At 32.4% G+C, this 72089-nt stretch overlaps 1 protein-coding gene across 1 annotated transcript; it reads left to right on the forward strand.

Moving 5' to 3' along the window:
* The first annotated feature begins 30975 nt into the window (after window positions 1-30975).
* LOC139902461 (uncharacterized) lies at window positions 30976-54208 on the forward strand. The gene is made up of 5 exons (XM_071885084.1): window positions 30976-31045; window positions 31338-31408; window positions 37479-37520; window positions 37938-38071; window positions 53242-54208. Exons 1-5 carry the CDS (start codon window positions 30976-30978, stop codon window positions 54206-54208), a joined length of 1284 nt encoding a protein of 427 aa, XP_071741185.1.
* Window positions 54209-72089: the final 17881 nt, after the last annotated feature.

Consider the following 72089-nt stretch of genomic DNA (forward strand, 5'->3'; position numbering starts at 1 on the left):
ACTTATCATAGTATCATGTTAACTATATATATATATCCATATATATGTCATCATATAGTTTTTACATGTTTTAACGTTCGTGAATCACCGGTCAACTTGGGTGGTCAATTGTCTATATGAAACATATTTCAATTAATCAAGTCTTAATAAGTTTGATTGCTTAACATGTTGGAAACATTTAATCATGTAAATATCAATCTCAATTAATATATATAAACATGGAAAAGTTCGGGTCACTACAGTACCTACCCGTTAAATAAATTTCGTCCCGAAATTTTAAGCTGTTGAAGGTGTTGACGAATCTTCTGGAAATAGATGTGGGTATTTCTTCTTCATCTAATCTTCATGCTCCCAGGTGAACTCGGGTCCTCTACGAGCATTCCATCGAACCTTAACAATTGGTATCTTGTTTTGCTTAAGTCTTTTAACCTCACGATCCATTATTTCGACGGGTTCTTCGATGAATTGAAGTTTTTCGTTGATTTGGATTTCATCTAACGGAATAGTGAGATCTTCTTTGGCAAAACATTTCTTCAAATTCGAGACGTGGAAAGTGTTATGTACAGCCACGAGTTGTTGAGGTAACTCAAGTCGGTAAGCTACTGGTCCGACACGATCAATAATCTTGAATGGTCCAATAAACCTTGGATTTAATTTCCCTCGTTTACCAAATCGAACAACGCCTTTCCAAGGTGCAACTTTAAGCATGACCATCTCTCCAATTTCAAATTCTATATCTTTTCTTTTAATGTCAGCGTAGCTCTTTTGTCGACTTTGGGCGGTTTTCAACCGTTGTTGAATTTGGATGATCTTCTCGGTAGTTTCTTGTATAATCTCCGGACCCGTAATCTGTCTATCCCCCACTTCACTCCAACAAATCGGAGACCTGCACTTGAATGGTAGCTGTTGTTGTAGGAAAATTTTGCTAACGGTAGATGTCGATCCCAACTATTTCCGAAATCAATAACACATGCTCGTAGCATGTCTTCAAGCGTTTGTATCGTCCTTTCGCTCTACCCATCAGTTTGTGGATGATAGGCAGTACTCATGTCTAGACGAGTTCCTAATGCTTGCTGTAATGTCTGCCAGAATCTTGAAATAAATCTGCCATCCCTATCAGAGATAATAGAGATTGGTATTCCATGTCTGGAGACGACTTCCTTCAAATACAGTCGTGCTAACTTCTCCATCTTGTCATCTTCTCTTATTGGCAGGAAGTGTGCTGATTTGGTGAGACGATCAACTATTACCCAAATAGTATCAAAACCACTTGCAGTCCTTGGCAATTTAGTGATGAAATCCATGGTAATGTTTTCCCATTTCCATTCCGGGATTTCGGGTTGTTGAAGTAGACCTGATGGTTTCTGATGCTCAGCTTTGACCTTAGAACACGTCAAACATTCTCCTACATATTTAGCAACATCGGCTTTCATACCCGGCCACCATAAATGTTTCTTAAGATCCTTGTACATCTTCCCCGTTCCAGGATGTATTGAGTATCTGGTTTTATGAGCTTCTCTAAGTACCATTTCTCTCATATCTCCAAATTTTGGTACCCAAATCCTTTCAGCCCTATACCGGGTTCCGTCTTCCCGAATATTAAGATGCTTCTCCGATCCTTTGGGTATTTCATCCTTTAAATTTCCCTCTTTTAAAACTCCTTGTTGCGCCTCCTTTATTTGAGTAGTAAGGTTATTATGAATCATTATATTCATAGATTTTACTCGAATGGGTTCTCTGTCCTTCCTGCTCAAGGCATCGGCTACCACATTTGCCTTCCCCGGGTGGTAACGAATCTCAAAGTCGTAATCATTCAACAATTCAATCCACCTACGCTGCCTCATATTCAGTTGTTTCAGATTAAATATGTTTTGAAGACTTTTGTGGTCGGTATATATAATACTTTTGACCCCATATAAGTAGTGCCTCCAAGTCTTTAATGCAAAAACAACCGCGCCTAATTCCAAATCATGCGTCGTATAATTTTGTTCGTGAATCTTCAATTGTCTAGATGCATAAGCAATCACCTTCGTTCGTTGCATTAATACACAACCGAGACCTTGCTTTGATGCGTCACAATAAATCACAAAATCATCATTCCCTTCAGGCAATGACAATATAGGTGCCGTAGTTAGCTTTTTCTTCAATAACTGAAACGCTGTCTCTTGTTCATCATTCCATTCAAATTTCTTCCCTTTATGCGTTAATGCAGTCAAGGGTTTTGCTATTCTGGAAAAGTCTTGGATGAACCTTCTGTAGTAACCAGCTAGTCCTAAAAACTGGCGTATGTGTTTCAGAGTTTTCGGGGTTTCCCACTTTTCAACAGTTTCTATCTTTGCCGGATCCACCTTAATACCTTCTTTGTTCACTATGTGACCGAGGAATTGAACTTCTTCCAACCAAAATGCACACTTTGAAAACTTAGCGTACAATTCTTCCTTCCTCAATACTTCTAACACCTTTCTCAAATGTTCACCATGTTCTTGGTCATTCTTTGAGTAAATAAGTATGTCATCAATGAAAACAATGACAAACTTGTCAAGGTATGGTCCACACACTCGGTTCATAAGGTCCATGAACACAGCTGGTGCATTAGTTAAACCAAACGGCATGACCATAAACTCGTAATGACCGTAACGTGTTCTGAAAGCAGTCTTTGGAATATCATCTTCTTTCACCCGCATTTGATGATACCCGGAACGTAAGTCAATCTTTGAATAAACAGACGAGCCTTGTAGTTGATCAAATAAGTCGTCGATTCTCGATAGTGGGTAGCGGTTCTTGATGGTAAGTTTGTTCAACTCTTGGTAGTCGATACACAACCTGAATGTACCATCTTTCTTCTTGACAAACAAAACAGGAGCTCCCCACGGTGATGTGCTTGGTCGAATGAAACCTCGCTCTAAAAGTTCTTGTAATTGGCTTTGCAGTTCTTTCATCTCGCTGGGTGCGAGTCTGTAAGGAGCACGAGCTATTGGTGCAGCTCCTGGTACAAGATCTATTTGAAATTCAACGGATCGATGTGGGGGTAATCCCGGTAATTCTTTCAGAAATACATCGGGAAATTGTTTTGCAATGGGAACATCATTGATGCTCTTTTCTTCAGTTTGTACTTTCTCGACTTATGCTAGAACAGCATAGCAACCTTTTCTTATTAGTTTTTGTGCCTTCAAATTACTAATAAGATGTAGCTTCGTGTTGCCCTTTTCTCCGTACACCATTACGGGTTTTCCTTTTTCTCGTATAATGCGAATTGCATTTTTGTAACAAACGATCTCTGCTTTCAATTCTTTCAACCAGTCCATACCGATTATCACATCAAAACTCCCTAACTCTACTGGTATCAAATCAATCTTAAATGTTTCACTAACCAGTTTAATTTCTCGATTCCGACATATATTATCTGCTGAAATTAATTTACCATTTGCTAATTCGAGTAAAAATTTACTATCCAAAGGCGTCAATGGACAACTGAATTTAGCATAAAAATCTCTACTCATATAGCTTCTATCCGCATCATAATCAAATAAAACGTAAGCAGATTTATTGTCAATAAGAAACGTACCCGTAACAAGCTCCGGGTCTTCCTGTGCCTCTGCCGCATTAATATTGAAAACTCTTCCGCGGCCTTGTCCATTCGTGTTCTCCTGGTTCGGGCAATTTCTAATAATGTGGCCCGGTTTTCCACATTTATAACAAACTACATTAGCATAACTTGCTCCGACACTACTTGCTCCGCCATTACTCGTTCCGACACCATTTGTTCCTTTCGTTCTATTAACCCTTGGTCCGTAAACCTCACACTTCGCCGCGCTATGACCATTTCTTTTACACTTGTTGCAAAATTTGGTGCAGAACCCCGAGTGATACTTTTCACACCTTTGGCATAGCTGCTTCTGATTGTTGTTGTTGTTGCGGTTATTATTGTTGTTGGGATGATTGTTGTAGTTGCTATTGTTGTTGTTGTTGTTGTTGTTATTGTTGTTGTTGTTGGGCCGTTTGTTGTAGTTACGATTGATGTTGCGATTGTTGGGATAATTGTTGCGATTATTGTTGTAATTGGTGTTGTTGTTGTATTGGTGATTCTTATCACTGTTTTCCTCCCACTTTCTTTTGACATGCTTCACATTGGCCTCTTCAGCAGTCTGTTCTTTAATTCTTTCTTCAATCTGGTTCACTAGTTTGTGAGCCATTCTACATGCCTGTTGTATGGAGGCGGGCTCGTGTGAACTTATATCTTCTTGGATTCTTTCCGGTAATCCTTTTACAAACGCTTCGATCTTCTCTTCCTCATCTTCGAATGCTCCCGGACACAATAGGCACAATTCTGTGAATCGTCTTTCGTACGTGGTAATATCAAATCCTTGGGTTCGTAACCCTCTAAGTTTTGTCTTGAGCTTATTGACCTCGGTTCTGGGACGGTACTTCTCGTTCATCAAGTGCTTGAATGCTGACCACGGTAGTGCGTACGCATCGTCTTGTCCCACTTGCTCTAGATAGGTATTCCACCATGTTAACGCAGAACCTGTGAAGGTATGCGTAGCGTACCTCACTTTGTCCTCTTCAGTACACTTACTTATGGCAAACACCGATTCGACCTTCTCGGTCCACCGTTTCAATCCGATCGGTCCTTCAGTTCCATCAAATTCTAAAGGTTTGCAGGCAGTGAATTCTTTGTAGGTGCATCCTACACGATTTCCTGTACTGCTAGATCCAAGGTTATTGTTGGTATGTAGCGCAGCCTGTACTGCGGCTATGTTTGAAGCTAGAAAAGTACGGAATTTCTCTTCATTCATATTCACGGTGTGTCGAGTAGTCAGTGCCATTTCCTTCAAAATTATCAAATGGAACAAGTTAATCATACAGAATATTAAGAGTAGTTAATAGTATTTCGTAGCATAATATGAACTCATTTATAAAAGCTTTTTCTTCATATTAGTGTTTTATAAGTTTAAATTCGGGTAGTACCTACCCGTTAAGTTCATACTTAGTAGCTAATATACAATTCAACTACTACAATTCTATATGAAAAACTGATTATAATAATATTTCGCGTTCAAACTTTTATACAATATTTTACAAACTTACAATACCGCTCATTTTACATAAAGCATGAAATATAGCACACAATAACTTTGATACAGGATAGTTGTGAAGATAATTCTAGCTAGTACACAAGTCATTCAGCAAAGGCAATAAAGACACGTAATTCATACGTCCAGAAACAAGTCATGCATTCTGGTTTTACTAGGACTACTTCCCATCCTTGGTCTTGTGGAACATAACCGTTATGGACGTTGATAAGACAGCGTGTTGTAATGTCGTCAAAGGGACGAGGGTTACGTAATGTCCAACAGTCCCGTAACAATCTAAAAACCTCATTTCTTACCCCAATTACCGACTCCGTCACTTGTGGGAACGTTTTGTTTAATAGTTGTCGCCCGATGTTCTTGTTCTCACTTTGGTGAGAAGCGAACATTACTAATCCGTAAGCATAACATGCTTCTTTATGTTGCATGTTAGCCGCTTTTTCTAAATCACGAAGTCCAATATTCGGATATATTGAGTCAAAATAATTTCTTAACCCATTGCGTAAAATAGCATTTGGGTTCCCCGCAATATATGCGTCAAAGTAAACACATCGTAACTTATGGATTTCCCAATGTGATATCCCCCATCTTTCGAACGAAAGCCTTTTATAAACCAAGGCATTCTTGGAACGTTCTTCGAATGTCTTACAAACTGATCTCGCCTTAAATAGTTGTGCCGAAGAATTCTGACCGACTCTAGACAAGATTTCATCAATCATGTCTCCGGGTAGGTCTCTTAAAATATTGGGTTGTCTATCCATTTTGTGTTTTTATACTGTAAAATAGACAAGAGTTAGATTCATAAAAAAATACTTATTAATACAAGCAATTTTTACATATATCATAAAGCATAAGCACACTATATTACATATATTACACCACACGAATACAACTATCTTATTCCGACTCGCTTGTTTCTTCTTCTTCGGTTTTGGTTCATTTTGCCAAGTTTCTAGGGATATATGATGTTCCCCTAATACGAGCCGTCATTTTCCACATTGGTTTAGAAAAACCTGGTGGTTTAGAGGTTCCCGGGTCATTGTTACAATTTAAGGACTTCGGGGGTTGACGATACATATAAAGTTCATCGGGGTTGGAAATAGATTTCTCTATTTTTATGCCCTTTCCCTTATTATTTTCTTTTGCCTTTTTAAATTCAGTTGAGGTAATTTCTATAACATCATCGGAATTCTCGTCGGAATCCGATTCATCGGAGAATTGGTAATCCTCCCAATATTTTGCTTCCTTGGCGGAAACACCATTGACCATAATTAACCTTGGTCGGTTGGTTGAGGATTTTCTTTTACTTAACCGTTTTATTATTTCCCCCACCGGTTCTATTTCTTCATCCGGTTCCGATTCTTCTTCCGGTTCTGATTCTTCTTCCGGTTCCGACTCTTCTTCCGGTTCCTCTTCGGGAACTTGTGAATCAGTCCACGAATCATTCCAATTTACATTTGACTCTTCATTATTATTAGGTGAGTCAATGGGACTTGTTCTAGAGGTAGACATCTATCACATAATATCAAACGCGTTAAAAGATTAATATATCACATAATATTCACATGTTAAAAATATATAGTTTCCAACAAAATTTGTTAAGCAATCATTTTTCAAGTAAACACGGTCGAAGTCCAGACTCACTAATGCATCCTAACAAACTCGATAAGACACACTAATTCAAAATTCTGGTTCTCTAAGACCAACGCTCGGATACCAACTGAAATGTCCCGTTCTTATTGATTAAAAACGTTCCATATTAATTGATTTCGTTGCGAGGTTTTGACCTCTATATGAGACGTTTTTCAAAGACTGCATTCATTTTAAAACAAACCATAACATTTATTTCATCAATAAAGGTTTAAAAAGCTTTACGTAGATTATCAAATAATGATAATCTAAAATATCCTGTTTGCACACGACCATTACATAATGGTTTACAATACAAATATGTTACAACAAAATAAGTTTCTTGAATGCAGTTTTTACACAATATCATACAAGCATGGACTCCAAATCTCGTCCTTATTTAAGTATGCGACAGCAGAAGCTCTTAATAATCACCTGAGAATAAACATGCTTAAAACGTCAACAAAAATGTTGGTGAGTTATAGGTTTAACCTATATATATCAAATCATAATAATAGACCACAAGATTTCATATTTCAATACACATCCCATACATAGAGATAAAAATCATTCATATGGTGAACACCTGGTAACCGACATTAACAAGATGCATATATAAGAATATCCCCATCATTCCGGGACACCCTTCGGATATGATATAAATTTCGAAGTACTAAAGCATCCGGTACTTTGGATGGGGTTTGTTAGGCCCAATAGATCTATCTTTAGGATTCGCGTCAATTAGGGTGTCTGTTCCCTAATTCTTAGATTACCAGACTTAATAAAAAGGGGCATATTCGATTTCGATAATTCAACCATAGAATGTAGTTTCACGTACTTGTGTCTATTTTGTAAATCATTTATAAAACCTGCATGTATTCTCATCCCAAAAATATTAGATTTTAAAAGTGGGACTATAACTCACCTTCACAGATTTTTACTTCGTCGGGAAGTAAGACTTGGCCACTGGTTGATTCACGAACCTATAACAATATATACATATATATCAAAGTATGTTCAAAATATATTTACAACACTTTTAATATATTTTGATGTTTTAAGTTTATTAAGTCAGCTGTCCTCGTTAGTAACCTACAACTAGTTGTCCACAGTTAGATGTACAGAAATAAATCGATAAATATTATCTTGAATCAATCCACGACCCAGTGTATACGTATCTCAGTATTGATCACAACTCAAACTATATATATTTTGGAATCAACCTCAACCCTGTATAGCTAACTCCAACATTCACATATAGAGTGTCTATGGTTGTTCCGAAATATATATAGATGTGTCGACATGATAGGTCGAAACATTGTATACGTGTCTATGGTATCTCAAGATTACATAATATACAATACAAGTTGATTAAGTTATGGTTGGAATAGATTTGTTACCAATTTTCACGTAGCTAAAATGAGAAAAATTATCCAATCTTGTTTTACCCATAACTTCTTCATTTTAAATCCGTTTTGAGTGAATCAAATTGCTATGGTTTCATATTGAACTCTATTTTATGTATCTAAACAGAAAAAGTATAGGTTTATAGTCGGAAAAATAAGTTACAAGTCGTTTTTGTAAAGGTAGTCATTTCAGTCGAAAGAACGACGTCTAGATGACCATTTTTGAAAACATACTCCCACTTTGAGTTTAACCATAATTTTTGGATATAGTTTCATGTTCATAATAAAAATCATTTTCTCAAAATAACAACTTTTAAATCAAAGTTTATCATAGTTTTTAATTAACTAACCCAAAACAGCCCGCGGTGTTACTACGACGGCGTAAATCCGGTTTTACGGTGTTTTTCGTGTTTCCAGGTTTTAAATCATTAAGTTAGCATATCATATAGATATAGAACATGTGTTTAGTTGATTTTAAAAGTCAAGTTAGAAGGATTAACTTTTGTTTGCGAACAAGTTTAGAATTAACTAAACTATGTTCTAGTGATTACAAGTTTAAACCTTCGAATAAGATAGCTTTATATGTATGAATCGAATGATGTTATGAACATCATTACTACCTTAAGTTCCTTGGATAAACCTACTGGAAAAGAGAAAAATGGATCTAGCTTCAACGGATCCTTGGATGGCTCGAAGTTCTTGAAGCAGAATCATGACACGAAAACAAGTTCAAGTAAGATCATCACTTGAAATAAGATTGTTATAGTTATAGAAATTGAACCAAAGTTTGAATATAATTATTACCTTGTATTATAATGATAACCTACTGTAAGAAACAAAGATTTCTTGAGGTTGGATGATCACCTTACAAGATTGGAAGTGAGCTAGCAAACTTGAAAGTATTCTTGATTTTATGTAACTAGAACTTGTAGAATATATGAAGAACACTTAGAACTTGAAGATAGAACTTGAGAGAGATCAATTAGATGAAGAAAATTGAAGAATAAAAGTGTTTTTAGGTGTTTTTGGTCGTTGGTGTATGGATTAGATATAAAGGATATATAATTTTGTTTTCATGTAAATAAGTCATGAATGATTACTCATATTTTTGTAATTTTATGAGATATTTCATGCTAGTTTCCAAATGATGGTTCCCACATGTGTTAGGTGACTCATATGGGCTGCTAAGAGCTGATCATTGGAGTGTATATACCAATAGTACATACATCTAAAAGCTGTGTATTGTACGAGTACGAATACGGGTGCATACGAGTAGAATTATTGATGAAACTGAACGAGGATGTAATTGTAAGCATTTTTGTTAAGTAGAAGTATTTTGATAAGTGTATTGAAGTCTTTCAAAAGTGTATAAATACATATTAAAACACTACATGTATATACATTTTAACTGAGTCGTTAAGTCATCGTTAGTCGTTACATGTAAGTGTTGTTTTGAAACCTTTAGGTTAACGATCTTGTTAAATGTTGTTAACCCAATGTTTATAATATCAAATGAGATTTTAAATTATTATATTATCATGATATTATCATGTATGAATATCTCTTAATATGATATATATACATTAAATGTCTTTACAATGATAATCGTTACAGATATGTCTCGTTTAAAAATCATTAAGTTAGTAGTCTTGTTTTTACATATGTAGTTCATTGTTAATATACTTAATGATATGTTTACTTATCATAGTATCATGTTAACTATATATATATCCATATATATGTCATCATATAGTTTTTACAAGTTTTAACGTTCGTGAATCACCGGTCAACTTGGGTGGTCAATTGTCTATATGAAACATATTTCAATTAATCAAGTCTTAACAAGTTTGATTGCTTAACATGTTGGAAACATTTAATCATGTAAATATCAATCTCAATTAATATATATAAACATGGAAAAGTTCGGGTCACTACAGTCGTGACGTGTACGCAATGACTTTCTTTCGTTGCATCAAAACACAACCAAAGCCCTGACTTGATGCATCACAATAAACAACAAAATCATCATTACCCTCAGGTAGTGATAATATCGGAGCGGTAGTCAACTTCTTCTTCAGAGTTTGAAAAGCAGTCTTTTGTTCATCCTTCCACTCATACTTCTTCCCCTTATGCGTTAAAGCAGTCAGAGGCTTTGCTACTCGTGAAAAATCTTGAATGAACCTTCTATAATAGCCTGCCAAACCTAGAAACTGACGAATCTGAGTAGGAGTTTTCGAAATTTCCCACTTCTCAATCGCCTCATTCTTAGCAGGATCAACTTGAATTCCCTTTTTACCAATAACGTGTCCAAGGAATTGAACCCCTTTCAACCAGAATGCGCACTTAGAGAACTTAGCGTACAGCTCTTCTTTCCTCAACAAATCAAGTACCAACTTCAAGTTTTCTTCGTGTTCTTCATCACTCTTGGAATAGATAAGAATGTCGTCGATGAAAACGATAACAAATTTGTCTAGATAGGGTCTACAAACACGGTTCATGAGGTCCATGAACACAGAAGGTGCATTTGTCAATCCGGACAGCATAACAAGGAATTCGCAGTGACCATAACGGGTACGAAAGCGGTTTTCGGAATATCAGTTTCTTTAGCCCGCAGTTGGTGATAACCGGAACAAAGATCAATCTTAGAATAAACGGACGAACCTTGGGGCTGATCGAACAGATCATCAATTCTTAGAAGAGGATAACAATTCCTAACAGTAAGCTTGTTCAACTCGGGATAACCAATACACCATCGGAACGAACCATCTTTTTTCTTAACAAAAAAAAAAAAACAGGAGCTCCCCAAGGAGACGAACTGGGAAGAATGAAATATAGTTGCAACAATGAAGGAAGAAATATATGGAGTAGCCACATCGGTTACATAGATATTTAAGGCAATTCTCTCAAAGGAGATAACGAGGATCATGGACTTCAAAGTAAATTTTCATTACATTTCCGAAAGAAAGACGTACAAAAGGTGTGATATTTCAACGTGAGTGAACTTCCTTCTACAATGAGCGAGGAAATCTAGGATTCATCCATATTCTTAAATTTATGTGCGGATGAAAAGAAACTTGAATCGTGGGTTATAAAGAATAGTCGTCTCCAGGTGAGATGAATCTCCAAAAATGATTCCGTGCATCTCAAAGTATAGAATCATAGGATTGATGTTTACGAGGGTGGTGCGGTTAGCCGTGAATGTCGAGAGTAGAAACTTCTCAGACGGTCTAGAGTAATATCTATCTGTGATACCAACTATAACAATAGTTGGGGCAAAAACTCACCCAGTGCCTTTCCTGATAACAGGATGACCACTGAACGTACCTCAGAAAACTGGTTTATCGGTCCATGTTTCGCTCATGTCCAACCAATAGAGGGAAAATTTTATGAGCGTAAAGGCTTCCCAACAATTTTATAAAACCGCCATTCAAAGTGGCGTAAGAGTTTTTATCGCGGAACTTAATGGTAGATTTCATCTTTAAACGGAGGATGAGGAGAATTGTGATCCAAACACACTGTAGAGTAATGCGAAAATTTTAATATAATCAATCAAAGAAGTTTTGAAAAAGCTCTAAACGTCTGATGTAACCCCATAAACGGAACGAAGTTCTTAGTAATTTTAGAAGTATGTACAACGTGTACCATTTTACGTAAAATAATTTGACTTAATTAATCAACGAAATAAAGGATTGGATTTAAAATAATTTGAAGGTATAATTTAGTATGTACTAACCAAAATAAGTTAAGGGTAAATTTATTCATTTGATTTTATATGTACATAAATGATTTTATAAATTCCATACATGACAGAAAATCTTACTACTTCTATTTGTCCATGAATCCCATGAGGACCGCCCAATTAAACAAATGTGTAAAATTTTTGATGAAAAGCAGGGTATCCGTATTTCAGGGGTTACGAGTTGAAGTAAGATCGTTGAAGATCGGGTGAAGGACTTGAATCGTCTTGCGACATCTAATCAACAAATGCTACGAGGTCATGAAAACCAATGAGTTAAATGTTGTTTTGACTATTATCAGGACATAAGTCCTTGGGCCAAAACTGTTCCCGAGCGAAGCTGTTGCTAACAAGCGAGTTATGAAGGATAGAGCATGAGATAGATAATCTGGTTAAAACGAGCTTCTCGTATATCAACAAATAAGATAATGAGTATTTTCCTTACCCATGTAATACATCGGAATTTCCGAATGAGCGGTGTAAAAATTTTCTTTGACTCGCCTTCTATTCCTCATGTCACAATATTGGGACTTCTTTATGAATTAACGTAATATAATCACGTTGGCCTGACGCCATTATATTTCACTAATTCATAGTTCCATTCTAATAGCACTACATGAGGTCAGGACACGCGATCAACCTCGAATTTCTACAGAATTTCTCTAAACGATTTCTTAAACAATGTGCTAAGGATAACACAAGACGCAAAACATCAAAAGTAATGAATAGGAGTAACGATGACATAGAAATGTCTTTGAAGTACCAAGAATCTCTAAAAGTTAAGAATGACGTTATATGGTTCAAATCCAAAGCACATAGGCAAAACGGAACAAAGGCACGTAATATAACAAGAATGTTATATACCTAAACATAATAGCTGATATTGAAATGCCGAGCATCTAGAAGTCAAGAATGACATCTCGCGTAATATAACTCAAACGTTATATACATAACCATAATAGATGATATAGAAATGTTGAGAATTTCAGAAGTCAAGAATGGCATCCCTCGGTTTCACTTCCCGAGGTGTTCTTTTAAGGATAAGTTCGCATGAGTCGGAGAATACGTTTAAATCGGAATGGGAGTTCCTCCCGGATTCAGAACATAATAGAGATGGATGTATGATAACAATATACATACCAATACGATACAAATAATCACATATAATAATATATTACAGGCCGGGCTGTAGACTAGACTCACTAATGCACCCTATCGACTCGGGTAACGACATCAATGCAGCCTAATTCCCTACAACTAGAGCTCTGATACCAACTGAAATGACCCGTCAAAGTACACTTGACAACCATCGTTATCTTGGTCTCACAACTTGATCATAACTCTATATGAATTTGATAAATAACCTTGCATTTTTTATTTAAAAATGATTTCCTATAAAGGAAACCTACCAAAATGTGTAAGTTTAGAAAAACCATACATTATTACTTAACCAAAAGTTGACCAAAACAAGTCAACAACATCCACTATTAAATGTTTCAAAATAGAATGCAAGTTAGTGTTTAACAAAAGCGGCCATCATAAATATGCAGACTCTCTAAGCACAGTGAAAGCAATCAATCATGAACCTGAGAATAAAACATCCGAGTAACTGTTAAAAAAAATGTTGAGTGAATTATAGGTTTACTATTGCAAACAATATTTAATTTAAACCATAAAAATTTATGTTTGAAAACATAAAAACTCCTTTTTGGACTACCAAATTATATGCTAGAAAACATATAAAAACATTATTCCATTTTCCGTGAGCCACCTGGTAATCACTTAACCTTTTATTTACCCTTGCCAAACACAATAAATAATATACACTGAACAAGTGTATCTTCAACTAAATACGAAGTACTAAACATTTCGATTATAAATTGCTAGCGCGACTAGCTCGAAATGGGGTTGTCAAACTCGATAGATCTATCCATAGGATTCACGTTCACCAGTAGAAACCAGTGATTACAATTACCAGATTAGGGAATATTTTTGTTCGACTCAAAATGAATAATTTAAACCAACTCCCACTTGTGTCCAAAATATAAAATAAATTGCATGTATTCTCATCCCAAAAGATTTAGAATAGAAAATTGGGACTATAACTCACCTTAATAGCAAACGAAGTAACCACACCAATATGCGAACAGTAAATGAAGTAAAATAATCAGGAATGATCACAATGCCGACCTATAAATAAAGCAGGTCGATATAAACAACTAACTTAGGTCAAGTCTTAGTATGATAGCTATTGTACATGTTGTAAGTAGACATAGAACAACACTCAACATGCATCGCTTTGATCGGAACAGCGTACTGACACACACTTTCTATTTTTAGAAAGTTTCTATTTTAGAAAAGTTTCTATTTTAGGAAAGTTTTTATTTTAGGAAAGTTTCTATTTTTGGAAAGTTTCTATTTTTGGAAAGTTTCCAAATTTAGAAAGTTTTCATTTTTAGAAAGTTGCTATTTTTGGAAAGTTTATAAGTTAGGAAAGTTTCCTTAATTAGAAAGTCAACAAAAGTTAACTGAAAGTCAAAGTCAACCAAAAATCAACTCAAAAGTCAACCTTAGTCAAACATAGTCAACATAAATTTTTAAAGTATAAGTTATATTAATAATATAAGTTATAATGTTATTTAAAGTCATAAATGTATAATTATGTCATAACATAAGTTTAATTAAATTAAATTGAATTATTAAAGTTAACATAAGTTTAAATGATATAATTAATATAACATAAGTATTTAATTAAGTAATTAAATATTAATCATAATATAAGTATTATTAATTAATAATAAATTTTAAATCACATCATATGTATTATTAATTAATAATGAATTATTAATCATATCATATGTATTATTAATTAATAATGAATTATTAATCATATCATAAGTTTCTAATTATAATTATTAAATCATAAGTATTTAATAATTAAATTATAATTAAATAATAACTAAGCCTTATAATAATTAAATAATTAATTAATCCTTATTATAAGTCTTATTATAATAATCTCATAATATAAGTTTAATACTTACTATAAGTATTTTTCATTAATAATAAAAGTATTATTAATTATAAGTTTAATTAAAAGTTTGATTAAATCATAATTGATTAATAAATGATATAATAAACATGTATATCATAAGTCTTAAATTAAAATAATTACTTTTTATAACATAAGTAATTTATTAATAATGAAATTCATTATTTATATCATAAGTCATAATTAATAACCATAAGTTTTAATTAAAAGTTCATCGGGTCATAACTTGAGCCCCGGGAATCGGTTTTCGGCGAGTCTTATATATATCTTCGCCTAACCAACCCACCCGACACATTAGTGTGCTCAAGAAAACCTGAAGAACAGCCACCAAGTCATGACCTACAGCCATTATTCAACTCGGAGCTTTAATCCGTTCAAAAAACATGTTTTAGTCATACCGGGTGATCCGTGGCTCGGATTTCGATGACCCGAACATGAAAGTTCATCAAATCATCAATCCTAACACATTAGTACAGCCTAAAGACTCCAAAAGTGGTCACAAAGTCGGACCATACATGTACCAATTCGTTTTCACATTTTAATCTCAACAAAACACCATTTTAACCATATCTGGAGCTCCGGGAATCGAAATAACATGAATCCGGAGTCTAAAATTAATTTATTGATGAGAGGAAATCATCTAAACACTCTAATTTCACTTTTATATCAGTTATTTTCTCAGAAAATAACAAACAAACCGCTGTCCCAAAACAATCAAACCGAAAACATATATAATCGAGTATTTCTACGCATACAATCAACAATACAATAACATATAAGCATCATACTATCATAATAAAATATTAAAACAGAAAAATATAAGAAAAATCATAAAGCTAGGGTTAGGGTTTATACCCTAATCAATAATTGATTAGTATGAACGCGTAGAGGTCGAAGAGATGAATCCGATTATGCTAAAAGCCCTTTGATCCAAGCTAAAATTGATGATGAAATGATGATGATGTTGTTGTTGGGTGATGGCCAAAGAAAAGGAGAAAGGGATAAAGATGAGAGAAAAAGATACTTGCTAGTTTTAGGTTTAGAAAAGAAATGAGGAATAAAATGGAATGAAAAATTGAAAAATTAAAAATGGGGTATAGGGGGGTTTTGGCCGAAATTTTTAGAGGGGTGGGCCCCAAATGGCCCACTTGATCAATGGAAGGAAGTCTTGTGGCCCGAATGCCCGAACGAAACCCGAAACGCGAAAACACGACTACGCGATTGAAAATCCGGAGAAATAACAAATACGCGACGAAAAATATATATAAAGACTATATATATTCATATGACATTAAAATATCATATTTAAAATAATTATGACTTAAAAATCCCAAAAGCTCGACCGTTGGTATGAAAACCGAAAAGATTCGCCGGATAGAAATCCGCGACACGTAGAAACGTACGATTTAAAATATGAATACAAATATTCATTTAACACATAATAATTAATATATTATTACAAAAATAATAATATAGGTCATAGAAATGACGTGGCGTGAATAACAGTTAACGATCGTTAAATAATTAACGGTAAAAGATAACGGAAAAAGTAGGGTCATTACAGTTTGGTTTAAAATTAGTCGAAATTTTCCGGTCGTCACATGTACGAATGACAGAATCTGTTGCATGATAAAGTTAAGTCGGTGTAATATTTAATATGTGGGTTAATTCACACGAAGGGGAGCTGTCAGTATATAAATAAGGGTTTCGGTTTATGTCTAGAATCACTTATCTGATCTCAATCTGAATTGAATAACATCAATAATGAATTCGAATCTCGAGCACAAAATGATGAATATGAAGATCACGAACAGTTGAAGTAGAATTATGAAATCTGATATTGTTTATGACCTTGTTTCTGTTAATGAGTTTGATAATGATATGATAGTCAAGAAGTGAATTCTCAGATTTCTTTTGATATTTAGTTTAAAATATGATAATATAAAGATGATTGATGATGAACTATCAATTTGATCTTGTGTTTTTGTTTTATTTTTGTTTTAACGAAAAAAATTTAACGGACGTAAAGTCTAGGGACCAACCACAAACTTTTTCTACATATTACTTGATATCTTCTACACAAGTTATTTAATACATGCAATAGAAGAACTTTAATAGTTGGCTACATACAATAAAAAAATATAAACGTTAGATGTATACAATAGAAAATTAGTGAAAATTCAATATATTTAGTTATTTACAAACAATTTTCTTAAAATGATACCTACAACCCTGAGAATATTTATAAAGATATAATATTATACGTAAAGAGTTATTCTTTATCGTTACAAATTACCCCATCTATATAATAATGAAAAATGTCCACCTTTTACTAGATAAATTTGAAATTCTTGAATCTACTACGATCATCACAAATCAAACATGGAAGTGTCCACTTTTATTGTTTTAGGAGTATTATCAATATCATTTTCCTATCGAAAATGGTTTTATTGTTGGTTTTTTCCTTTTGTTTCTTGACTATATTCTCGAGATTTATTTAGGATGGAAAGGAGAGGATATTGATGGATTAAAAAATAACAGCGATTCTCAAGTTTTAAATTTCAGCGAAAATGAGAGGAAAGAAGATGATTATGAATGATAGTACCTTTAGATTTTGTCACCAAAACTCTCCGCCCATATTTAGACTGATTGGGAAGGATAGTAAAACGCTCTCATCTCCTTTCTTCTCTACTTTTTTCAGCTAAAAGAAAGATTCGAGAATACAAAAAGTTTTTGTTTCGTTGACTTTGACATTTTACTACTTCTAAATTTGTGATGTAGTTGTCTTATACATTTTTTTCTCATCTATCTACAATAACAATAATATTTGTATCCATCAATCTACCATCAATATTGTTGTCCTAAATTTTACAATGATTAAGATTATAAATTATAAAATTATACTCGTAGTATTAGTATACGTATTCTAATTTTCATAAAAAAAAACTCATTTATTTATTTTTTGTTTTATTGTCACTGTCAAGTTACTTGAGTTAATTTAAATATTAATAATTAATTAACTGTATATGGTGAGAAAACACCCTTTAATGAAATCGTTTAAGGTCAAACAAAGATTAAAAACATTTTACAAGAATGGTTCAACAAGGTCATCTGATATGAATACCTCCAACTCGGTCAGGTATTTTTCGACAAGAAGATTTCAAAGTTCTTAGAACATTAAACTTTATTTAGAACCTCAAAATTAAAATAGAAAAGATTAATTTTACGAATTGTATAAGGGCTTAATATGTTTATAGGTTGCACATATGTGAGTAGAATGGATATTACGTCGACAAATAAAAGAAAGTAAATTAATATAGAAAAGATTAATTTTCACATTTTTTTGTTTTACTTTCTAAGCGATAATAATAAGATATTTTAAAGAAAAAATACGCTGTTGGTACATGTGGTTTGGTTACATTTGCATCACAAAACCTTAACTATACTTTTTGCATTGTTGGTACTTATGTTTTGCTTAAGTCTCGTGGTTGGTACCCTGTGCTAACGTCCGTTAGGTTTTTTAAGATTTACCCATCACATGTGACACACATGTGACGTCCCTTTGATTATTTTATTCCATTCCCCCTCACCCCTTTACGTTTCCACAAAGTTAATCGGAAAAATCAAAAGAAGATGTCGTGGCAAGCGTACGTCGATGATCACTTGATGTGCGAGATCGAAGGAAATCATCTATCGGCTGCCGCTACTGTGACGACCCGGAAATTTTTGACCAAATTTAAACTTAATCTTTATATGATTTCGACACGATAAGCAAAGTCTGTAATGTTGAGTCTCAAAAATTTTGAACTATTTCATATATTCAATTGACGTTCGACCATTTCCCGACGATTCACGAGCGTCTAATTTCAAATATATATATATATATATATATATATATATATATATATATATATATATATATATATATATATAATAAATACTATATGTAGAAATTTATAATATTTCATTTTGAGTATATATATTAGTACTTTCAATATTAATAACAATATTATTAATATTATTATTTTAAATATATAATATATAAATATGAAATTGATATATATAAATTGTTGTACCATTACTAATATTATTACTATCATTAATAATGTTAATATTATTATAACTAGTGTTATTACTATCATCATTAATAATGTTATTACCATCATTTTTTTATTTTATTTTATTTTCTCTATATTATTACTTATTAATATTATTTATTAATTTTATAAATTTACTAATTAAGAATTAGGTAATATTATCTAAAAACATTTTATTAATATTAACATATCATTATATTTAATATATTTAATAATTATTAATATTAAATATAATACATATAGAAATATAGAAACAAATTATTACGCGTATATATTAAATCACGGATATAATTATTTTTGTTTGTTTTCTCCTTTTCCCTGTTCTTCCTTTACCCGTGATTCTGTCAACCATCAAGAAGCCTACTAACAATATTAATCCATTATCACTTCTGTATAAATCAATCGATTATAATATATGTGTATCATCTGATGTTATGCGAATAAAATCACACACACACCCACATACACAATTACAACCCACCTTGCAATCATCTTCCTATCTTTCTCTGTCGAGTCACCATACAACTGCCATGACTATCACAACCACCATGATCATGTACCATCTCTTTCACCAACATCTTACCTCTCTCTCTCTCTCTCTCTCTCTCTCTCTCTCTCTCTCGCGCGCTACAATTTTATCACGAACCACCAATATTACTGCTACTCGAATAGTTTATGTTGTTCTTTCGAAATTACCACCAACAACCAACAGACCTGCAACTTGCAGCTGTGATACATGCTTTTGTTTCTTGTTCTCTTTGTCGTTAAATCATAAAACAATAAAACCTATTTAATCATCAAACCACCGCCAACTGGGTCTATTATTCGAACAAGATTAATGTAACGAAAGGTTGCTGTGGTTCTCCAAATTCTGTTGCTACTAGTTTCTAGTTTAATTGCAACCCAAAAACCCACACGTTTTAGTTCCTATTCAACGAAACCCATTTGAATTAAACATACCTGCTATTCTTTATTGCTGCAATATTTTTTTCTCCTTTTATGAACTATACGACTGCAGCAATTTTTTTTCTTTCTTCCAAACTCCTAGATGATGAACGATAATGAAAAATAATATCGGTGATGAGCTGTTGAATTATGATAATGATTAACCAATAAAGAATGATGGACAATGAGGGGATTTAAATAACGATAAAGGTTACAAGTGGGATGTCGACTTTTGCTTTTCATGTTTCGAATCCTAGATACATCATCATCATGGGCTGTGGTAAACTAAAACGCATATAAACCAAATCGAGTGGGCTGCTATGTTGGTGGGCCGCTATGTTCAGTTTTTACATTTGGGTCGACCCTACCCACTTTGAACCGTTTGAAGGTATCATCCCACCTTTATTTTTTTTTCTTCGATTAGCTTAATTGCTATTTCTGATTTACCTGTACGAAATAATTGGAGGATAATAATGAATTATATATGAAGAGGTTAAGGTTATATGGTGATATGAAGTGGTAACGGATTGATCTTGTTAAAGATGATACGTTACAAGGAATGATGAAGACGATGGTAGTAATAAGAAAGGATTTATAGCGAATGATATTAAATGATAATCGAATTGTGGTGTTAGATGATGATGTTAATAAGATGATGATTAGATAAAAATTAAGTCGATAATGCTTCATGAAAATGATATTGATGTATGATCATGGTAATGGTTACGCGAAGATGATATTATATTAATGGTTTGAATAATGATAATTATGATTAAACCGTATGACTAGGATTAGGATATGATATATGTGTGATTGTATGGTTGGGTAACCATTGATCGAGCTGTGTACGGAGAAGGAAATGACACAGAAAGAAAACGAGTTAAAAATATTTAGGCTAGTAATGATTTCACAAAAACAGACTTGGATTCATGGTTAGGGGTGTTGTTAGGTTAACAGGAGGTTGTGAGTTCGAAACCAGGCATCATCATATTTTTTTTCAATAAAAGATGTCTGTTGGGCTGATTTACTTGCTGTTGGGCTTGAGAAATTATCTGTTGGGCCGAAGTTATACTCTTGGGCCAAGGTATATATATGGTTCTGTTGGGCTTATGAGTTAAGATGATGATGTATGAGATCTGAGATAATACGGGTTAACATGTTTGGGAGTAAAAGAAATTCATGAAGTGAGCAAACAGCTCAATGGCGTAAAGGCTGTATTGTCTAGCATGAGGTCACGGGTTCGAGTCCCGGCGCGGACACTTTATTTTTTTTTCAAGCCTTTTTAAGGTAGTCTTAACAACATTATTATTATTATTATTATTATTATTATTATTATTATTATTATTATTATTATTATTATTATTATTATTATTATTATTATTATTATTATTATTATTATTAATTTTATCATTTTTATTATTAATGTAAGTATTATTATTACTATCATTATAATTATGATTATTAATTATTAATGAAAGTATTATTATTATTATTATTATTATTATTATTATTATTATTATTATTATTATTATTATTACTACTACTACTACTACTACTACTTTTACCATTAGGATTATTATTACAACTAAACTAGTATCATAATAATTATTATTATTATTAGTTTTATAGTTATTATCAGTATTATCATTATCAAATATTGTTTTTAAGTATTATTATCACTACTATTTTTTTATTATAAAAATAATACAATTTTTTATTTAGTATTATTATTATTATTATTATTATTATTATTATTATTATTATTATTATTATTGCTACCAAACAAATATTAAGTTAGATGTACTATATTTATCATATATATCAATTATCAATAAATTAGTTAATTAAAATAGCTAAATAATCATATGATATATTAATATTAAGAACTTACTTAAGTTAAAAATAGATATTAATTATTTATTAACAAGTTAGAAAATGAAAATATAAATATATTACTAATATTAATATATGAACCTATTTGATTACGATCATATGTGTTAATATATATACATGATATAGGTTCGTGAATCCAAGGTCAACCCTACACTTGTTCTATGTCGTCATATGTATTTTTACTACAAAATACAGTATGGTGAGTTTCATTTGCTCCCTTTTTAAATGTTTTTGCAATATATATTTTTGGGACTGAGAATACATGCGCTGCTTTTATAAATGTTTTACGAAATAGACACAAGTAATCTAAACTACATTATATGGTTGAATGATCGAAATCGAATATGCCCCTTTTAGTCTGGTAATCTAAGAATTAGGGAACAGACACCCTAATTGACGCGAATCCTAAAGATAGATCTATCGGGCCCAACAAGCCCCATCCAAAGTACCAGAAGCTTTAGTACTTCGAAATTTATCATGTCCGAAGGGATTCCCGAAATGATGGGGATATTCTATATGCATCTTCTGAATGTCGGTTACCAGGTGTTCAATCCATATGAATGATTTTTGTCTCTATGCATGGGACGTATATTTATGAGAAATGAAAATCTTGTGGTCTATTAAAATGATGAAAATGAATGATTATGATAAACTAATGAACTCACCAACCTTTTGGTTGACACTTGAAAACATGTTTATTCTCAGGTATGAAAGAAATCTTCCGCTGTGCATTTGCTCATATTAGAGATATTACTTGGAGTCATTCATGACATATTTCAAAAGACGTTGCATTCGAGTCGTCGAGTTCATCAAGATTATTATTAAGTCAATTATAGTTAGAGGTATTATGAAATAGTATGCTTGCCGTCAACTTTCGATGTAAAGAAAGTTTGTCTTTTAAAAACGAATGCAATGTTTGTAAAATGTATCATATAGAGGTCAATTACCTCGCAATGTAATCAACTATTGTAATCGTTTATATTGTATATGAACAGGGCATTTCAGTTGGTATCAGAGCGGTGGTCTTAGCGAATCAGGTCTGCATTAGTGTGTCTTCGTTAGGATACATTAGTGAGTCTGGACTTTGACCGTGTCTGCATGTCAAAAGTTTTTCTTATCATTTCGTGTTGAAAATTACCTGCTTATCATTCTTAGGGAATCACTTGCTTATCATCCTTAAAGTCTAGACACATCTTACTGCCTCTATTGCATAGGCAGTGTATAGATAAATTCATATCTTAGCGTATCTGTTATTGTTACCTTGCCTGACATATTCCGTACATTCTTCCGTAATCTACGGGATCTTCTATACTATAGATAAGTATTCTATGTAATTAGAATATCATCCGATATCCGAAAATTATTTCATATCGAAAATCCTTTATTCAATCGTACGAAATGGAACTCGCCACTAGTTCAAGTCCCTCGGATTCTGACATGGAGTCCCACTCAAGCTCCGAAAGCAGTGTGATCGGAATGGATCAACCAATTAGCCATCATCTATTCTGGATGAATTAGGGATGGGTTCGTAGTTACTAAATCATTGGAGACAAGAAGAAGGCGATCCCTTCCATCCACCACATTCCCCTCTTGGCGAAGAACCTGAAGCACTTACCGGCGAACCTGTCTGTAACATCATTTTCACCCTCATTACCCGAATATCTCGCCATGATTATATACTATCTCAAATTCAAAACCTTATTCATTCGCTCGTTCGTACCGACAATCATCCCGAAGTAATAAGTTAACGAGCTTCGCGCCCGAGTTGTAGCCTTGAAAAATATGGTGCAAAATGTACCAGCTTCAGCAACATCACCGGCACCAACAGTACCACCAACAACCCAAGTTTCAACATCACACGCCTCAACATCTCATTATGTACCTCGAGCATAATCACCGTTCTAAGAATCGTTCTATATCATTTATCTTTGTTCTACATGACGAGTATATAATTTCTAATGTTTTAGAGATTATGTATTCTAGTTCTAACAATAAATCAAATGAGTTTAATATTATATTGACTCATTAAATCCATGATTATATCTGAAGAAAATATATATGTATATATATATATTTTCATAAAGATTGTAATTAAAAATTCTTTCGTACAAACTGTTAATGGTGAAAATATTTTAACGGATAGGTAATACCCGAGGAATATTTAGTTTTCACATTAGTAAGTTACACTGTACATTCGTCGAAGCTGATTCATTTACTATCCTACTTACAACCACCGATATACGTATCCGTTCACCGCAGAATAACCATTTTCATCCAATTTCATATTTGGATTTTGACCTATCAGAATCCAACAAGTGGCATAATGAAGAAAACATATGACAAAAGAAAATTTGTTAGAAATAGACAAATTAACTATGAGAAATTTTGTTAAGAATCCACGCTAACTGTTCCTAGCTAACTGATTACATTTTATTTATCGCAATTTAATTCTCGCAATTTTATTTATTGTCATTTACATTCTGTTATTTATTTTACGCATTTTATTTATCGTCATTTAATTTCTGTTATTTATTTTACGTACTTTAAATATCGGGACACGTATACAATGTTTTGACATATCATATCGACCCATATATATATATATATATATATATATATTATTTGGAATAACCATAGACACTCTATATGCAGTAATGATCGAGTTCTCTATACAGGGTTGAGGTTGATTCTACAATAATATATATACTTTGAGTTGTGATCGAGTCTGAGACATGTACACGGGTCACGATACGTATTAATTAATTCGAATATTATATATTAAACTATATATGAATTATTGAATTGCTAACTGTGGACTACCAATTGTGGACTATCGACTGTGGACTAATAACATTGGACAATTAAAATGAATTAAAATATTGATTATAACATATGAAACTAAACAATTCTTCAAGCTTGCCACTTGATTTTATCTTAAACCTAATTTGTATCTTGACGATTATAATCTGCGATTCAAACGTTTCATGATTCTTGAAAACACCTCAATCGGGAGGATGAATCAACCGCACTTCATCTACGGGAGAAAAAAATTTATGCATATAGTTATACACCTGAAAAACTCTCAGAAACTGAGTAAACGTTTAACACGTATCTGTGCTAACTCCTTTGGCATTGCTATTACCGAAAATAACGTTGCAATTCCTTTTCAAATTAGCAAATTTTTTCACAGCTCCAGCAAGTCAACTTTGACTTTTCGTTCAAAACAACCTTATTATAACCTTGATATATATGTGTGCTCTTTTATTGTTACCAGAGAACCTTTTATGTTCCACCATATTAGCAGTAAACGTACCAGCAACATCAGTATTCTCTGGTGTAAGTCCCTTCGACAAATCACTATACATATTCATTGAAACCCTATCAAGTACTCATCCGTACGTGATAACAAGAATTGCCTTGCCAATTACTGGGAATCAGCAAATCTGTATTTTGAATCTCGCAATGTTTCTACATCAACAGTTAGAGGTATACATATAACATTTATCTCTTAGAATTATGATCTTCCATTCTGAAATTCTGAAAAGCACACAGTCTACAAATCAATACTTCAAATTCTAAAAAAGCTGAATACAACAGCAAAAACTGTACTCGACCTTAACAGTCGAAGGTATAAAGATAAAGAATAAGTGCGTTTGCAAAGCTCAGAAAAGTTGGAACTGGAAAACGAATTAAGCAAACCATGAAGAAGGCTGTGGACAAATCACAAAGACTAAACTTGCCCTCAAAGAATCCAAATGATTTAGTATCTGCTGAAGTCATTAACGAATACCTTGCTTCTGACTCTAAACTCTTGCGGACAAATTTTATTCATCATCAATCGATATTAGAAATTCTAAGATATCATCGTATCTTTCTTTATTAATGTCCTCAATATTTCTGAAGATATCTTCATAAATATTCTCGTCCGATATTAATTATCTCTCCGCGCTATCTGTATTATATCATTAAAGGAAACTGTTTTAGTTTCTATATTCTGTGAACCTTCGAATTTAAAATATGAATGTTTTTGAAGTAGTGTTGGGAACTGATGTATGAGTTAGTATAATATAATGACACTTGATCAACGTGATTATATTACAGTAAGTCATGTTGAGTTTCTAATGGAACGTGATGATTCACAGATCATAACGTCATCATGTGCCATGATACACGACTCTTACATTCTATCCAATCTATAAACATATCATGAACATATTTCTTGATAGTTATATCTTTTATCTTGTATTCTGGTAATTTAACCAATCAAGATCGTGCTAATACAATCTCTCTTAAAACATTAGTCATGTTCATTCGAAACTCCATACCTATGAATTCTAAATCATTATTCGCTTGACTTAAAGTCGAGAAGAGAAAACAAAAGTATGAATTAAGAAGGAAAGTATAGAAGATAGGAGTGTGGAAACAAAGAAACGAAGAGGATGGATTTATAGTGAAATATCAGACAGAATAATCGAGGCAGATCACCGTATTTAATTATAGAGATCTTAATTTCCTTATTCGCCGAAGAATCAAATCTTTTAGATTTCGAAGATTTTCTTTAAATCCCTCGAATTCCGGAATTCAACCATGACTAGTCAAAAGTTATGATGAAACTTGTCTTTCTCATTTCACTATTTTGCGATAGCTTCACTCATACACTTCAAGTAACCGAACTGTTTTATCTATATTACTTAATAATGATAAAACTCTAATTTTCAACTCATATGAGTCATGAAAACATACTTATTGTCATCCATGACCATCCCAATCAAATTTCGGGACGAAATTTCTTTAACGGGTAGGTACTGTGATGACCCAGAAATTTTCGACCAAATTTAAACTTAATCTTTATATGATTTCGACACGATAAGCAAAGTCTGTAATGTTGAGTCTCAAAAATTTTGAACTATTTCATATATTCAATTGACGTTCGACCATTTCCCGACGATTCACGAACGACTAATTTCAAATAGATATATATATATATATATATATATATATATATATATATATATATATATATATATATATATATATATATATATATATATATATATATATATATATATATATATATATATATACCACATGTAGAAATTTATAATATTTCATTTTGAGTATATATATATATTAATTTGTTATATTATTATTATTATTATTATTAGTACTTTCAATATTAATAACAATATTATTAATATTATTATTTTAAATATATAATATATAAATATGAAATTGATATATATAAATTGTTGTACCATTACTAATATTATTACTATCATTAATAATGTTAATATTATTATAAATAGTGTTATTACTATCATCATTAATAATGTTATTACCATCATTTTTTTATTTTATTTTTTTCTCTATATTATTACTCATTAATATTATTTATTAATTTTATAAATTTACTAATTAAGAATTAGGTAATATTATCTAAAAACATTTTATTAATATTAACATATCATTATATTTAATATATTTAATAATTATTAATATTAAATATAATACATATAGAAATATAGAAACAAATTATTACGCGTATATATTAAATCACGGATATAATTATTTTTGTTTGTTTTCTCCTTTTCCATGTTCTTCCTTTACCCGTGATTCTGTCAACCATCAAGAAGCCTACTAACAATATTAATCCATTATCACTTCTGTATAAATCAATCGATTATAATATATGTGTATCATCTGATGTTATGCGAATAAAATCACACACACACCCACATACACAATTACAACCCACCTTGCAATCATCTTCCTATCTTTCTCTGTCGAGTCACCATACAACCGCCATGACTATCACAACCACCATGATCATGCACCACCTCCTTCACCAACATCTCACCTCTCTCTCTCTCTCTCGCTACAATTGTATCACGAACCACCAATATTACAGCTACTCGAACAGTTTCTGTTGTTCTTTCGAAATCACCACCAATAACCAACAGACCTGCAACTTGCAGCTGTGATACATGCTTTTGTTTCTTGTTATCTTTGTCGTTAAATCATAAAACAATAAAACCTATTTAATCATCAAACCACCGCCAACTGGGTCTATTATTCGAACAAGATTAATGTAACGAAAGGTTGCTGTGGTTCTCCAAATTCTGTTGCTGCTAGTTTCTAGTTTAATTGCAACCCAAAAACCCACACGTTTTAGTTCCTATTCAACGAAACCCATTTGAATTAAACATACCTGCTATTCTTTATTGCTGCAATATTTTTTTTCTCCTTTTATGAACTATACGACTGCAGCAATTTTTTTTTCTTTCTTCCAAACTCCTAGATGATGAACGATAATGAAAAATAATATTGGTGATGAGCTGTTGAATTATGATAATGATTAACGAATAAAGAATGATGGACAATTAGGGGATTTAAATAACGATAAAGGTTACAAGTGGGATGTCGACTTTTGCTTTTCCTGTTTCGAATCCTAGATACATCATCATAATGGGCTGTGGTAAACTAAAACACATATAAACCAAATCGAGTGGGCTTCTATGTTGGTGGGCCGTTATGTTCAGTTTTTACATTTGGGTCGACCCTACCCACTTTGAACCGTTTGAAGGTATCATCCCACCTTTATTTTTTTTCTTCGATTAGCTTAATTGCTATTTCTGATTTACCTGTATGAAATAACTGGAGGATAATAATGAATTATATATGAGGAGGTTAAGGTTATATGGTGATATAAAGTGGTAACGGATTGATCTTGTTAAAGATGATACGTTACAAGGAATGATGAAGACGATGGTAGTAATAAGAAAGGATTTATAGCGAATGATATTAAATGATAATCGAATTGTGGTGTTAGATGATGATGTTAATAAGATGATGTTAGATAAAAATTAAGTCGATAATGCTTCATGAAAATGATATTGATGTATGATCATGGTAATGGTTACGCGAAGATGATATTATATTAATGGTTTGAATAATGATAATTATGATTAAACCGTATGACTAGGATTAGGATATGATATACGTGTGATTGTATGGTTGGGTAACCATTGATCGAGCTGTGTACGAAGAAGGAAATGACACAGAAAGAAAACGAGTTAAAAACATTTAGGCTAGTAATGATTTCAGAAAAACAGACTTGGATTCATGGTTAGGGCTGTTGTTAGGTTAACAGGAGGTTGTGGGTTCGAAACTAGGCATGTGCATATTTTTTTTTTCAATAAAAGATGTCTGTTGGGCTGATTTACTTGTTGTCGGGCTTGAGAAATTGTCTGTTGGGCCGAAGTTATACTCTTGGGCCAAGGTATATATATAGTTCTGTTGGGCTTATGAGTTAAGATGATGATGTATGAGATCTGAGATAATACGGGTTAACATGTTTGGGAGTAAAATAAATTCATGAAGTGAGCAAATAGCTCAATGGCGTAAAGGCTGTGTTGTCTAGCATGAGGTCACGGGTTCGAGTCCCGGCTCGGACACTTTATTTTTTTTTCAAGCCTTTTTAAGGTAGTCTTAACATTATTATTATTATTATTATTATTATTATTATTATTATTATTATTATTATTATTATTATTATTATTATTATTATTATTAATTTTATCATTTTTATTATTAATGTAAGTATTATTATTACTATCATTATAATTATGATTATTAATTATTAATGAAAGTATTATTATTATTATTATTATTATTATTATTATTATTATTATTATTATTATTATTATTACTACTACTACTACTACTACTACTACTACTACTACTACTACTACTACTACTACTACTACTACTACCATTAGGATTATTATTACAACTAAACTAGTATCATAATTATTATTATTATTATTTTTATAGTTATTATCAGTATTATCATTATCAAATATTGTTTTTAAGTATTATTATCACTATTATTTTTTTATTATAAAAATAATACAATTTTTTATTTATTATTATTATTATTATTATTATTATTATTATTATTATTATTATTATTATTATTATTATTATTATTATTATTATTATTATTATTATTATTATTATTGCTACCAAACAAATATTAAGTTAGATGTACTATATTTATCATATATATCAATTATCAATAAATTAGTTAATTAAAATAGTTTAATAATTATATGATATATAAATATTGAGAACTTACTTAAGTTAAAAATAGATATTAATTATTTATTAACAAGTTAGAAAATAAAAATATAAATATATTACTAATATTAATATATGAACTTATTCGATTACGATCATATGTGTTAATATATATACATGATATAGGTTCTTGAATCCAAGGCCAACCCTACACTTGTTCTATGTCGTCATATGTATTTTTACTACAAAATACAGTATGGTGAGTTTCATTTGCTCCATTTTTAAATGCTTTTGCAATATATATTTTTGGGACTGAGAATACATGCGCTGCTTTTATAAATGTTTTACGAAATAGACACAAGTAATCTAAACTACATTATATGGTTGAATGATCGAAATCGAATATGCCCCTTTTAGTCTGGTAATCTAAGAATTAGGGAACAGACACCCTAATTGACGCGAATCCTAAAGATAGATCTATCGGGCCCAACAAGCCCCATCCAAAGTACCGGATGCTTTAGTACTTCGAAATTTATCATGTCCGAAGGGAGTCCCGGAATGATGGGGATATTCTATATGCATCTTGTGAATGTCGGTTACCAGGTGTTCAATCCATATGAATGATTTTTGTCTCTATGCATGGGACGTATATTTATGAGAAATGAAAATCTTGTGGTCTATTAAAATGATGAAAATGAATGATTATGATAAACTAATGAACTCACCAACCTTTTGGTTGACACTTGAAAGCATGTTTATTCTCAGGTATGAAAGAAATCTTCCGCTGTGCATTTGCTCATATTAGAGATATTACTTGGAGACATTCATGACATATTTCAAAATACGTTGCATTCGAGTCGTCGAGTTCATCAAGATTATTATTAAGTCAATTATAGTTGGAGGTATTATGAAATAGTATGCTTGCCGTCAACTTTCGATGTAAAGAAAGCTTGTCTTTTAAAAACGAATGCAATGTTTGTAAAATGTATCATATAGAGGTCAATTACCTCGCAATGTAATCAACTATTGTGAATCGTTTATATTGTATATGAACGGGGCATTTCAGCTATCATCGATCATGATGGCAGCATCTGAGCCCAATCATCCAATTCCCTGTGGTCTGTTTTTATCTCCCTTCAATTTTCTGACCTAATTTTACCTTGTTTGACTTCGATTATCTTCATATCTGACTTTAATTGATATGAGTTGCAAGTGTTATTGTTGATTTCAGGTTTAATAGCTTTGCTTTTGTTTTGACCTACTTCACTAACATTCTTGGTTTTTAGATAATAAGTATTTTTAAGCGTTTAGACCAATTGATAGGGTTGATCTGAAATTGAGGCTAATTATAAAAACAGTATGCTCTAATTGAATCAAAGTAATATTTATCTTTGTTTGTGAATATTTCAGATAAAGGTGAGGCGGGGGCTGTGATTCGAGGCAAAAAGGAGAGGGATCTCATTGTTATTGATCTAATACAGGTGATAAGAAAACATTATGTATATTGGTTGGCATTATTAGTACAAGTGCACAAATGGTTTTACTAGGTGTTTGGAAGTGTTATTATGTGATACCGAAATAATCATAATCACATTTTTATTGTAATAAAGGCGATAATGTTTCGATCTGCTTGTGCTACATGATAGTATATTAACGACTTCTCATGGTGATGTGTGTTTCACATTAGTTCTATTGTTTACGGAAATATTAGGTAAAATACGGGTGTATATAAGGAATTCAACCGTACTAGCTATTTGACTTGTATGTAATTAAGGTTTATAATGAAACTAGGTTTAATAGCCCGTGCGTTGCATGACAACTCTATAAAACAGTAATCGAAAACGTTATTATTGGTACTGATTACTTATATGATATAGTTACAAATAACGAAACCTTTTATTGTTGATAGTATTTGTATTGAAACTATAATTTATTGTAAATTTAAGTATCGTAAACGTTATGAATGAATACACTTTCAATGCAAAAATCAATTGTTTATAGTCGTTACCAAGTTTTCATTCTCTACTATTGATTTCCAAACCTTGGTTTAATTAACGAATGTTAGTTGCACAACAATATGAGCATCCACATACGTCAAGTATTTATCACCTACAAAAATAATATAAGTATAAATAGAGATTAAATTTGACACATTTGACATCTAAGTCGATTTATTTTTAATAAGTATTATTGTACACTGTGCATATCGTAAGTATTATTTTTTATGAGTATTATTGTACATTGAAAGTAAAAAATTGAATAGATTTTAAATAAGACAACTACATGCTAATGTGATAGAGAAAAGGAGTCTTTCTCATCCGTATTAAGCCATTACTATAAATTTAGAAATTTAGATCTAAATCTAAATTGCCACCTATATGTTCAAAACCTTTATATAAATAATTTATGGATATCTAAGAGCCCGTAGTTTAAAAAAGTCATCCGGAGTATAACTTCAAGAACAACTTTTTTACTTTCAACATCCATATCTAAATTTGATCAACTACAGCTTTTTACTCTCGATATCCATATCTGAATTCGATCAACTACTTATGCTTGTAATCATAATTAATATCATCAGCAATCTATACAATAACATATGTCCATACAATAACTAATGTCCATCAAAGGTAAATTTGAAGATAACTCTATACAACATAGAAGTTGTTCACTTTTTAGAGAGATATATTTGTATATCAATGACTCATTAAGGTCCTGACTTTTCACACTCGAAAATAAATTATAGTTGAACAATTGTAAACAACAGATACGTTGAATTCAATTTAAGAAGAATAAATTTCAACTTAAAAAACTAAAATAATACTCCGTAAAACAATTGTATACAATAAAATTCTCGTTAGGCACACTCTTTACACAGTTGCATTAAATGCTTATGATCATTTATGTGAGGCTACAAATCTTAAAAAACTCTTGTTAACTTTTAAATGTTAATCTACAGTTGACTAAGAACCAATGTTTTTTTAAGCTAGCAATTTATTTATTATCAACCAATTTATACATGATCTGTTCACAGGGAATGAACTATTACAACAATACACTAATTTTCACCAATTGTCTATATTGACACCCTTACAGTGTAACATACAACCCATTTCACCAAAGGTATATTTCTGCCTTAACAGCTAGCTCATTAATAGGATCTAAACGCCATGCTTCAAAAGAATCCAAAATCTTATTCCCTCTACGCGCAATCCAAAGATGCGAGATAGTTCGGAGACTTGTTACAACATCCTCATTTAATATTGTCTTTCTTTCTAACGACCCGTGAACCAATTTATTCCTCCACTTCCAAATGAGCCATAGAAGTACATACCTTGTAGCCATGTGCAATCATATTATGTTCTTTAGAACCAAAATTGCAGGTTGACTGACAAATTATGCTTTCCACATTCAAAGGGGACCAGTTCGGAATACTCTGTTAACAATTGATATGCGGAATATGTTGATTGTTTATTGATGATGAATTGATTGTTAACTGATCTTGATCTAAGTTGTAAACTAGAAAAAGATAAAAGAGAACAATAAACTTGGACTACATTTTTAATATATTGGATTCTACATTTACTGATCTAAGATGATAAGATGATAAATTACAAAAAGATAAAAGAGAGCAAAAAGCTTAATGGATTACATTGTGAATTGGTTAGTTTTTACAATGAAAAAGTAGCTCTATTTATAGAGCCATCCTTAACGGCTATATAATCTATTTTAGGCTAGGAGCCTTATACAATTCTAGAAGTAATATAAATGGAATATGGGATATGTAGCCGTTGGTTGCTGTGATGAATTGTCTTCATATGGAAATGATGAATTTATATTCTGATCCCTCAAGGTTTATTTTTCTAACTATTTTCTCTTTCTAACACTCCCCCTCAAGTTGAATAGTGGGATTTCCACAATTCAACTTGCTTAATAACATCATTGAGGAGTCTTTCGTTTACTAGTCAATAACGAGCTAGTCATCATTTTTGTCCAGCTGATTCCCGACTTGAACATCTTTGTTTTTCCTTGATCATCAAGCTCCCGACATGAACCCAGTCCATTCTTGAACCTTCACTGGTTTGCCAAGGAGTATTAAATTTATAGACATGAACCCAGTCTAACTTGGACCTTCACTGGTTCGCCTATGAACATTTAAGTTTCCAGACATGAACCCAGTCTAACTTGGACCTTGTTTGGTTCGCATGGGATATTCAGCTTCCTTACATGAACCCAGTTCAATCTTGAACCTTTACTGGTCCGCTTAGAATATTTTAAGTTTCATTTTCCTGACATGAACCCAGTTCAACATGAACCTTGTTTGGTTCGTCAAGGAATATTTGAGTTTCTCGACATGAACCCAGCTTCACTTGAACCTTGTTTGGCTCGCCTGACATGAACCCAGTTCAATCTTGACCTTCTTTGGCTCGCCTGACATGAACATGGTTCAACTTTAGCCTTGTTTGGTTCGCCTGGAGTGTCTTGCTTTATTCCATTAGATGCTTCGGTAATCAACTCACGGTGACGCTAGAATCAATCTCCTCCTCACCCGTGTGTTGTATATGTACCGGAAACAATCATAAAAACAAAGGATTAGTGACATCATAATCACAACACTTACTCATAATCATATTTATTTTCACCAACTCACAGTGATATTAGAATCAAACTCCCCCTCACTTGTGTGTTGGTGTTCTTTTTTTTATAATAATTGGTCATCCAGGGAGTTAAGGCGTAATTAGATCAAATATGGAATCTTGGTCAAAACAAGATTTGGGATTATATCCCACCGTTTTTTTTTTTTTTCTTTTTGTTCATACGACTTTTGGCAGAAAAAATTATCTCCTCTTTTAGCAATTTATTTTAACAATGATAAAAAATGACCCCGTTGATCAATCTGACTCCCTTTTTTTAAAGCCATTTGGGTAAAAAACATGGGATTTATTCTGAAAAAAAGAATTTTAACATTGAACAAAATAAATATTACGGAATACAACCCAAAGTTCCCTTTAAAAGCATCTTTGACTCTTCATATCATTTAAAAGAAAATTTAAATCAATTTGACTTGAAAGATCATTTACCAAATTGTTGAAAAAATTGGATTTTTAAAACAAAAAACAATTTGACTATCCTTTTTTCATTTAAGCTTTTAATTTAAACATTTGTGAAAAAAATCAGTCTCAAGTATCTCTTTTTGATTTGAAGACTTTTCCACTTTTAAGTCCACTTGACCACCACTTTTTGACTTATCATATACTGATTGTCAAAAAAAAACTTACTACAATATTTGTTTTTTTGAAAGTAATTTTGTGATGTGTACTCTTCATATCTGATAGAAAAACAGAGCACGCTTCTTGACTCCCTTTTTCTTCTGACTGTGTGAGTTTTAGACACAAAACAAGGAGTTTCTCTTTCATCCCAAACATTTTCTTCTCTAAAATATATAACTGATTAAATTAGGGTTTATATTACCCTTTCCTTTTTCACTAATTCCGATCGATTGTTGTTAAATCTATTGATGAAAAGTTTGAATATGAGTTAGGGTTTGATGCATACCCTAACCCTTTACTTCCCATCCACGATTTTCGCTATGAACACGAAATTAAAGGAACAAGTTTTGAGAAGAGAAGGGTTTGGGGTGTTAATCACAAACCCTTTACCTGATTTATGATTTTTCAGCCATGAAATTGATGCATTATGTGGCGTAGTTCCTGGTAGCCTCATGGTTGCCGTCGACTACAACTGATGCTCCTTTTGCCTCTATTTAGGCCGCTGCTACCGGCTGGTACTTCTTTCGCCGGAGAATTTATTTTTATTTTTGTGCCAGGTAATCACCTATGGCCGCTGTTAAATATCATGTTGGTGGTTGTCACCGTTGTTGGTTGCCTCTTGGTTACCCACGGCTGCAAATCCAACCCTTTCTTTTTTTCTGAAACTGCAATAATCACCATGGCAACTACAACTATTGTTTGTTGTTGTATGGCCGATGATTTTGAGGCTTCACTTGCTGTTTTCAGTTGATTAATGAGTCAAGCTACCGTCCTTTTTGACATGGCAGCTTGATTTAAGGTAGATGATTGAAGCTAAAAACGAGTGTCTTGATCCAAGATCGACACCGTCAGCTCTGATACCATGTTAACAATTGATATGCGGAATATGTTGATTGTTTATTGATGATGAATTGATTGTTAACTGATCTTGATCTAAGTTGTAAACTAGAAAAAGATAAAAGAGAACAATAAACTTGGACTACATTTTTAATATATTGGATTCTACATTTACTGATCTAAGATGATAAGATGATAAATTACAAAAAGATAAAAGAGAGCAAAAAGCTTAATGGATTACATTGTGAATTGGTTAGTTTTTACAATGAAAAAGTAGCTCTATTTATAGAGCCATCCTTAACGGCTATATAATCTATTTTAGGCTAGGAGCCTTATACAATTCTAGAAGTAATATAAATGGAATATGGGATATGTAGCCGTTGGTTGCTGTGATAAATTGTCTTCATATGGAAATGATGAATTTATATTCTGATCTCTCAAGGTTTATTTTTCTAACTATTTTCTCTTTCTAACATACTCTACCAGCTTTTAAAACCTCGCCAAAGAGGGGAGATAAACATCTCTTTTGACATGTCGACAGTTGTGCTATGACCCGGATGTAGAGATGTACTTGAACGAATATTTTATTAGCATCGTCCATCCACAATACTTGACGTTTATGTGTGCGTGAAACATAAGGCAACGCGAACGGTTATGCGGGACTACGAAACTCTTATGTAGATCAACCCATTGCCTTGTTGTGACATCTGTATTACCGCGCCGATAGTGGATATATGCATACATGTCAAAGAATGTTTGGTTATTGAACTTTTTGGGGAAATTTTTCGAACAACATAATTCATGCATACAGGGAGTCTTTGAGATGCCAAACCACACGGTCCGTGGACCATTAGTTCTAAAATCACATCGTATCCACATTTATAGACTACATCAGATGATTACGACAAATATTTATTTGATCAATGTTGAATAGATGTGTTAATTTAGATAACGGAGAAAATTTAAGGAGTAATACCAATTAGGCCACGAACGATAGGAAACTTGTCGCTTAGTTGTTTAACCTTTCCTTGAACATCACCAAATATGGCCCTCTGAGACCCCAAGGCTGCTCTGGTTGTGCGAGTCTGAGTTATTATATCATCCATATGCATGAATCAATAAAAGTGGCAAGCTTGGACCTATTTACATGATAATAAAGAATGGTGTGGCAATTAATTGTTACATGTGCTATGTTTCCATAGATAGCAGCTCGCTCCGTAATTGCATTTTTGGCGACATGTTCCCAGAGGCCTGCATATGTCAAAATTATACTATCTCCATAGTGAAAAAATAATAATCCATATATCTTATCGAGATTTGAGAGAGGTTTAAAGATTCATGTTTCACATTATACTCACTGATATCAGCTCAGCAGCTTAGCATAAATGAATCTACCGATATCTGTTAAATTATGTTCTCAATCTCATTTTTGGTCTTTGTGTAGGATGTTATCTTTTGGATCCCTTATGCAAGGATTGTTGGACCTGTACTGATAAGATAATAAAGCTGGAGGGGCTAAAGTGTTTCTTTTGTGACTGTTCATGTAAAAGCTAAAGGAGCGTGGCTCATTCTGCTTCTTATGGTTTTCTGCAAGGGTGCAAAGTGTAACTTGCTCTAGGGTTAGGGTATTTATACCCTGTGATCTCTGTGTGTCGGGTGTACTTCAACTGATCACTTCATCATCATCTTTATACTTTCTTTGTGTTTATGTTCTTGATTCACTGTAATTTTGGCTCTTATTAATCTTGGCACTTGTTAATCTTGGCTTAAGGTTGTATCCGATTTGTGGATAAACCTTGTTCATGGTTTCTGTTGATACTCACATTGTTTCTTAATTCTGGATTATATTGATTATTTTTGGTGATCGTTGTACCTTGTTGCTATAAATTTCACATGGTATCAGAGCGTTAGGGCATCGATCGATCTTTGTTCTTTAATTGAAGAAACCCTAATTTCAAAATTAGGGTTAGGGTTTGGTTCGATCTGTGTGATTTCTGCAGTTGTAACCGGCCAAAGCTTTGTTAATCGTCTTCCGCTGTATCTTGTTGCTGTTCTAGGGTTCTATACCCTGTTAGGGGAGTCTCTTTCCTCTATCCTCTTTTTTTTTTTTTTTTTTTTTTTTTTTTTTTTTCCCTTTTTTTGACCGAATCCCAGTGCCCAACTCTTGATCTGAGCTCCTTGAAGCTCATGAATACCTGATCAAGCACTCGGTTGATTCAAGACCTGTTTTACATATATTCATATATTTATATATTTGTTCTTGTGATTCTGTGTTCTTTGTTGCTTCTCTGCTTTTGTGTGTTGCTCTTGGCTATTCTGCTTGTGTTGGTAGTATGGGTGATGACAATGCTTTAACCCTCATTAATAAACTTGACTTCGGTGACCCTCTTTATCTGCACCCTAGTGACACCTCCAGTGAAATGTCCCGTTCTTATTGATTAAAAACGTTCCATATTAATTGATTTCGTTGCGAGGTTTTGACCTCTATATGAGACATTTTTCAAAGACTGCATTCATTTTTAAAACAAACCATAACCTTTATTTCATAATTAAAGGTTTAAAAAGCTTTACGTAGATTATCAAATAATGATAATCTAAAATATCCTGTTTACACACGACCATTACATAATGGTTTACAATACAAATATGTTACATCGAAATCAGTTTCTTGAATGCAGTTTTTACACAATATCATACAAACATGGACTCCAAATCTTGTCCTTATTTTAGTATGTAACAGCGGAAGCTCTTAATATTCACCTGAGAATAAACATGCTTTAAACGTCAACAAAAATGTTGGTGAGTTATAGGTTTAACCTATATATATCAAATCGTAACAATAGACCACAAGATTTCATATTTCAATACACATCCCATACATAGAGATAAAAATCATTCATATGGTGAACACCTGGTAACCGACATTAACAAGATGCATATATAAGAATATCCCCATCATTCCGGGACACCCTTCGGATATGATATAAATTTCGAAGTACTAAAGCATCCGGTACTTTGGATGGGGTTTGTTAGGCCCAATAGATCTATCTTTAGGATTCGCGTCAATTAGGGTGTCTGTTCCCTAATTCTTAGATTACCAGACTTAATAAAAAGGGGCATATTCGATTTTGATAATTCAACCATAGAATGTAGTTTCACGTACTTGTGTCTATTTTGTAAATCATTTATAAAACCTGCATGTATTCTCATCCCAAAAATATTAGATTTTAAAAGTGGGACTATAACTCACTTTCACAGATTTTTTTTTACTTCGTCGGGAAGTAAGACTTGGCCACTGGTTGATTCACGAACCTATAACAATATATACATATATATCAAAGTATGTTCAAAATATATTTACAACACTTTTAATATATTTTGATGTTTTAAGTTTATTAAGTCAGCTGTCCTCGTTAGTAACCTACAACTAGTTGCCCACAGTTAGATGTACAGAGATAAATCGATAAATATTATCTTGAATCAATCCACGACCCAGTGTATACGTATCTCAGTATTGATCACAACTCAAACTATATATATTTTGGAATCAACCTCAACCCTGTATAGCTAACTCCAACATTCACATATAGAGTGTCTATGGTTGTTCCGAAATATATATAGATGTGTCGACATGATAGGTCGAAACATTGTATACGTGTCTATGGTATCTCAAGATTACATAATATACAATACAAGTTGATTAAGTTATGGTTGGAATAGATTTGTTACCAATTTTCACGTAGCTAAAATGAGAAAAATTATCCAATCTTGTTTTACCCATAACTTCTTCATTTTAAATCCGTTTTGAGTGAATCAAATTGCTATGGTTTCATATTGAACTCTATTTTATGAATCTAGACAGAAAAAGTATAGGTTTATAGTCGGAAAAATAAGTTACAAGTCGTTTTTGTAAAGGTAGTCATTTCAGTCGAAAGAACGACGTCTAGATGACCATTTTAGAAAACATACTTCCACTTTGAGTTTAACCATAATTTTTGGATATAGTTTCATGTTCATAATAAAAATCATTTTCTCAGAATAACAACTTTTAAATCAAAGTTTATCATAGTTTTTAATTAACTAACCCAAAACAGCCTGCGGTGTTACTACGACGGCGTAAATCCGGTTTTACGGTGTTTTTCGTGTTTCCAGGTTTTAAATCATTAAGTTAGCATATCATATAGATATAGAACATGTGTTTAGTTAATTTTAAAAGTCAAGTTATAAGGATTAACTTTTGTTTGCGAACAAGTTTAGAATTAACTAAACTATGTTCTAGTGATTACGAGTTTAAACCTTCGAATAAGATAGTTTTATATATATGAATCGAATGATGTTATGAACATCATTACTACCTCAAGTTTAGTAGGTAAACCTACTGGAAGTGACAAGAAATGATCTAGCTTCAAAGGATCTTGGATGGCTTGAAAGTTCTTGAAGTAGGATCATGACACAAAAACAAGTTCAAGTAAGATTTTTACTCGAATTAAGATAGTTTATAGTTATAGAAATTGAATCAAAGTTTGAATATGAATATTACCTTGAATAAGAAAGATAACCTACTGTATATAACAAAGGTTTCTTGATCTTAGATGATTACTTGGAATGGATTAGAAAGCTTGGAAGTAAATTAGTAAACTTGAAGGGATTTTTGAAGTGTTCTTGGAGTGTTCTTCCTATGATGATTATAGCTTGATTCTTGAAGTGATTTTTGATGAAGATGATGATTAACTACTGGAAAAATACGTTCATAATAGTGTGTGTGTGTTGAGAGAGAATTAGAAAGAGAATTGGAAGTGAAATGGAGTGAATGATGAGTGGTAATTGGTGAGTGGTGAGTGGGGTTAAAAGGAGTTCTAGTTAGTTGACTAGCTCATGGTAGAAGTTAAAATTGATTATTTATACATGACATAATCAAGAGTGGAATCCCATGCTAGTTCCTATTGGTATATACCCATAGTAAGTACGTTTTGAAGCTGTGTATAATATGGGTAAGAATACGACTAGAATTCTTGATGAAAGAAAAGAATGGGAAAGTAACTGTAACCATTTTCGTTAAGTATGAGTGTTTTGATATATGTCTTGAAGTCTTCCAAAAGTATTTTAATACATCTAAATACACTACATGTATATACATTTTAACTGAGTCGTTAAGTCATCGTTAGTCGTTACATGTAAGTGTTGTTTTGAAACCTTTAAGTTAACGATCTCAATTAATGTTGTTAACCCATTGTTTATTATATCTAATGAGATGTTAAATTATTATATTATCATGATATTATGATATATTAATATATCTTAATATGATATATATACATTTAAATGTCGTTACAACGATAATCGTTACATATATGTCTCGTTTCGAAATCCTTAAGTTAGTAGTCTTGTTTATATGTATATAACTTATTGTTAATATACTTATGGAGATACTTACTTATCATAATCTCATGTTAACCATATGTATATCCATATATATATCGTCATGTCGTTTTTACAAGTTTTAACGTTCGTGAATCGCCGGTCAACTTGGGTGGTCAATTGTCTATATGAAACATATTTCAATTAATCAAGTCTTAACAAGTTTGATTGCTTAACATGTTGGAAACATTTAATCATGTAAATATCAATCTCAATTAATATATATAAACATGGAAAAGTTCGGGTCACTACAGTACCTACCCGTTAAATAAATTTCGTCCCGAAATTTTAAGCTGTTGAAGGTGTTGACGAATCTTCTGGAAATAGATGCGGGTATTTCTTCTTCATCTGATCTTCACGCTCCCAGGTGAACTCGGGTCCTCTACGAGCATTCCATCAAACCTTAACAATTGGTATCTTGTTTTGCTTAAGTCTTTTAACCTCACGATCCATTATTTCGACGGGTTCTTCGATGAATTGAAGTTTTTCGTTGATTTGGATTTCATCTAACGGAATAGTGAGATCTTCTTTAGCAAAACATTTCTTCAAATTCGAGACGTGGAAAGTGTTATGTACAGCCGCGAGTTGTTGAGGTAACTCAAGTCAGTAAGCTACTGGTCCGACACGATCAATAATCTTGAATGGTCCAATATACCTTGGATTTAATTTCCATCGTTTACCAAATCGAACAACGCCTTTCCAAGGTGCAACTTTAAGCATGACCATCTCTCCAATTTCAAATTCTATATCTTTTCTTTTAATGTCAGCGTAGCTCTTTTGTCGACTTTGGACGGTTTTCAACCGTTGTTGAATTTGGATGATCTTCTCGGTAGTTTCTTGTATAATCTCCGGACCCGTAATCTGTCTATCCCCCACTTCACTCCAACAAATCGGAGACCTGCACTTTCTACCATAAAGTGCTTCAAACGGCGCCATCTCAATGCTTGAATGGTAGCTGTTGTTGTAGGAAAATTCTGCTAATGGTAGATGTCGATCCCAACTATTTCCGAAATCAATAACACATGCTCGTAGCATGTCTTCAAGCGTTTGTATCGTCCTTTCGCTCTACCCATCAGTTTGTGGATGATAGGCAGTACTCATGTCTAGACGAGTTCCTAATGCTTGCTGTAATGTCTGCCAGAATCTTGAAATAAATCTACCATCTCTATCAGAGGTAATAGAGATTGGTATTCCATGTCTGGAGACGACTTCCTTCAAATACAATCGTGCTAACTTCTCCATCTTGTCATCTTCTCTTATTGGAAGGAAGTGTGCTGATTTGGTGAGACGATTAACTATTACCCAAATAGTATCAAAACCACTTGCAGTCCTTGGCAATTTAGTGATGAAATCCATGGTAATGTTTTCCCATTTCCATTCCGGGATTTCGGGTTGTTGAAGTAGACCTGATGGTTTCTGATGCTCAGCTTTGACCTTAGAACACGTCAAACATTCTCCTACATATTTAGCAACATCGGCTTTCATACCCGGCCACCAAAAATGTTTCTTGAGATCCTTGTACATCTTCCCCGTTCCAGGGTGTATTGAGTATCTGGTTTTATGAGCTTCTCTAAGTACCATTTCTCTCATATCTCCAAATTTTGGTACCCAAATCCTTTCAGCCCTATACCGGATTCCGTCTTCCCGAATATTAAGATGCTTCTCCGATCCTTTGGGTATTTCATCCTTTAAATTTCCCTCTTTTAAAACTCCTTGTTGTGCCTCCTTTATTTGAGTAGTAATGTTATTATGAATCATTATATTCATAGATTTTACTCGAATGGGTTCTCGGTCCTTCCTGCTCAAGGCATCGGCTACCACATTTGCCTTCCCCGGGTGGTAACGAATCTCAAAGTCGTAATCATTCAATAATTCAATCCACCTACGCTGCCTCATATTCAGTTGTTTCTGATTAAATATGTGTTGAAGACTTTTGTGGTCGGTATATATAATACTTTTGACCCCATATAAGTAGTGCCTCCAAGTCTTTAATGCAAAAACAACCGCGCCTAATTCCAAATCATGCGTCGTATAATTTTGTTCGTGAATCTTCAATTGTCTAGACGCATAAGCAATCACCTTCGTTCGTTGCATTAATACACAACCGAGACCTTGCTTTGATGTATCACAATAAATCACAAAATCATCATTCCCTTCAGGCAATGACAATATAGGTGCCGTAGTTAGCTTTTTCTTCAATAACTGAAACGCTTTCTCTTGTTCATCATTCCATTCAAATTTCTTCCCTTTATGCGTTAATGCAGTCAAGGGTTTTGCTATTCTGGAAAAGTCTTGGATGAACCTTCTGTAGTAACCAGCTAGTCCTAAAAACTGGCGTATGTGTTTCGGAGTTTTCGGGGTTTCCCACTTTTTAACAGTTTCTATCTTTGCTGGATCCACCTTAATACCTTCTTTGTTCACTATGTGACCGAGGAATTGAACTTCTTCCAACCAAAATGCACACTTTGAAAACTTAGCATACAATTCTTCCTTCCTCAATACTTCTAACACCTTTCTCAAATGTTCACCGTGTTCTTGGTCATTCTTTGAGTAAATAAGTATGTCATCAATGAAAACAATGACAAACTTGTCAAGGTATGGTCCACACACTCGGTTCATAAGGTCCATGAACACAGCTGGTGCATTAGTTAAACCAAATGGCATGACCATAAACTCGTAATGACCGTAACATGTTCTGAAAGCAGTCTTTGGAATATCATCTTCTTTCACCCGCATTTGATGATACCCGGAACGTAAGTCAATCTTTGAATAAACAGACGAGCCTTGTAGTTGATCAAATAAGTCGTCGATTCTCGGTAGTGGGTAACGGTTCTTGATGGTAAGTTTTTCAACTCTCGGTAGTCGATACACAACCTGAATGTACCATCTTTCTTCTTGACAAACAGGAGCTCCCCACGGTGATGTGCTTGGTCGAATGAAACCACGCTCTAAAAGTTCTTGTAATTGGCTTTGCAGTTCTTTCATCTCGCTGGGTGCGAGTCTGTAAGGAGCACGAGCTATTGGTGCAGCTCCTGGTACAAGATCTATTTGAAATTCAACGGAACGATGTGGGGGTAATCCCGGTAATTCTTTCAGAAATACATCGGGAAATTCTTTTGCAATGGGAACATCATTGATGCTCTTTTCTTCAGTTTGTACTTTCTCGACGTGTGTTAGAACAGCATAGCAACCTTTTCTTATTAGTTTTTGTGCCTTTAAATTACTAATAAGATGTAGCTTCGTGTTGCCCTTTTCTCCGTACACCATTAAGGGTTTTCCTTTTTCTCGTATAATGCGAATTGCATTTTTGTAACAAACGATCTCTGCTTTCACTTCTTTCAACCAGTCCATACCGATTATCACATCAAAACTCCCTAACTCTACTGGTATCAAATCAATCTTAAATGTTTCGCTAACCAGTTTAATTTCTCGATTCCGACATATATTATCTGCTGAAATTAATTTACCATTTGCTAATTCGAGTAAAAATTTACTATCCAAAGGCGTCAATGGACAACTTAATTTAGCATAAAAATCTCTACTCATATAGCTTCTATCCGCACCCGAATCAAATAAAACGTAAGCAGATTTATTGTCAATAAGAAACGTACCCGTAACAAGCTCCGGGTCTTCTTGTGCCTCTGCCGCATTAATATTGAAAACTCTTCCGCGACCTTGTCCATTCGTGTTCTCCTGGTTCGGGCAATTTCTAATAATGTGGCCCGGTTTTCCACATTTATAACAAACTACATTGGCATAACTTGCTCCGACACTACTTGCTCCGCCATTACTCGTTCCGACACCATTTGTTCCTTTCGTTCTATTAACCCCTGGTCCGTAGACCTCACACTTCACCGCGCTATGACCATTTCTTTTACACTTGTTGCAAAATTTGGTGCAGAACCCCGAGTGATACTTTTCACACCTTTGGCATAGCTGCTTCTGATTGTTGTTGTTATTGCGGTTATTATTATTGTTGGGATGATTGTTGTAGTTGCTGTTGTTGTTGTTGTTGTTGTTGGGCCGTTTGTTGTAGTTGCGATTGATGTTGCGATTGTTGGGATAATTGTTGCGATTATTGTTGTAATTGCTGTTGTTGTTGTATTGGTGATTCTTATCACCGTTTTCCTCCCACTTTCTTTTGACTTGCTTCACATTGGCCTCTTCAGTAGTCTGTTCTTTAATTCTTTCTTCAATCTGGTTCACTAGTTTGTGAGCCATTCTACATGCCTGTTGTATGGAGGAGGGCTCGTGTGAACTTATATCTTCTTGGATTCTTTCCGGTAATCCTTTCACAAACGCGTCGATCTTCTCTTCCTCATCTTCGAATGCTCCCGGACACAATAGGCACAATTCTGTGAATCGTCTTTCGTACGTGGTAATATCAAATCCTTAGTTTCGTAACCCTCTAAGTTCTGTCTTGAGCTTATTGACCTCGGTTCTGGGACGGTACTTCTCGTTCATCAAGTGCTTGAATGCTGACCACGGTAGTGCGTACGCATCATCTTGTCCCACTTGCTCTATGTGATGACCCGAAAAATTTCGACTAATTTAAACCAATTCTCTATACGATTTATTATTTTGGCACGTTAAACAAAGTCTGTTAGATTGAGTCTCAAAATTTTAGAACTGTTTCATATATACAATTACCTTTGACTACTCTCAATGATTCATGAACAATTATATGTATGTATATATATATATATATATATATATATATATATATATATATATATATATATATATGTACAAGTAAAAACGACTTTCCTACAGTAAAACCCTAGTTGCTACAGTAAAAATTACTTTGCTACAGTAAAACACTATTTGCTACAGTAAAACACTATTTGCTACAGTGAAACCGTATTTTGCTACAGTGCTACAGTGAAAACACTATTTGCTACAGTAAACACTATTTGCTACAGTACCACTATTTGCTGCAGCAAACACTATTTGCTGCAGTAAACACTATTTGATATCGACGAACTAGCAAACAAAAACGGAAAAGGCGGTCATGCGATCGCATGGCAAAAACACTGAAAACTCATGCGCTCGCATGAGCTACAGTAAATCGAAAAGTAATATAAATACGCAGTTGGTTCAACGAAGTTTTTCACATTAACTCTCAATATTTATATTTATATTATAATTATAATTTTAAATTTAAGTTTAATAATAATAAGGTATATACAAGGGTGTTTTTAATTCGGGTTTCAAACCGCTTTAAGCTAAGGAAATATTAGGTATTATTCGGGGTATTGTTCTTGAATCCAAGGCCAACCATACAGTCGTCTACCATCATTACGTCTACGCAATTTGCCTACAATATTGAATCGCAATATTGAACTGTGAGTTTATAATCTCCCTTTTTAAATACTTTAAATATTTTTGGGCTGAGAATACATGCAATTTATTTTAAACGCGATAAGACACAAGTACATACTAAATTCTACACTGAGTTAAACCAAAAATCCCTTAGCTTTGGTAACTAGTAGCTGCCAGTACATAGGATATGGACTGGTGGGCGCGAATAATTGTATATGGATCCATAGGGCTTGATATCCCCGTCCGAGCTAGAGCGCTAGCCTTTTAACGGACGTATGTTATTTGAGTTTAAGACACGTTGGTTTGCGTGTATTAAAACGAATGGGGTAATTATCACTATAGCATTAAGTTTAGTTACCAGGGTGCTCTGTTACGTAGAATCTATTGATAAACTTTTGATGAAATCTTGTGGTCTATCTTTATATATGTTTATGACTCGAGCAATTAAACCTATAACTCACCAACATTCGTGTTGACTTTTTAGCATGTTTTATTCTCAGGTCCTTAGAATGCTTCCGCTATGATGTGCTAGTTGCCTGCATGGAGTCTCTCATACTTTGTACAAAGTTTATTGCATTCAAAATAAAACTGCGTTGTGTAATAAACAATTGGACTGTGATGTCAACCTGTAAATTAAAGACTTATGTATTTCGGGGTTTTGCTTATACCTAAGCACTTGCCCACATGTTTATAACTTTCTATGTTTAGAAAGTCACTTATTTTAATGAATGCAATATTTTATCAAAACGTATCATATAGAGGTCAAAACCTCACTGTGGAATCAATGATTAACGTGCCGCGTCAATAGCGATTTTGACGGGTCGTTACACTCTAGATAGGTATTCCACCATGTTAACGCAGAACCTGTGAAGGTATGCGTAGTGTACTTTACTTTGTCCTCTTCAGTACACTTACTTATGGCAAACACCGATTCGACCTTCCCGGTCCACCGTTTCAATCCGATCGGTCCTTTGGTTCCATCAAATTCCAAAGGTTTGCAGGCAGTGAATTCTTTGTAGGTGCATCCTACACGATTTCCTGTACTGCTAGATCCAAGGTTATTGTTGGTATGTAGCGCAGCCTGTACTGCGGCTATGTTTGAAGCTAGAAAAGTACGGAATTCCTCTTCATTCATATTCACGGTGTGTCGGGTAGTCGGTGCCATTTCCTTCAAAATAGTCAAATGGAACAAGTTAATCATGCAGAATATTAAGAGTAGTTAATAGTATTTCGTAGCATAATATGAACTCATTTATAAAAGCTTTTTCTTCATATTAGCGTTTTATAAGTTTAAATTCGGGTAGTACCTACCCGTTAAGTTCATACTTAGTAGCTAATATACAATTCAACTACTACAATTCTATATGAAAAACTGATTATATTAATATTTCGCGTTCAAACTTTTATACAATATTTTACAAACTTACAATACCGCTTATTTTACATAAAGCATTAAATATAGCACACAATAACTTTGATACAAGATAGTTGTGAAGATAATTCTAGCTAGTACACAAGTCGTTCAGCAAAGGCAATAAAGACACGTAATTCATACGTCTAGAAACAAGTCATGCATTCTAGTTTTACTAGGACTACTTCCCATCCTTGGTCTTGTGGAACATAACCGTTATGGCTGTTGATAAGACAGCGTGTTGTAACGTCGTCAAAGGGATGAGGGTTACGTAATGTCCAACAGTCCCGTAACAATCTAAAAACCTCATTTCTTACCCCAATTACCGACTCCGTCACTTGTGGGAACGTTTTGTTTAATAGTTGTAGCCCGATGTTCTTGTTCTCACTTTGGTGAGAAGCGAACATTACTAATCCGTAAGCATAACATGCTTCTTTATGTTGCAGTTAGCCGCTTTTTCTAAATCATGAAGTCCAATATTCGGATATATTGAGTCAAAATAATTTCTTAACCCATTGCGTAAAATAGCATTTGGGTTCCCCGCAATATATGCGTTAAAGTAAACACATCGTAACTTATGGATTTCCCAATGTGATATCCCCCATCTTTCAAACGAAAGCCTTTTATAAATCAAGGCATTCTTGGAACGTTCTTCGAATGTCTTACAAACTGATCTCGCCTTAAATAGTTGTGCCGAAGAATTCTGACCGACTCTAGACAAGATTTCATCAATCATGTCTCCGGGTAGGTCTCTTAAAATATTGGGTTGTCTATCCATTTTGTGTTTTTATACTGTAAAATAGAACAAGAGTTAAATTCATAAAAAAAATACTTATTAATACAAGCAATTTTTACATATATCATAAAGCATAAGCACACTATATTACATATATTACACCACACGAATACAACTATCTTATTCTGACTCGCTTGTTTCTTCTTCTTCAGTTTTGGTACGTTTTGCCAAGTTTCTAGGGATATATGATGTTCCCCTAATACGAGCCGTCGTTATCCACATTGGTTTAGAAAAACCTGGTGGTTTAGAGGTTCCCGGGTCATTGTTACAACTTAAGGACTTCGGGGGTTGACGATACATATAAAGTTCATCGGGGTTGGAATTAGATTTCTCTATTTTTATGCCCTTTCCCTTATTATTTTCTTTTGCCTTTTTAAATTCAGTTGGGGTAATTTCTATAACATCATCGGAATTCTCGTCAGAATCCGATTCATCGGAGAATTGGTAATCCTCCCAATATTTTGCTTCCTTAGCGGAAACACCATTGACCATAATTAACCTTGGTCGGTTGGTTGAGGATTTTCTTTTACTTAACCGTTTTATTATTTCCCCCACCGGTTCTATTTCTTCATCCGGTTCCGATTCTTCTTCCGGTTTCGATTCTTCTTCCGGTTCCGACTCTTCTTCCGGTTCCTCTCCGGGAACTTGTGAATCAGTCCACGAATCATTCCAATTTACATTTAACTCTTCATTATTATTAGGTGAGTCAATGGGACTTGTTCTAGAGGTAGACATCTATCACATAATATCAAACGCGTTAAGAGATTAATATATCACATAATATTCACATGTTAAAAATATATAGTTTCCAACAAAATTTGTTAAGCAATCATTTTTCAAGTAAATACGGTCGAAGTCCAGACTCACTAATGCATCCTAACAAACTCGATAAGACACACTAATGCAAAATTCTGGTTCTCTAAGACCAACGCTCGGATACCAACTGAAATGTCCCGTTCTTATTGATTAAAAACGTTCCATATTAATTGATTTCGTTGCGAGGTTTTGACCTCTATATGAGACATTTTTCAAAGACTGCATTCATTTTTAAAACAAACCATAACCTTTATTTCGTAATTAAAGTTTAAAAAGCTTTACGTAGATTATCAAATAATGATAATCTAAAATATCCTGTTTACACACACCATTATATAATGGTTTACAATACAAATATGTTACATCGAAATCAGTTTCTTGAATGCAGTTTTTACACAATATCATACAAACATGGACTCCAAATCTTGTCCTTATTTTAGTATGCAACAGCGGAAGCTCTTAATATTCACCTGAGAATAAACATGCTTTAAACGTCAACAAAAATGTTGGTGAGTTATAGGTTTAACCTATATATATCAAATCGTAACAATAGACCACAAGATTTCATATTTCAATACACATCCCATACATAGAGATAAAAATCATTCATATGGTGAACACCTGGTAACCGACATTAACAAGATGCATATATAAGAATATCCCCATCATTCCGGGACACCCTTCGGATATGATATAAATTTCGAAGTACTAAAGCATCCGGTACTTTGGATGGGGTTTGTTAGGCCCAATAGATCTATCTTTAGGATTCGCGTCAATTAGGGTGTCTGTTCCCTAATTCTTAGATTACCAGACTTAATAAAAAGGGGCATATTCGATTTCGATAATTCAACCATAGAATGTAGTTTCACGTACTTGTGTCTATTTTGTAAATCATTTATAAAACCTGCATGTATTCTCATCCCAAAAATATTAGATTTTAAAAGTGGGACTATAACTCACTTTCACAGATTTTTTTTTTACTTCGTCAGGAAGTAAGACTTGGCCACTGGTTGATTCACGAACCTATAACAATATATACATATATATCAAAGTATGTTCAAAATATATTTACAACACTTTTAATATATTTTGATGTTTTAAGTTTATTAAGTCAGTTGTCCTCGTTAGTAACCTACAACTAGTTGTCCACAGTTAGATGTACAGAGATAAATCGATAAATATTATCTTGAATCAATCCACGACCCAGTGTATACGTATCTCAGTATTGATCACAACTCAAACTATATATATTTTGGAATCAACCTCAACCCTGTATAGCTAACTCCAACATTCACATATAGAGTGTCTATGGTTGTTCCGAAATATATATAGATGTGTCGACATGATAGGTCGAAACATTGTATATGTGTCTATGATATCTCAAGATTACATAATATACAATACAAGTTGATTAAGTTATGGTTGGAATAGATTTGTTACCAATTTTCACGTAGCTAAAATGAGAAAAATTATCCAATCTTGTTTTACCCATAACTTCTTCATTTTAAATCCGTTTTGAGTGAATCAAATTGCTATGGTTTTATATTGAACTCTATTTTATGAATATAAACAGAAAAAGTATAGGTTTATAGTCGGAAAAATAAGTTACAAGTCATTTTTGTAAAGGTAGTCATTTCAGTCGAAAGAACGACGTCTAGATGACCATTTTAGAAAACATACTTCCACTTTGAGTTTAACCATAATTTTTGGATATAGTTTCATGTTCATAATAAAAATCATTTTCTCAGAATAACAACTTTTAAATCAAAGTTTATCATAGTTTTTAATTAACTAACCCAAAACAGCCCGCGGTGTTACTACGACGGCGTAAATCCGGTTTTACGGTGTTTTTTGTGTTTCCAGGTTTTAAATCATTAAGTTAGCATATCATATAGATATAGAACATGTGTTTAGTTAATTTTAAAAGTCAAGTTAGAAGGATTAACTTTTGTTTGCGAACAAGTTTAGAATTAACTAAACTATGTTCTAGTGATTACGAGTTTAAACCTTCGAATAAGATAGTTTTATATATATGAATCGAATGATGTTATGAACATCATTACTACCTCAAGTTTAGTAGGTAAACCTACTGGAAGTGACAAGAAATGATCTAGCTTCAAAGGATCTTGGATGTCTTGAAAGTTCTTGAAGTAGGATCATGACACAAAAACAAGTTCAAGTAAGATTTTTACTCGAATTAAGATAGTTTATAGTTATAGAAATTGAATCAAAGTTTGAATATGAATATTACCTTGAATAAGAAAGATAACCTACTGTATATAACAAAGGTTTCTTGATCTTAGATGATTACTTGGAATGGATTAGAAAGCTTGGAAGTAAATTAGTAAACTTGAAGGGATTTTTGAAGTGTTCTTGGAGTGTTCTTCCTATGATGATTATAGCTTGATTCTTGAAGTGATTTTTGATGAAGATGATGATTAACTACTGGAAAAATACGTTCATAATAGTGTGTGTGTGTTGAGAGAGAATTAGAAAGAGAATTGGAAGTGAAATGGAGTGAATGATGAGTGGTAATTGGTGAGTGGTGAGTGGGGTTAAAAGGAGTTCTAGTTAGTTGACTAGCTCATGGTAGAAGTTAAAATTGATTAGTTATACATGAAATAATCAAGAGTGGAATCCCATGCTAGTTCCTATTGGTATATACCCATAGTAAGTACGTTTTGAAGCTGTGTATAATACGGGTAAGAATACGACTAGAATTCTTGATGAAAGAAAAGAATGGGAAAGTAACTGTAACCATTTTCGTTAAGTATGAGTGTTTTGATATATGTCTTGAAGTCTTCCAAAAGTATTTTAATACATCTAAATACACTACATGTATATACATTTTAACTGAGTCGTTAAGTCATCGTTAGTCGTTACATGTAAGTGTTGTTCTGAAACCTTTAAGTTAACGATCTCAATTAATGTTGTTAACCCATTGTTTATTATATCTAATGAGATGTTAAATTATTATATTATCATGATATTATGATATATTAATATATCTTAATATGATATATATACATTTAAATGTCGTTACAACGATAATCGTTACATATATGTCTCGTTTCGAAATCCTTAAGTTAGTAGTCTTGTTAATATGTATATAACTTATTGTTAATATACTTATGGAGATACTTACTTATCATAATCTCATGTTAACCATATGTATATCCATATATATATCGTCATGTCGTTTTTACAAGTTTTAACGTTCGTGAATCGCCGGTCAACTTGGGTGGTCAATTGTCTATATGAAACATATTTCAATTAATCAAGTCTTAACAAGTTTGATTGCTTAACATGTTGGAAACATTTAATCATGTAAATATCAATCTCAATTAATATATATAAACATGAAAAAGTTCGGGTCACTACATCCAGTACCCCTCTTATTACTCTTAAGCTTAAAGGCACTGAAAATTACAAAATATGGAGTAGGTCTGTCTTACTTGCCCTTGGAACTAAAAATAAAGTTGGTTTTGTTGATGGCACCTGTGTCAAAAATGCCACTGATGATGTTTTGTCCAAACAATGGGATAGGTGTAATTCTGTGGTCTTATCTTGGTTACTTGGGTCCATATCTGATGAGCTATATGCTGGTTTGATATTCTCTGAAAATGCTAGTACTGTCTGGTCTGAATGGAAAGAAACTTATGATAAAATAGATGGCTCTATTATCTTTAATCTTCATTATAATATTAGCACTCTAAAGCAAGGGAGTAGCTCTCTATCTGAATACTATCATAAGTTGAACTCTCTGTGGAAACAATATGATGCTATGGCCAATTTGAAAAATTGCACTAGTGAAGCTGCAGACCAAACTGTCAAACATAATAACATGCTTAAGCTAATGCAGTTCTTAATGGGCCTAAATGACTGCTATATGAATGTCAAAAGTAACTTGTTGCTTAGAGACCCTTTGCCTGATGTCAAGACTGCCTACTCTGTGTTGTCTAGGGAGGAATCCCATAGAGGGTTGACCAACTCTGAAAACAAACCACAAACATCTGTTTTCCTTGCTCAAACCAATTCTCAAACAAATTCTCATATAATCTCTTCTAACAATGCTGTGTCTGACAGCAATGTTCAAAAGAAGGGAAATCAAACTATTTTTTCAAATGGAAACAACTCAAATAATTTTTCTAATAACAATAGAGCTGCCCTCAATCCAAATTATAAATGCACCAAATGTCATAAAATTGGGCACACTATTGACAGATGTTACAAAATTGTGGGATTTCCACCTGGATGGAAAGAAAAACCTTTCAACAAATTTCATAAGAATTCTGATAATCATAGTTCCTTAAATGAGGACACTGGGTCAGGGTCTGGAAACAATATGAACTTGACAAATGAACAAATGATGAAGTTGTTGAGCTTAATAAATGAGAAATTTGGTCCTTAGATTGCTTCTGGAAACATGGCAGGTACTGTGCTAAACAACTGTAAAAAATTTAATGAAAATTTTCATAAGTTTTTTAAACCCAAAACCAATTTTACAAACAACAAATGCATGGGTTGGATAATTGACTCAGGGGCCACACAACATATGACTGGGTCTGATGATAAACTTGAAAATGTTATTGATGTTTCTCACCTAAGTTTAACTGTTGGTCATCCAAATGGGACTAAAGCCTTTATTAAAAAAATTGGTGATTTAAAACTTAATGAGAAAATAACTCTTTTTAATGTCCTGGTCATCCCTGAATACTGTGTTAATCTCCTCTCTATTCATAAAGTGGCTAAAGATAGTAAACTGTTTATTTGTTTTGATGATACTAAATGCTATATTCAGGACTTGAGGCTAGGGATAATTGTAGGGACTGGTGATGTTTGTAATGGTATCTATGTGTTTAATGTAAGTGACTCTGAAAGTAAGAATGGGTACCCTCTTGAAAGTAAATGCTACCTGTCCAAACATTTATGGCACAGCAGACTTGGTCACCCTTCTGACAATGTTTTGAAAAGTCTCAAAGATAAAATTGACCTTTCATGTAAAGATACCTCTTTTGAACCATGTGACATATGTCACAAAGCTAAACAAACCAGAGAAACCTTTAATGACAGTGATCACAAGTCTGCTGCTGTTGGGGACCTTGTCCACATTGACCTTTGGGGCCCCTTTAGGATCCAAAGTAGAGAAGGATTCTAATATTTTCTCACCATTGTTGATGACTAGTCAAGGGCTGTATGGACATACTTAATTAAGTCAAAAGATGAGGTCTTTGATCAAATCAAAACCTTTGTGTCATTTCTTGAAACTCAATTTGAGTCAAAAGTCAAAATCATAAGATCTGACAATGGTACTGAGTTTATAAATAATCAAATGGATGAGTTTGTAAAAAACAAAGGCATTTTACACCAAACCTCATGTGTTTACACCCCACAACAGAATGGGATTGTTGAGAGGAAGCACATGCATCTTCTCAATGTGTCTAGGGCTCTTATGTTCCAGGGTGGGCTACCTTTAAATATGTGGAGTGAATGTATTCTCACTGCTTGCTATTTGATAAACAGGACTCCATCTTCTGTGCTCTCTGGATCTTCTCCTTATGAAATTTTGTTCAAAAAATCTCCTAACCTCTCTCATTTAAGATGTTTTGGCTGCCTATGCTATGCTACTGTTTTAAAACCCTTTGATAAATTCAGTCACAGATCTGAACAATGTGTTTTAATTGGATATTCAAATCAAAAGAAGGCTTATAAACTCTTTAATCTTGAAACCAAAACTACCATATTTTCTAGAGATGTTAAGTTCTATGAAACTGTTTTTCCTTTCAAAATTAAAAAATTTGCTTCAAACAATCTTGAAAATGAAAATGAAAATACCTTGAACCACAAAAATTTCTTTGATCAAATGTTTTTTGATGAACCAAACATCTCAAGTCCCAATGATGAGGAGCGAGGGCACAATGATGGTGATGGCAGTAGTGACTTTGGCCCTGCTACTAATATGCACCACACTGATGACAATAGTGGTGATAATAGTGGCAGTGATGAAGGTCCTACAGCAACACCAGTGGATAATTCCACTTCTCCTAAGGGCAATACTCAACCAGTTCAAAATATAAGGAGATCAACCAGAGAGACCAATCTTCCTAGAAAATATAATGACTTTATTGTAGAAGGGAAGGTGAAATATGGGGTTGAAAGATATGTGAACTACTCATTCTTGAACAGTGAAAATTATGCTTTTGTGTCTAGCTTAAACAAATCTGTTGAACCCAGTTCCTATAAACATGCCATAAATGACCCAAACTGGAGGGAAGCCATGAATCTTGAAATGGAAGCACTAAACAGAAACAATACTTGGGTTATCACTGATTTACCTCCTGATAGGGAGCCCATAGGCTGCAAGTGGGTATACAAAATAAAATACAAATCCAATGGTGAAATTGAAAGATATAAGGCTAGACTTGTTGCCAAGGGTTATAGTCAAAAGGAGGGAATTGACTATGATGAGACTTTCTCTCCTGTTGTCAAACATGTTACTATTAGATGTGTGATTACTCTTGCTGTTCAAAATGATTGGTCTTTGTTTCAACTTGACATCAATAATGCTTTTCTATATGGTGACCTATGTGAAGATGTTTATATGACCCTGCCTGAGGGATACTTTGATACTAATGACACTAGAGTATGCAAGTTAAACAAGGCTTTATATGGTCTAAAACAAGCCCCTAGATAATGGTATTTTAAACTTAATGCTGCTCTCACTGAACATGGTTTTGTCCAGAGTGTCTGTGACAACTCCTTATATGTTAAAAATGATGGTGACACCTTTATTGCTTTACTTGTGTATGTGGATGACATTGTCATTACTGGAAACAATAATTCTGAAATTGAGAAGGTCAAACATTTCTTGAAAACAAAGTTTCAGATTAAAGATCTGGGAAAACTTAAGTATTTTCTTGGAATAGAATTATTGAAAAATGAAAAGGGCATTTGCATTTCTCAAAGAAAATACTGTCTTGACCTACTTGATGAATATGGTCTGTTGGGGTGCAAGCCTGCTAGCACTCCAATTGAACCAAACTTAGATGTCTTGTGTAAACCAAGTGAAAAGGACCCCTTGTTGACAAATTTGACTGAGTACCAAAAATTAGTTGGAAAGCTAATTTATCTGACTCTTACCAGACCTGACATTTCCTTTTCTGTGCAAGTCCTTAGTCAGTTTATGCATGCTCCTCTACAATCCCATTTCAACCTAGCCCTAAGAGTTCTTAGGTACCTGAAAGGCTCTCCAGGTAAAGGTGTTCAATTTGCTAAGAGTAATAGTATGACTTTAAATGCTTATTGTGATGCTGACTATGGAAAATGCAAGATTGAAAGGAAATCTGTAACTGGGTACTTAGTCTACTTTTGTGGGTCTTTGATTTCTTGGAAGAGTAAAAAGTAAGCTACCACTGCCAGGTCCTCAACTGAGGCTGAGTATAGGGCCATGGCAAGCACAGCTTGTGAAATTGTATGGGTCAAAAATCTTCTTCAAGAGCTTGGTGTAAATGTTGACCTGCCAATTGACCTTTTCTGTGATAATAATTCTGCTATTCAGTTAGCAGCTAATCATGTCTTTCATGATAGAACTAAACATTTTGAAATTGATGTGCATTACATTAGACAAAAGGTTTCAAGTGGTCTTATTAAAACTGTAAAAGTCAAATCTGAAAGTCAACTGGCAGATATTTTAACCAAGGGTGTAAGTGTGACCCAACATGGTTTTTTAACCAGCAAACTTGGACTGTATGACTTATACCAAAAATGAGTTTGTGGGGGGATGTTAAATTATGTTCTCAATCTCATTTTTGGTCTTTGTGTAGGATGTTATCTTTTGGATCCCTTATGCAAGGATTGTTGGACCTGTGCTGATAAGATAATAAAGCTGGAGGGGCTAAAGTGTTTCTTTTGTGACTGTTCATGTAAAAGCTAAAGGAGCGTGGCTCATTCTGCTTCTTATGGTTTTCTGCAAGGGTGCAAAGTGTAACTTGCTCTAGGGTTATGGTATTTATACCCTGTGATCTCTGTGTGTCGGGTGTACTTCAACTGATCACTTCATCATCATCTTTATACTTTCTTTGTGTTTATGTTCTTGATTCACTGTAATTTTGGCTCTTATTAATCTTGGCACTTGTTAATCTTAGCTTAAGGTTGTATCCGATTTGTGGATAAACCTTGTTCATGGTTTCTGTTGATACTCACATTGTTTCTTAATTTTGGATTATATTGATTATTTTTGGTGATCGTTGTACCTTGTTGCTATAAATTTCACAATATCATCAGGTGAGAATGTAGAAGTGGTAACAAAAACCCATAAAAGGCAATGGCAATGCGGTAACCCACGTTTTTGGAACTTGATCGTGTAGAGAATTGGAGAAAGTAAAATAAGTAAACATATTATTAATGATATCTAACAAAGCATAGGAGTAAAGCAAAACCACATAGCAATCTGAAACCACGGTAAAAAAAATAAATAAAAAAAATACTTTGAGGGATTACATGATGACATAAATATGAAATTGTGCATTTTTAGCAGAACAATGTTGGGGTAGTATGTTAAAAGAATAAATAGTAGTAGTCGTAACAGTTTAGCATGTTAAAACACAACACAAGAGTGCGAGAACAAATCAACCATCTAATTAGATTTCAAGGCTATTCAGTATGAATAAGAACTAAATACATAAAAGGCACACAAAAGGCTAGCAATTATAACAATAAGCAGATTAGTTATTGTGATGACCCGTCCAAATCTATTTGGACGAATACATCATTATTGATTTCATAGTGAGGTTTTGACATCTATATGATACGTTTTATAAACATTGCATTCTTTTGAAAATGCACACCATAAATGAATATCTAATTCCAAGGTCTTTGACATCTGATGATTTCTACATATAGACAATCACCGTAAATAATAGTTTACAATACTACATCTGGTGACAATGCAGTCAAAATAAGATACATGGTGATGATTTTGTGAATGCAAAGTTTTCTCGAATAAAGCATGTATGACTCCATGCACATAGCTTGTATAACGTATAAGCAAACAGCGGAAGACTTCTAGGAACCTGAGAATAAACATGCTTAAAAGTGTCAACACAAAGGTTGGTGAGTTCATAGTTTTAATGTTGCGCATAATCTGTATATAAATGTGGATCACAAGATTTTAGTTGTTTCATCCGAAACGTTTATCAAAATATTCTACAAGAATGAGCACCCTGGTAACTAAGCTTTAACGTTATAATAAGTACCCCTGTTTTAACATACATGCAACCAACATGTACAATACACGCAATCCAATGTGTGCTAAACTCAAATAGTATACGTCTGTTTTATAGTTCAGGCTAGGGTTTCTATACCGGAACAGACGGGGACGTCAAGCCCTATGGATCCATATATAACTACTCGCGCCCACCAGTTCTTATAACCGGCAGTTACTAGTTACCAAAGCTAAGAGATTTTCGGTTCAAAATTGGTGTAGAATTTAGTATGTACTTGTATCCATTGTGTTTAAAATAAAGTGCATGTATTCTCAGCCCAAAAATATAGATTGCAAAAGCAATTAAAAAGGGAGCAAATGAAACTCACCTTAGCAGCACATAAGGTCATTCACCGAAATGTGACCGAAACTTAGAATGCAAAATAACCGTAGATCTCAACCTACAGAACATATGTTGGTCAATACATGTCTAACAAGCTAGGTCAGGTCATAGTGTATCACAATCCTAATGCTCGAGACCGACATGCAAAAGTTAATAAAAGTCATCTCAAAAGTCAACCTAACCCAATATGATCTTTAAATCTATACATGTTTATTAACATAGTATAAGTCTTGATAATTGAACCAATTTATAGTTTATCAAACTCAAAATATTACTTATTTCAGGAGTTATATTATATTTGAATTATCATGGCAATCGAAAATATTTTATTATTTCACATAGTTTTTCTAATACTTGTAGAATCAGATTATAGTGTTTATAAATCTTTAAAACATGATAAAACGGCCAACTATGACAATTGTTCAACAAAACGAGACGTGCCTTATATAGAAATTCATTTATTCGATTAGTAATATCTAAAAATCCAATTTATCAATCTCATAGACAAGTTGTTTAATTATTAGTTTACAGTTTCAAACACAATTTCAATTAACGTCAAACATAATTCAGTTGACCATATCTTTTAACCCGTTCATCGAAATCACGCGATTTCTAAATGAAAAGTTATTAATTTTTCGATAGCTTTCCAACGACATGCATATCATATAATTTATATCAGTAGCATATGTATCAAATTCGTGATTCATCATAAACTATCTAACGACAAAATTAAAGCATACAAGCTTGTATAAACATATATACACGAGCACTAGACCTGGATACACTATTAATGTATAAAAGATAAGATATGAATGCTCACATATCAATATTGTGATTCAATATTGTAGGAAAGTACGTAGACGCAACGGAGATGATAAACACTAGGTTTGACTTGCAAAATACCCATGAACATTACCCATAACCTCCATAGCTATAACCCATAATTTCTTTAGCTTTGACTCATTTGAAAACTCGGTTTGAAATCATTTGAGCAGTACTTCGTTGTAGTATTTTATGTATAATACTAATAATAATAATATTAATACTACTGATAATAATAATAAGATTAATAATAATATTAATCTTAATAATAATAATAATAATAATAATAATAATAATAATAATAATAATAATAATAATAATAATAATAATAATAATAATATAAATATAAATATAATACAGAGTAATTTATGTGTGTCTGTGTCGAAGCAGAAATGTGCGAGCTTTATAGATGTTTGCTGAGATTGATCCCCATGCGATCGCATGGGTTTCATGCCCATTTGCCATGCGATCGCATGGCCAGCTGGTACGCACCAAATATGTTTTGTTTTCTTATTTGTCGACATATTATTCACTGTAGCAAATAGTGTTTACTGTATCAAATAGTGTTTACTGTAGCAAAGTCATTTTTACTGTAGCAAATAGTGTTTTACTGTAGCAAAGTCATTTTTACTGTAGCAAATAGTGTTTTACTGTAACAAATAGTGTTTTACTTGTTCATCTTAAACGTTTTAGTTAACTTATCTAAATATGAATCGAATAAATAAACGAATGTTACTATCGTTTATTAAATAACTTGAAATTATATATATGTATATATCTTTATTTAATATACATAAATCAGTTTTTAAATACGCATTGCAAGTTATTTATGAATACTTAATATTCCAACTTATTGTGTGTGTGTGTGTGTGTATATATATATATATATATATATATATATATATATATATATATATATATATATATATATATATATATATATTTACAAATAGATGTTCGTGAATCGTCGGTCAATAGTCAAAGGTTAACTGAATATATAACATTAGTTCAAAAATTTTGAGAATCAATATTACAGACTTTGCTTATCGTGTCGGAAATATATAAAGATTAAGTTTAAATTTGGTCAGAAATTTCCGGGTCGTCACAGTTATCTTCTAAACCGTAAGCCGACATTCAATTTGGAACACTGCAAAGTGACACTTATAAACCACATGTGTAGTGACCCGAACTTTTCCATGTTTATATATTAATTAAAAACTATATTTGCATGATTAAATGTTTCCAACATATTAAGCAATCAAACTTGTTAAGACTTGATTAATTGAAATGAGTTTCATGTAGACAATTGACCACCCAAGTTGACCGGCGATTCACGAACGTTAAAAATTTGTAAAAACTACATGATGATATATATATATATATATGTATATATATAGTTAACATGAGATTTTGAAAAGAAAGTATCTCACTAAGTATATTAACAATGAGTGATATACATAAAAATGAGTTTATTAAGTTATGAAACTCGAAACGATATATATAACGATTATCGTTATAACAACGTCTTACTAAATACATATGAATCATATTAAGATATTGATACACTATGTTTAAAATGATAAAATGATAATTAAACATATCAATAAGTATGTTAACAATGAACTACATATGTAAAACAAGACTACTAACTTAAAATTTTTGAAACGAGGCATATATGTAACGATTATCGTTGTAACGACATTTTAATGTATATATATCGTATTAAGATATATTCATACATCATAATATCATGATAATGTAATAATTTAACATCTCATTAGATATAATAAACAATGGGTTAACAACATTAAATGAGATCGTTAACTTAAAGGTTTCAAAACAACACTTACATGTAACGACTAACGATGACTTAACGACTCAGTTAAAATGTATATACATGTAGTGTATTTAGATGTATTAGTACACTTTTAAAAGACTTCAAGACACATATCAAAGTACTTCTACTTAATAAAAATTCTTACAATTGCATTCTCATTCATTTTCATCAACAATTCTACTCGTATGCAACCGTATTCGTACTCGTACAATACCCAGCTCCTAGACGTATATACTATTGGTATATACACATAATAATTCAGCTCTTAGCAGCCCTAGATAGTCAACAAAAATGTGGAACCAACAATTAGACAACTAGCATGACTTATGAGCAAGGAAACAAAAATAAGAACTCCTTTTAACCCCACTCACCTTCACCACTCACCACCGACTCCATTTCACTTCCAATTTTCTTCCCAATTCTCTCTCAAAACACACACACTCTTCCATGAACGTCTAAGTTACTATTTTTCCAGCAAAAATCATCAAATACAAGCTTTGGTTATTATTTATAATCATCATAAAAACAATTACTCAAGAACACATCAAGAACACTTCCAAGTTTACAAGTTTACTTCCAAGTTTCCTAATCCATTCCAAGCAATCATCTAAGATCAAGAAACCTTTGTTATTTATAGTAGGTTATCTTTCTAAATCAAGGTAATATTCATATTCAAGCTTTGATTCAATTTCTATAACTATAACTATCTTAATTCGAGTAATAATCTTACTTGAACTTGTTTTTGTGTCATGATTCTATTTCAAGAACTTCTAAGCCATCAAAGATCCTTTGAAGCTCAAGTTATTTTTTCATCATTTCTAGTAGGTTTACCTACTAAAATTAAGGTATTAATGATGTTCATAACATCATTCGATTCATATATATATAACTATCTTATTCGAAGATTTAAACTTGTAATCACTAGAACATAGTTTAGTTAATTCTAAACTTGTTCGCAAACAAAGTTATTCCTTCTAAATTGACTTTTAAAATTAACTAAACACATATTCTATATCTATATGATATGCTAACTTAATGATTCAAAACCTGAAAACACGAAAAATACCGTAAAACCGGACATACACCGTCGTAGTAACACCGCGGACTGTTTTGGGTTTGATAATTAAAAACTATGATAAACTTTGATTTAAAAGTTGTCCTTCTGGGAAAATGATTTTTCTTATGAACATGAAACTATATCCAAAAATCATGGTTAAACTCAAAGTGGAAGTATGTTTTTCAAAATGGTCATCAAGATGTCGTTCTTTCGACGGAAATGACTGCCTCTTTAGTAAATGACTTGTAACCTATAATTCCGACTATAAACTTATACTTTTTCTGTTTAATTTCATAAATTTTAGTTCATTATGAAACCACTGCAATTTGAATCACTCAAAACGGATTTAAAACGAAGAAGTTATGGGTAAAACAAAATTGGATATTTTTACTAGTTTTAGCTACGTGAAAATTGTAACAAATCTATGCTAATCATATCATAGCTAACTTATATTGTATTATAAATATATTCTAACATATATTATGTAATCTTGAGATACCATAGACACGTATACAATGTTTTGACATATCATATCGACCCATCTATATATATTAGTTGGAACAACCATAGACACTCTATATGCTGTAATGATCGAGTTCGCTATACAGGGTTGAGGTTGATTCCAAAAATATATATACTTTGAGTTGTGATCTAGCATGAGGCTTGTATACACTGGGTCGTGGATTGATCCAAGATAATTTATATTGATTTATTTCTGTACTGATAACTGTGGACAACTAGTTGTAGGCTACTAACGTTGGACAGCTAACTTAATAAACTTAAATCATTAAAACGTAATAAAAAATATTGTGAATATATTTCGATCATACTTTGATATATATGTACATATTTGTTATAGGTTCGTGAATCGACCCGTGGCCAAGTCTTATTTCTCGACGAAGGAAAAATCTGTGAAAGTGAGTTATAGTCCCACTTTTAAAATCTAATATTTTTGGGATGAGAATACATGCAGTTTTATAAATGTTTTACGAAATAGACACAAGTAATTGAAACTATATTATATGGGTGAATGATCGAAGCCGAATATGCCCCTCTTTGCTTGGTAACCTAAGAATTAGTAAACCGATCTACTAACTGACGCGAATCCTAAAGATAGATCAATTGGGCCTAACAAACCCCATTCATGGTTGCGGATGCTTTAGTACTTCGATGTTGTTTTATCATGTTCGATGGACGTCCTAGAATGATGGGGATATTCTTATATGTATCCTGTTAATGTCGGTTACCAGGTGTTAACCATATGAATGATTTTTATGCATGCATGCTGTTTACAAGAAATGAAAATAGTGAAATCTTGTGGTCTATTAATACGAATTGATAAATATATAGGCTAAACCTATAACTCACCAACATTTTTGTTGACGTTTTAAGCATGTTTATTCTCAGGTGATTGTTAAGAGCTTCCGCTATTGCATACTAAATTAAGGACAAGATTTGGAGTCCATGCTTGTTTAATATTGTTTAAAAACTGCATTCAAAGATTTATGTTGATATGTAATATTATTGTAAACCATTATGTAATGGTCGTGTGAAAAACGCTATATTTTAGATTATCATTATTTGATAATCGTCGTAATATTTTAAAGGTTATGGTTAGTTTTAAAATCGAATGCAGTCTTTGAAAAACGTCTCATATAGAGGTCAAAACCTCGCAAAGAAATCAATTAATATGAATCGTTTATAATCATTATGAACGGGACATTTCTATAACAACCCTCACTTTTCGACTTCCGATTTTACTAAAATACCTAGAGTTGTTATATACGAATAAATTTAACGTTGACCGAATAAACGTACGCTTAAAATAAATAATATAATTATAAATATTATAAATAAGATTATGATATATAATATAACATAATTACATCAATGAATATATATATAATATTTATATTACTTTTGTTATTTAGTTAATAGAATATATAATTAACTAAAAAATAAATAATATTATAACATTTATAAAACTAATAAAAACTATAAATTAATAATCATAAATTTTAATTTTTATAAAAACTAAATATAATAATAATTTTTATATAAAATTCGTATTTAATAATTAAACAAATATAGAAATAAAATGTTTAGAAATATATTAAACAATTTTTTTAGAATTTTATACAAAATAAAAATAAAAACTATATCTACTTTTAATAAATAAATACAAAAATACAAACTACTTTTTCTTTTAAGATTTACTTTTAATAAAAATACAAACTACTTTTCTTTTAAGATTTACTTTTAATAAAAATACAAACTACTTTTTCTTATTTTAACTTTTAAGATTTACTTTTAATAAAAATACAAACTACTTTTTTCTTATTTTAACTTTTAAGATTTACTTTTAATAAAAATACAAACTACTTTTTCTTATTTTAACTTTTAAGATTTTACTTTTAATAAAAATACAAACTACTTTTTCTTATTTTAACTTTTAAGATTTTACTTTTAATAAAAATACAAACTACTTTTTCTTATTTTAACTTTTAAGATTTACTTTTAATAAAAATACAAAATACTTTTTCTTATTTTAACTTTTAAGATTTTACTTTTAATAAAAATACAAACTACTTTTTCTTATTTTAACTTTTAAGATTTACTTTTAATAAAAATACAAAATACTTTTTCTTATTTTAACTTTTAAGATTTACTTATTTTATTTTAATTTTTTTTACCTAACATTTTCAACTATAAATACCACATACATTTCTCATTTTAAACTTACACCTTAATCTCTCATTTCTCTCTTAAGAACTACTTCTAGTTGATATCTAGGTCACTTACTTGCTTTACTTTCCTTTCTTGCGTGGAATACTTCAACTGCTATTTAAGGTGAGTTTCATTACTCCCTTTTTATATATATTTTTGGGCTGAGAATACATGCGTTGTTTTATAAATGTTTTACGAAATAGGCACAAGTACTAAAACTAATTCTATGTGGGTTTAAACCAGAAATATACCCTTAGCTTGGTAACATTAAACTACCTGTCTATGTACGGTAGGCGCGAATCCTAAAGATAGATCTATTGGGCCTGACAACCCTATCCTGACTATGGGATGCTTTAGTACTTCGAGGTTTATATAACACACCTGATTCGGTGTACTTTCAGAGGGTAAAACATGAACGTTAAGGCTTGTTACCGGGTGCCTACAACTTATAGAATGCTTTTATACACTTGCTAGTGTACGGATATTTATGAACTGAAATCTTGTGGCCTATTATTATAACGGAAATGATTGATTTTGATAAACTAATGAACTCACCAACCTTTTTGGTTGACACTTTAAGCATGTTTTGTCTCAGGTGACGAATAAGATGATTGCCATGATTGCTACCTGATGAATTGAATGCTGCTACATGGAGTCTTCATTTCATTACATTTACTTTGCATTAAGACTATTATTATTATTTCAGTTTAAATTTGATGTAAAACTTTTAATGCTTCCGCTGTTTTATTAATAAATGTTTTATTCAAAACGTCTCATATAGAGTCGTTCTCGTATATACAACTGTGATTTGATATAATTAGTCACAAATACCCTAGGCCCTATTTTGGGGGTGTGACAGATTGGTATCAGAGCAGGTTGTTGTAGAGAACCAGGATTGCATTTTATGTGTGCCTTATACAATTAGGTACCTTAGCAATGTAGGACTACAACTTTCCTTGACCATAGTGCCTTTAATTGTTGCCTTTAATTGATAAATGCTACACTATACCTTAGAAACTATACTTAAATCTTAAGATTATAACATACACGATAATGTGAAATTACTCGAACGTCAACGCTACTTAAGGCCTAGGGTGATCCTTGGTACCACTATGGGACGCTTGTGGATTTCGAATGCCAAACTTAGATTTTGGTCGAGAATTCCTGGGCCAACCGGTAACAATTGATCATTCAAGTGACTCGGCGGTGGCATAGATGTTTGGGTATGGTGCACAATATCAAACCTGACTATAGTGATCATACAACACTTAGTCACTTAATAAGTGGTGAACTTATTAAGAACAACTCACTTAGTCATCTATCCTGGTTTTGTGTATTACATATCTATTACATGAAATATTATCCAAGATTTTTGAAACTCCTATAATTCATACTCAAACGTATATAACTCCCTGTTATATCACGTACCTATATGCCTTATGCCTTTATACATCAGTTTACGAACCGGGAAATGTCATTGGGTTATCACAGTATATGAATTGAAAGTCTTTAATCGAAAGATTATTAGATTACATACTTATCATTTTATAATCTCGACACGTCATACTGCCATTATTGGAGTATAGACAAATCATATCTTAGCATATCTATTCCCAATAGACCTTGTCTAACACTTTTCCTAAATTTCCTCCGTAAATTACGGAAATCTTTCTGCTATATATACGTATTCAAGGAGACGAATATATCATTCAATATTCAACACCCATTTCATATCAAACCCTATTCCAAACACATAATATGGATTTCTCACCTGATTCCTCAAGTTCTTCTAGCTCCAAAGATAGCATGACAGGAGCACACCCACCGATCAATTACCGTGATTTCTTTAGAAAATGGGGATGGATCCGCGAAATACTCACCCTATGGAGAAATGAAGAAGGTACTCCTTATCACGAGCCAAACTTACCACCAAACGTCGGAGTACTCGATCCACTTACCGGCGAACCTGTTCGCAATACCGTTTTCACTCTTTTTGCAAGGATTTTCCGCCTCGAAGGTCGACTCGATGTAACCAACGACAATATTCGTCCTCTACTCCCGAATTCTAACCAGAAAGGGTTATTAGAAGAAGTTAGAAGACTTCCAACTAAATATCAAGAATTGACAAACCTTACAGAGGAATGGGTAGAACAAATCCATAGACTCGAGCGTAAAGTAGAAACCCTGGAGGAAATAGTGCGCGATTTGGTAGCTAGGCTCACACTTACTAACCAAGTACCACAAGCAGCACCAACAGCAGCACCAGCACCACCAGTACTATCAGCATCACCACCAACAGCATCAGCTTCACCAACAACAACATCAGCATCCCACGTCTCAACATCATAATCGGTACCTCAAACATCGACATCATACGCCCATAGATACTAAGGAATATTAGTAATAATGAGTTAAGATGTATTGACTCATTCTTCCTGAAGAATTATATATGTATACTTTATATATATATATATATGGTTTGGAACAATAATAAATCTTTTCGTACTAAACTATTACGTGTGAATCTTAACTAGTATGTACTACTTGGTTAATTCATATCACTAATACGCTATGATGTACATCCTTCATTAATGACTTAACAATCATTAATCACTGCTTCAGTACAATAAACTCCATTTCATAATAAACTAAGTGTATTATTCAAATGCATGTGTGATTTTACACTCCTATTTTCGATGTACTCGAAAATTTCTCGAAAACATCATTTGTGCCTTATGAATTTCACAAGAAATCCACGAGCATCAACATCATATACTGAGGTATATTAATAACAATGAACGATGAAGTATTGATTCATAACTTCATTAAAGAAATATTCCGCGACGATTATGTAATCTCTAAAGTTTTGGAGATTATTTATTCTCGTTTCAACCGTAAATCAAATGAGTTTAATATTATATTAACTTATTAAATTCATAATTACATCTGAAGAAAATATATATGTATGTATATTTTCATAAAGATTGTATTTAAAAATTCTTTTGTACAAACTGTTGATTGTGAAAATATTTTAACGGGTAGGTAATACCCAAGAAATATCTAACATTCACATTAATATATTACATTGTACATTCTTCAAAATCCTTGAAAACATATCGGATTGATAATCAATGATTCAGATCAGTTAACCTTGAGAATGCTGATGAAGCAGCAAAAGCTGTAGATGGCCTTAATGATCAGAAGCTTGATAATAAAGAATTGTGTGTTGGAAAAGCTCAAAAGAAAATCTGGTATTGAAAGATGGATTGAGCAAAACATGAAGGAGACCAAGGACAAATCCCAAGGACTAAACCTATAACCAAAGAATCTAGATGATTCGATTTCTGAAGGAAATCACAGAAGATCTTTTTACGCATTCTAAATCCTTACAGAAGAATTTCTTCATTATCCATCGATTTTAGAAATTCTAAAATATCATCGTATCTTTCATTATAAATATCCTCGATATTTCTAAAGATATCTTCATAACGATTCTTGTCCGCAATTAATTATCTCTTTGCAATATCTTTATTACATCATAAAGGAAAACTGTTTAAGTTTCTATATTCCGTAAAATTTAAATTCAAATTTTGAATGATTTGAAGTAGTGTTGAGAATTGAAGCATGAGTTAGTATAATATAATGACGTCAGGCCAACGTGATTATATTACAGTAAGTCATGCTAAATTTTTAATGGAAGATGATGATTCATAGACTTTATAATCATCATTTGCCATGTTACACGACTCTTACATTCTACTTAATCTCTGAACATATCAAGAAAATATATTTTTGATAGTTCTATCCTCAGTAATTCTGGTAATTTACCAAATCAAATCGTGATATTACGCTTAGAACAGTAGGTCCATTCGAAACTTCATACCTACAAATTTTGGACCATTACTCGCTTTACTTAGAGTCGAGAGGAATATAAAAAGGCAAAGAGCTCCGACATATAAGGGAAAATATGTAGCCCGATAACGATACCGAAATTACAAACCGTTTATATCAATACGTATTGCAACGTAAAGACATGGGAGAATTAAAAACACTATAACCCCAAGGTAATAGTAGAAGAAAACAAATTCCTCTGGTGGTAAATGAAAAAGAAGAATGACTGAAATGATAGTCAGAAAAATATCCAGGATAAGAACTGGATGGAGCATTCTCACAATCTTTGGAAGTATGAATTGAGGAAGACAGTATAGAAGTGGTGAAGATAATGAAACGGAAGAAGTTAATTTATAGCAAAATTCCAAACACAGCAATTGAAGCAATTCACCTCATTTAATCAAAGAAAAATTTAAATTCCTTAATTACCGGAGAATTAAATCTTATGGATTACGAAGATTTCCTTTAATCCCTGGATTACGAAGATTTCCTTTAATCCCTTGAATTCCGGAAATCAATCGTGACTACGTCAAAAGTTAAGGCGAACATTTAATTTCTCATTCACTCTTTTACAATAGCTTCGTTTATACGCTTCCTATAATCAAATTGTTTTATCCATATTATTCAGTAGTGATAAAACTTTATTTTTTCAACTTATATTCATCATTACAATATTCTTGTTGTAAACAATGATGATCTCTATCAAACTTCATGACTATAATTTTCATGAACTACTCTCTGTTTTTTTTTCTACCCTAATATTGTGACATAAACACTCAAAGTTTTAAATAAGCTCAATACTATTCATAACACATTTCATGTGTTCAGTTTACTAAAATGCTCGTATAACACCATCATCCCTTTTGAGGATAACCTAGTCAAATGACACTCTTATTAATCCTTTAGATAACCTCCGCATTAATGATAAAATGCACTTTATAGAAGAACCTGTAAGAAATTAGGGTTCGTATTATTTAAATGCATGAAACAGAACAATATTCTATCCGTTGGAATTCACGAAAGGCCCCGAACCTACCTGGGAACGTGAAGACCAGATAAAACGTAAATATCCTCGTCTAGGTACGAACAACGCCGATTGATGGCAAAAACTAAATTTCGGGACGAAATTTCTTTTAACGGGTAGGTACTATAACAACCCTCACTTTTCGACTTCCGATTTTACTAAAATACCTAGAGTTGTTATATACGAATAAATTTAACGTTGACTGAATAAACGTACGCTTAAAATAAATAATATAATTATAAATATTATAAATAAGATTATGATATATAATATAACATAATTACATCAATGAATATATATATAATATTTATATTACTTTTGTTATTTAGTTAATAGAATATATAATTAACTAAAAAATAAATAATATTATAACATTTATAAAACTAATAAAAACTATAAATTAATAATCATAAATTTTAATTTTTATAAAAACTAAATATAATAATAATTTTTATATAAAATTCGTATTTAATAATTAAACAAATATAGAAATAAAATGTTTAGAAATATATTAAACAATTTTTTTAGAATTTTATACAAAATAAAAATAAAAACTATATCTACTTTTAATAAATAAATACAAAAAATACAAACTACTTTTTCTTTTAAGATTTACTTTTAATAAAAATACAAACTACTTTTCTTTTAAGATTTACTTTTAATAAAAATACAAACTACTTTTTCTTATTTTAACTTTTAAGATTTACTTTTAATAAAAATACAAACTACTTTTTTCTTATTTTAACTTTTAAGATTTACTTTTAATAAAAATAAAAACTACTTTTTCTTATTTTAACTTTTAAGATTTTACTTTTAATAAAAATACAAACTACTTTTTCTTATTTTAACTTTTAAGATTTTACTTTTAATAAAAATACAAACTACTTTTTCTTATTTTAACTTTTAAGATTTACTTTTAATAAAAATACAAAATACTTTTTCTTATTTTAACTTTTAAGATTTTACTTTTAATAAAAATACAAACTACTTTTTCTTATTTTAACTTTTAAGATTTACTTTTAATAAAAATACAAAATACTTTTTCTTATTTTAACTTTTAAGATTTACTTATTTTATTTTAATTTTTTTTACCTAACATTTTCAACTATAAATACCACATACATTTCTCATTTCAAACTTACACCTTAATCTCTCATTTCTCTCTTAAGAACTACTTCTAGTTGATATCTAGGTCACTTACTTGCTTTACTTTCCTTTCTTGCGTGGAATACTTCAACTGCTATTTAAGGTGAGTTTCATTACTCCCTTTTTATATATATTTTTGGGCTGAGAATACATGCGTTGTTTTATAAATGTTTTACGAAATAG

The sequence above is a fragment of the Rutidosis leptorrhynchoides genome, chromosome 3 (assembly GCF_046630445.1).
Source record: "Rutidosis leptorrhynchoides isolate AG116_Rl617_1_P2 chromosome 3, CSIRO_AGI_Rlap_v1, whole genome shotgun sequence".
Taxonomy (NCBI): Eukaryota; Viridiplantae; Streptophyta; class Magnoliopsida; order Asterales; family Asteraceae; genus Rutidosis; species Rutidosis leptorrhynchoides.

What these genes read in the sequence shown, in the direction of transcription:
- LOC139902461 (XM_071885084.1), top strand. Translation starts at nt 30,976, where the DNA reads ATGAACGGGGCATTTCAGCTATCATCGATCATGATGGCAGCATCTGAG. An exon ending in CAATCATCCAATTCCCTGTG is followed by an intron (nt 31,046 to 31,337) that starts GTCTGTTTTTAT and finishes TGAATATTTCAG; the next exon opens with ATAAAGGTGAGGCGGGGGCT. An exon ending in ATGCAAGGATTGTTGGACCT is followed by an intron (nt 37,521 to 37,937) that starts GTACTGATAAGA and finishes ACATGGTATCAG; the next exon opens with AGCGTTAGGGCATCGATCGA.